General features: G+C 39.9%; 1 protein-coding gene across 1 annotated transcript; it reads left to right on the top strand.

Moving 5' to 3' along the window:
• The first annotated feature begins 38,688 nt into the window (after nucleotides 1-38,688).
• On the top strand, nucleotides 38,689-56,695 carry LOC103988841 (ADP-ribosylation factor-like protein 8c). The gene is made up of 6 exons (XM_009407498.3): nucleotides 38,689-38,917; nucleotides 49,378-49,459; nucleotides 49,600-49,632; nucleotides 49,716-49,837; nucleotides 56,161-56,322; nucleotides 56,415-56,695. Exons 1-6 carry the CDS (start codon nucleotides 38,880-38,882, stop codon nucleotides 56,530-56,532), a joined length of 555 nt encoding a protein of 184 aa, XP_009405773.1. The 5' UTR covers nucleotides 38,689-38,879; the 3' UTR covers nucleotides 56,533-56,695.
• Nucleotides 56,696-72,089: the final 15,394 nt, after the last annotated feature.

Raw genomic sequence — 72,089 nt, 5'->3', positions numbered from 1 at the left:
TGAGGGAATACTTATAAAAGAGGAGTGTAAAGGTTCTCTCCTAAACCTGTAAAAAGGAGAAAGAGTGTAAGTGTTAGAATCAAGTCGACACTAAGAGAGAGGGGTGAATTAGTGCAACGAATAAAAACGACGTTGGTTCAAAAAATCTTCTTTTTGATAAAAAATCATATCATAAATGTGCTTGACTTGAAAGCGTACGAAAGAGTGTAATCAGAAAGTAAAGCAAGTAAGATAGTTTGTAGTATAGGTAAATTGTATAAATAGAAATGTAAATCGAGTTTTATAGTGGTTCGGTTGTCGTGACCTACATCCACTCTCGATTCCTCTTCTGTCGGGGCCATCGATATCCACTAGCGGTCTTCTTTCAATAGATGAAGATTAACCACCATCTTATAACTCTATTCTCCTTTTGACAGGCTTAGGAGAGAACCTTTACACCCCTCTTTTAGACCTAGACCTCTCTTCTACCTTTAGAAGAACTTTCTAAATACTAAGAAGAAGGGACTTTTCTCTTCAAGAGATATTATAATTTTTACTCAAGGATTATTTTCCCCTTTTCAACTCACTTTTTTACTTTACCAAGTAGAAAAGAGTGGAGTATTTATAGGCTCCAAATGTATTCAAATTTGGAGCCCAATTCAAATCCCCGAGATTTCAGGGTACATCGCCTGCACTAGGCGATACCACCGCCTACAGCCTGACATTGGGCGGTATCATTACCCAGTTTGGTGGTACCATCGCCTGACGCACTATCATTGGGTGGTACCACCGCCTGACAGCCTCGGAGGCTGAGTTTTTTGAGTTTTTCAACTCACAAGCAGTTCCACCGTCTATTCTAGCATGCCACCACCTGACCTAACTTTTGGATCACTGAATGAGCCTCCAATGAGCCCAAATCAGTCCAAATTAAGGCCCAATTGGCCTCTAATTGAGTTAGCATGGTTACACCAAAAGTTGACTCAATTAGCCCCCTAAACTACTTCAATCTTAGACAAATGATTACAAAGCATAAATCCTTTGTCCGGCATGTCATTGGTTCATCGGCACTTCATCCAATCCTTCGGCGCATCGTCCTCTTTTGCGGCCTTTTGGCCAATCGACGTGTTGACCTCCGCAACTCTGATCTCCTTGGCACAATGTTCGCTCCTTCGGTTTGATACCTGAATTCATGGCACAAAGCCTTCTGCCGACACGTTGATCGATCCTCCAGCCCGACGTCCAATCTTCTGACATGTTCACTCCGGCCCAATGTCTAATTCCTCCTACTTTAATCAATTTTCCTCTCCTTGATCGAAGCTAGTCCTACATCACTCAAAACACAGATTAGATCACAAACTCATCAATTGATTTCATCATCAAAATATGAGATTCAACAATCTCCCCCTTTTTTATGATGATAACTAATTGATGTCGGAGTTTAAGCTAAACTTCCCCTATCAATATGTCATATTGATAGTACCTTGAATTCAAATTGAATTTAAGTCAAAGTAAATTTAATTATGAATATTTTTAACACATTATATGTATATCATTGCATTGCATACATCATTAACATAAGTTTTGCATGCATCATCATGTATAACTTCAAATCATCATGGTATCAAAATATCAAAGTATATTCCATCATACCATGTATGATTCTCATATCATCATATCTTCTCCCCCTTTGTCAACAAAAAAAAGGAGAAGTGCAAGCTAGCAATTTTTTCTTCCTTTGCAATGTTCAAGCTAGCAAATTTAACAAGTTTCTGAAAAAAAATGCAAGTTTTACATCATGCAAGCTAGCACATTTTATATTATTTTAGAACATACAAGCTAGCAAGTTTACTTTTCTTTATAATGTGCAAGCTAGAGTGATTTGCTTCTTCTTGAATTGTGCAAGCTAGCAAATTTTGGTTCGCTTTTGAAATGTGCACATTGGCAATTCTTTCTCCCCCTTTGTCATTGGCAAAAAGAAGGAAATAACACAAAGGTGCAATTCATTTCCCTTTACATCAATTCTTTATGTTGAATCTTGGATTTTGATGATGAAACCAATTGATAGTGTTTATTTCATCTGTATTTTAAGTGATACAGGAAGCTTCGATCAGGGAGAGACAATTAAGGCAGGAAGAATCATGTTGGGTCAGAATGGAACATGTCAGAAGATTGGACGTTGAGCCAGAGGATTGGTCAACGTATCGGCAGAAGGCTTTGGGCCATGGGTTCAAGCATCAGGCTAAGAAGAGCAAAAATTATGCTAAGGAAATTGGAGTTGCGGAGGTCAACTAGCCGATTGGGTAATAAGCCACAAGAGAGGATGGTGAGTCGAAGAATCGGACGAAGCATCGATGAACCAATGACATGTCGAACAATATTTGATTTAAGCCTTGTAATAATTGTCTAGATCGAAATAGGTTTTAATTGTGCAGGATTAACTATGATAACAAGACATAAAACAAAATGAAGTCCCAGAGTCAAGAACGAGATTTCGTTAGGAGTTCGAGAGTTCGTTGAAAGTCCAGACGTTTGTCGGAAGTTCTGTCGGAATTGACTGAGAAGTCCAGGAGCTTACTAAAGAAGCTCATCAAAACTTGCTAAGAAGATCGTTGTAAAGTTTAAGAGCTTGCCGGGAGTCCACTGGAATATTGTTGAGAGATCATCGAAATTAGTCGGAAGATCGTCGGAAGCTCGCCGGAAGAAACCTAGACTTACCAGACTTATTTAGCTTAGTATATGCCGTAAATCTCATAGTTAGCATATAATTGGGTTAGAATTGGGCCAACTCAATTAGGGGCCAATTGAGCCCAAGTTTGGGCTGTGTTGGGCTAAGTGAAAGGCCCAAACAGTAACCCAACAAGTGGAACCGTCATGACACAATCTCCGAGACTGTGTCAGGCGATGGTAATTCCCAAACATAGTCTCCGAAAGGCTGTCAAGCGATGGTACCACCTAGTTGTAGGGTGTCAGGTGGTGGTATTGCTAGATTGGGTAGTGGTACCACCTAGTGTCAGTGCTGCAAGCGGTGGTACCACATAACACAGGCGGTGGTACTGCTAGGACCCGGGAAACCCAAGATAAGACCTTTTTAGACTCCAAATTTAAATCAACTTGAGTCCTATAAATACCCCTCTCATCTCTGGTTAACATACACACAACTGAGAGCAGAAAGAAAAGAAAATGTTATTGTAATCTTGTGTGAAATCCTCATACTCTAAAGTGTTAGTATTGCTTAAGAAAGGAGTGAAGGGGGTTGTAAAGGTTTTCTCCTAAACCTGTCAAAAGGAGAATCGAGTTGTAAGGGTAGTTGATCTTCACCCATTGAAGAAAGATCATTTGTGAATGCCAGTAGCCTTGATGGAAGAGGAATCAGTGGAGTGGATGTAGGTCACAATGATCGAACCACTTTAAAAATCTGGTTTGTATTTCTTTTGAGCAATTTACCTTTACTACAAACCACTTTACTTTTACTATGCTTCCATATGATTTCAAGTTAAACTCATATTTTCGAAATCAGTTTTTATCATACAAAATTTTTCAAACCGATATGTTTTATCCGCTTCACTAATTCACCCCCCTTCTTAGTGTCGACTCATTCCGAACAGTTGGTATCAAAGCCACGTTATTTCTCATTTGGTTTAACACCTAAGAGAAATAGCTCTTTTCGACTTTTAAGAGGGCTTTTCTATCGTTTGTCCTCTCATGTTAAATGGGATAGACTACACTTATTGGAAAACTCGGATGAGAGTTTTTTTACTTTCATTGAATCTCGATTTATGAAATATAGTTAAATTTGGTTTTCAAAAATCTTCTCTTCCAATGAACGATTGGAATGAGTTGGAGAAGAAGACTCTCTTTAAATGCTAGAGCTATGAATGTTCTATTTTGCGCCTTAGACAAAAATAAATTCAATCGGGTTTCTACTTGCAAAATGACTTTTGACATTTGGCATAAACTTAAAATCACACACGAAGGCATTAGTAAAGTTAAAGATTCAAAAATCAACGTTTTGATGCATGATTTTGAATTATTTCAGATGGAATCAAGTGAGACTCTCTTTAAATGCTAGAGCTATGAATGAGTTGGAGAAGAAGACTCTCTTTAAATGCTAGAGCTATGAATGTTCTATTTTGCGCCTTAGACAAAAATAAATTCAATCGGGTTTCTACTTGCAAAACGACTTTTGACATTTTGTCACGGACAAACTTCTCAACAAGATGTTGGATGTAATGCTTATGTGTGTCCGTGTCTTTTGGCATGTTCATGCCCTGTACAGAATGTAAAGGGGCGGCCGAAGGCTTATAAGTCCCATTTTAGTTGGGTGGTGGCCTCTTTAGGCTTGTAAATAAAGGTTGTGTCATGTGGACACGTGCGAGAGCTTTTCGGTCTGTAATGGACCATTTTACCCTTTGTTGTGCCACTGTTCAGAGCTTGTAAAGTCTGTTTGTAATTTGTATTGTCTATGAAGTGTTTTTCGGACATGTCTGCTTGTGGATCCCGATTGAGGCGTTCTCTCTAACCCGTTCTCTCTTTTGGAGGTCCTAAGGGAATGGGAGGCTTCGGGGAGGCTGACCTTTGCGGACGGACACGCAAGGGTGCTGCACGACTTAGGCAAAACCAGCTAAGTCCGTGTCATATGGTATCAGAGCGGGACAAGCACTCATAGAAACACTTGACATGCAAACGTGGGGGACCTAGCGGGGCTGCGTTGAGGGCAGTCAGCACACGCGCGACCGTTTGAGGGAAAAACGGGCATGGAGATGTAGGGAAAAGAGTCGCTCAAAGGAGCGGGCATTTGAGATTGGCATTCAGAGGAATGGCCAACCCTTCGCGCAAGAGGCACCACGAGAACAGGAAAGCTTGGAAGAATTTGGAGCGCACAAAGGTTGGGATGGCTGAGTTTGAGCTACGGCTCAACGTTGACAACTATACTTGATGGTGCTCTAGGCAAGCGAGGCGCTTGGCAAGAATGAGACCATGCAAGGTGGAATGAGTTGCTCAACGACCAAAAGAGTTATGCAAAGCTCACAGAGGTGAGGGGAATTGCTAACTCGAAGAATTTGGTACTCATGCATGGGCTTGTATGCGGACGATGGAATGTTCGTGGCCATCCCAAGGCGACCGAGACTCGGCGCCATGGAGCATTGAAACTTTCTCTTCGGCATGTGAAGGATACGTCCGTAGGAGGCTGAAGTGTGCAATGAGTTCAGCATGTTGCTAGGCCTTGAGGGGTGCAGTGGGGGCTGTATTGACGAGGAGTCGCAATCTAGCAAGTGCGTTTGCAGGAGGCAGAACAATGCATAGTTTGTTCAGCAGATCGGAGTAGTCCAAGGGGATGGTGGTCTCCGAAACGAAGAGAGATGTTGCTCCAATGGGACAGTTATCCAGGAGGGATAAGTCTCGGCACTCCAGAGGGAGAATCATGTGAGACGGACTTCACATGTTGAGGAGGAGTACCTCACAAACAACAACTCCACGAAGCTCAATGGACCGAGCAAGCAGTGAGGAGTTGCCGCATGATCTCGCTTGAGAGAATGCATTGGTGGATGCATTGCGAGATCAAGCGGGGGAGCGACCTAAAGCAACTTAAATGAAGGCACACTTGGAGTCGATGTGGAGATCGGACTCAAGGGAGGGCTGACCCGTGGAATGGTGGGCACGAGGGCCACCATCGACTCATTGTAAAAAATGAGGAGCGGAGCAACTTGGGTGTAACTTGGCGAAGTACCCAAGCCGCATGAAGGGAGCCAACAGAGAAGTTGGAACATGGAGCAGAGGCACAGTGCTTTTCTTAGACAGAGGTCAAGGACATGAGCTCTTGCAGAGGCAAGAGTAGGATCATGTTGTTCCATGGGTCCTTCATTCTGACGGAGTGGACTCATCTTGCATGGTGCCAAAGACGAAGGGAGCTTCGGGGCACATGCACCTTATCTCGGAGAAGCATTTGATGGAGGAACCAAGGCGACTCAATTTGCGGAGGCGAAGTTGGGTTCAGAAGGCCTTAGCACGGGGCAAGAGGACGCAGAGGCGGGTACTCTTGAAGAATATGCCACAGTGTGGCCATTCGAGTTGCTATGAAGGAAGCGGTGTGCAGCGGAGATTGTGCTGGTAGGGGCAGAGGCCCAGGATCCAGACAATAGTGCACAAATTACAGTGAAGTCGGTGGACTTCGGGAGCTACTAGGCGACGGACTGTCCTAGAGCGGTGCTTCATCTAGGTGTGACCCAAGAGTGGGTGGATGAAGGTCGATTGCCAAAGGAGCGAACAAAATCGAAGGTGGAGGAGACCCTGCGATGTATTGGCAGAGGCCACACATGGAGGGTTCACAATTCGAGTTTATTCCACAAGGATCAGAATGCAATGGAGATGTCACCAGGAGGCGACATGGTGCAGCGGATCGTGGTGGAACAGTTCGTGGCAATGCGACACACACGACATTGTCCCGTGAGGGATGAGATCATATGGAGGTATGATCGGGAGCTACTGGGAGCTCCACTTCGGTGAACAACACGACGGCAAGAAGGGCTATGGATTCAAGGAGTGAAGGCCATGGTACTGCAGAGACGGGTCTTCCGGGCGTGCATCGAATTTTGCATCGGATGAAAACCTTGGTCATTAGCATATGGGGGCTGGGTTCCACCAAGGGAAGAGTTTGGATGCAAGTACCAGTGAGTCCCATGAGAGGGACTTGATCATGCAAAGGTATGATCGAAGCAGCTGGAGAGTTGGACTGCTCCAGAGCTCATATTCGCTTAAGGGAGCCCGACAAGTCGGAGGACAAGGTCGAGTAAGCGAACGTTGCTACCAAGGAAGCTAAGGAGAACAGAATTGGTGCAAACCCTACAACGCGATGGCAGAGGCCATGCATGGGAGTTGCAGTCTGTCTTTCCATCGACCAAACAGACTGCTTGGAGAACACAGAGGTGTTGAAGCAGGGGGTCGAAAGGGGCGAGGAAGCGACGACGAGTCCAGAGGGACTTAGCTACCCAAAGTCAAGCAATCAGTTAGAATGGAGGTGGACTCAGAGGAGTGCCACGGAGACATCTCTACTGATCGTGAAGAAAAGGGATTCAGAGGCGAGGCGACGGATAGTAGTGCCATGGGCATGGCAGCGCCATGGTACCGCAGAGGCGGGACTTCCGTGAAAGTCATTGATCCCTTGCTCTCACGGAGGGAGAGCGTTTGGTCGTGAAAGGGGCCGAGGAGGTGGAGCATGCAGAGGCAATCTCCAAGTACCGAGACAAGGCTGAAGGGCAGAGGCCAAGAAACTTCGTAAGACCGGTGTCTACAAGTTTCTCATCAAGATAGCCGTAAGTGAAGGACTTCGGGTCATGCAAGAGTGCACGACCAAGGAACGAAGCAGGCAGTACGCGGTGCTGTACCTTTGCTACTCGGTGGAGTAGGCGGCAGGGTTGATGGAGAAGACGGTACAATCCCAGAGGCGACCTCATCTATCAGAGAATTACTCCAAGTTGGGGTGAAAACTTCCTGCATTCCAGAAGTTCAATGGCATTGAGAAGGTGAATCACAGTAGCTAACTCAACGCAAGGAGTGCAAACACTTCCAAGTGCTTCAGAAGTGTGAGCAAAGAGCAGGCGAAGGCCAGTAACCAGCTCGATGCGTGAAGTACAACCTCGAGGAGGCGGGCGAAGTCAAGTAACCTTTGCCTTCTCAACTCTTAAGAGAATGGGCGAAACCGAGTACCCCAGTCCTCTTATCTATCCAGCAGAGGAGCTCTGCACAAGTTCAAAGACCCTTCGAAGATAATGGAAGACGATAGTTGTCAAATCCTCACCAACGGTGATCAGTGCTACTGAGAGTAGATTGTCCGCTTCATTTCCCAACGAAATGCCAATCGAAAGCGGAAGTGATGCGAACCTACTTGGATGTGACAACTAACTGAAAGAAGAGTCAATGAGCAGATTTTGTGGAGGAAGGACCCAAAACTTCAGAAGTTTGCGAGGCGATGCTCGTTAAAGCTCCAACAAGCATCCACCCAGTTCAAGCAGCATGTGGAAATTTTGAGAAACTGGCGCAGTAAGAATGGTCTTTTCCTTCATTTGGTGGATCCGCAGGAATCAATGAGGATCAACACAACTCAGCCAACCCCACACTAGAGTCAGAGTCATTGGCGAGTTGAAGCAGCATGGCGGATCAAAGGTTCGACTACTCGAAAACAGCAGCGGAGAGCAGTTGGGAGCCAGGAGGCGCATTGCAGCTGGAGCAGAAGATTGATGACTCAGCAAAGGCGAAGAGTTGCAGTGTTCACAAAGGCTTCGACGAGGACGTCGAAGGGATAAGTGGGGGAGAATGTCACGGACAAACTTCTCAACAAGATGTTGGATGTAATGCTTATGTGTGTCCGTGTCTTTTGGCATGTTCATGCCCTGTACAGAATGTAAAGGGGCGGCCGAAGGCTTATAAGTCCCATTTTAGTTGGGTGGTGGCCTCTTTAGGCTTGTAAATAAAGGTTGTGTCATGTGGATACGTGCGAGAGCTTTTCGGTCTGTAATGGACCATTTTACCCTTTGTTGTGCCACTGTTCAGAGCTTGTAAAGTCTGTTTGTAATTTGCATTGTCTATGAAGTGTTTTTCGGACATGTCTGCTTGTGGATCCCGATTGAGGCGTTCTCTCTAACCCGTTCTCTCTTTTGGAGGTCCTAAGGGAATGGGAGGCTTCGGGGAGGCTGACCTTTGCGGACGGACACGCAAGGGTGCTGCACGACTTAGGCAAAACCAGCTAAGTCCGTGTCAATTTGGCATAAACTTAAAATCACACACGAAGGCATTAGTAAAGTTAAAGATTCGAAAATCAACGTTTTGATGCATGATTTTGAATTATTTCAGATGGAATCAAGTGAGACTATTGGAGACATGTACACCTATTTTACGGATGTCATCGATAGTCTAAAAGCTTTTGATAAAAGTTTTTTAAATTTTGAACTTGTTAGTAAAGTTTTACGATCACTTTCCAAAAATTAAGATTCAAAAGTAATAGCAATACAAGAATAAAAGAATTTGAATACTTTTCCTCTCAAAAAACTTATCGGGTCTTTAATGACATATGAAATGAGTTGTATAGTACAAAATAAATATGAGAACAACCTTCCAAAAAATAGGAAAGATTTGACACTTAGAACAAATAAAGACCACTCGAGCGAAAGCTCAAGTGATGATGAACTTGAACTTCTTACTATAAAACTTAAATAGTTTATTAAACAAGAATTTAAGAATAAAAATAAATTTCAAAAGAAGTTGTCAAAGAAGAAGAGAGCACTCAATGTGACTTGGGATGAAACAAGTGCATCCGAAGATAAGGAGCAAACCAACGAGGACAAGGTGGCGAACTATACTTTGATGGCTTTTGTCAACAAGGTAAGCGACTCAATCGAATATCCTTTTCCTTACCATGAAATTACTTAGTGTTTTTCATGATTAGTTTTAAAATATATATATATATATATATATATATATATTTATTTATTTATTTATCATGATAATTATATGTTTTATGAAAATATAACAAAATAAATCTAATGATTAATCCTATATATGTTTTTAAGAAAAAATAATGTGTATCTAAATTGATGATTTTTGATTTTGATTGAAAATGCTTTATGAAATCATATTTAATGATATCATGCTTAATGAGTTTATAGTTTAAAATTGTGCATGCTATACCTTGAAAACTTGAAACTATGTTTTGATATTATGCCCAAAGTAGTGATGCATCATGATTATGCTTAATAAGTTTATATTTCAAAATTTTGCATAATGATTTTTGTGATTCATGGCTTATTGATCTTTGTCGCAATTAAAGTTGCTTTTCTATTTTAAACATGATGGATGGTTTTTATACGAAAAACTTAAGCATACTTATATGAAATCAATCATATAAAATGAAACACATAAAAAGAAAAATATATTATTATTAGAATTAAAATGATGAAACAAATCTCTTGTTTGAAGAAGCCTTATGTTTAATGTGTTATACTTTTTTGGTCTTGATATTTTTTATGATGAAATTTATTTTTCAAGCCTAAACTTTGATGCATATTTTTATTTAACATAAAAAGAGAAATACATGCTTGTATGAAACAAACAACCTAAAATGAAACATCTCTATCTTATTGATTTTTCGATAAAAGATTTATGACTCCATGTATATTATGCTTTTGTGAATCTCTTGGACTATAAAAATGATTTGAATTTGAATGAGTTTTATTGAAATCATAATTTATTGAGACTTATAACATAAAATATTTTATGAATCAAGATCTCTTATTTGATCTCTCATGTTTGTCTTTGCCATTTACTAAAGAGGAAAATAATCCAATCCATGATCTTGATTTCTTGATATTTGATACTTGAGATTTTTCTGTGAATGAAGATCTTGTATTTGATCTCCTATGCTTCTTCTTGTCATTCACTAAAGAAGAAAATTTTGTAGATGAATCATGAAATTTTCAGAATTATAACTAATCTGTTTTTTGAATTGAGACATTATGCATGAATCAAGTTCTCATGTGAATCTATCTACGTTGCCTTCGGAATTGCTGTCTGACAAAAAGACATCATCAACCATCTAGTATTCCATAAGCGAATCAATCAGTGAAATCATTCTCCAATGACACCTATATTGTATCCCTAGTGTCCCCGCATAAGCAGCTATGAGACCAGCTGCATCCATTATATGGATGGGTATATAACACACCAGTATGTCTGGTTATCTCGATATCAATCGATCTAATTATCGTGATCTCATCACGATCTAATTCCCATTGCACAAATCCATGGACATCACAATATATTCAAGGAACAAACAATTTAAAGTGATAAAATAATAAATAATAATAATAAACAAAAAGACTGCGTATCAAGTCACACGTGCCATCACTCACGTGGTTAGCTTGCCGGGCACCTATGACTAGTAATCTCTCACTTGACCTAAAGCCAATCACCTATGTGTTTGATCCCCATTAGACCCCTATAACGCTCAATGACAATCTGAGATAACCGTTTTGTTAGTGGATCTACAATATTATCTTCGGATAGAACTCTTTCCACTGCTACATATTCTCGGGTCACGATTTCTCTAATTAGTTGGAACATCCTCAGAACACTTCTGATAAGACTTGGGTTTGTTGGGCTGGCAGCCCACAAATTCAGCCCATAGTGGGCTTGGGCAGCCCACAGCTCACCCCCTCTTAACCTAACCCTAATTAACATTAGGGGGGTGTGGTGGCTACATTTTGGAGGCAGAAAAAGACATAAATAGGGCAGCAACATGGGAGAAGAAAACAACCATGGGATTCTAAAGAAAAGGAGGAAAACAAGGCAGAAAAGGAAGAGAAAGAAAGGGAAGAAGACAAGGACAACGCATAGAGGCTGTTCTCAATCATCTAGTAGTGTTCTTATCTCAGGTTAGATCAAATCTACAGTAGACTCTTACTGTGATTACTTGGGGAGGTTTTAGATATTGTAGGCAATGGCGTGATCCTTGTATCCCAGTTATTCTCTTGTGATTGTTGCTAGGGTTTAGGGCAAGAGATTGAGATTTGTATATTCATTATTCTTATAGTGGATTATCTCTAGTTTGCCCCGTGGATTTTACCCTTCACATTGGAGGGGTTTTCCACGTATATCTTGGTGTTCTATTTGATTGTGATTTCATTTAATTCCATTGCGTATTATGGTCTTCTAGTATTTGTTCATATACAAAGGTTATTCATGTTTATATCCCCATCAACTGGTATCAAAGTAAGGGGTTTTAGTGATTTAATTTTGTATTTGAACATGGAGGCCAGTAATGTTTCTCGCATGATTAGTTTAAATGAAAACAATTGGATGATATGAAAATCAAGAATAGAAGATCTCTTGTATTGCAAAGATTTGTATGGACCTTTGCAGGGGGATAGTACAAAACCCATAACTATGACAGATGATGAGTGGAAGAGGTTAGATCGAAAAACAATTGGATTTATTCGACAGTGGCTTGATGATAGTGTCTTTCACCATGTTTCTACTAAAATTTCTATATATTCTCTTTGGAAAACATTGGAAAGTCTCTATGAAAGAAAAACAATTGGCAACAAAGCTTTTTTGATCAGAAAACTTATGAACCTAAAATATAGAGAGGGTGCTTCTATTGCTGAACATTTGAATGAAATGTAAAGTATTACTAACCAGTTATCCTCTATGAAAATGTCTCTTGATGATGAGTTACAAGCATTGTTACTTCTCAGTTCATTACCAGAAAGTTGGGAGACATTGGTGGTTTCCCTCAGTAATTCTGCGCCAGATGGTGTTGTCACTATAAGTCAAGTAACAAGTAGTTTGTTGAATGAGGACTTGAGAAGAAAGAGTTCAGCAACATCTCAGAATGATTCACAAGCACTTATCTCAGAGAACAGAGGAAGGTCAAAGTCTAGAAGCAGTTCACTCATGGGTAGAAGCAAGTCAAGATCAAGAAAAGATATTGTTTACTATAATTGTGGTGAGAAAGGATATTACAAGAACTAATGTAAGCAACCTAAGAAGAGCAAGAAAAAGGGAAAAGAAATGGAGTCTATATAGTCTAAAGATAATATCACAACTACAATGTAGGGTGGTGATTATTTGATTTTGTCTCCTTCTGATGATATTTTTTCTTGTGTGTGTCAAGATCTTGAGTGGGTGATTGACACAGGTGCTTCTTATCATGCTACACCACGGAGGGAGTTTTTTGCTACATACAGGTCTGGAAATTTTGGTGTTGTCAAGATGGGCAACTATGGCACAGCAGACATCATAGGCATGGGTGATATCCATTTAAAGACCAACCTTGGCTGCAAGTTGGTGCTTAAGGATGTAAGACATGTGGTTGACTTGGGGCTGAATTTAATTTCAATTGGAAGGCTAGATGATGAAGACTATGATAGTAGATTTTACAAATGGCAATGGAAGCTCAGTAAGGGTTCTCTTGTTATAGCTAATGGAAAGAAATGTCATACTTTGTACAGGTTGCAGGCTAAAGCTTATGGTGAGTAGTTAAATGCTATAGAAAAAGATTTCAGCATGGAGTTGTGGCATAGGTGACTGGGACACATGAGCGAGAAGGGGCTACAAGCTCTTTCCAAGAGAGAGGTATTACTAGACCTCAGAGGTATACATCTGAACCCTTGTATTGATTGTTTGGCAGGTAAACAACATAGAGTTTCATTTGCTAATCCTGCTTTGTCTAGAAAAATGCATGCCTTAGACCGTGTTTATACAGATGTATATGGTCCTTTGAGGACAAAAACTCCTGGTGGATCTGTTGATATTCTTGGTATAAGTGGTGCACTTTATTTTGTCACTTTTATAGATGATCTTTCCCGGAAAGTTTGGGCCTATGCTTTGAAGACTAAAGATCAGGTGATTAATGTCTTCAAAGAGTTTCATGCTAGGGTTGAAAGGGAGACAGAAAGGAAATTGAAAAGCATAAGATCAGATAATGGTGGTGAGTATACAGGATTGTTTAATGACTATTGCAGGTCACATAGGATCCAACATGAGATGGCAGTTCCTGGTACACCTCAACATAATGCAATTGCAGAGAGGATGAACCGCACCATCATGGAAAAGATCAGATGTATGCTTTTACAGGCCAAGCTACCCAAAAGGTTTTGGGATGAAGCTTTGTGGGACTGCAGTTGATGTGATCAACTTATCACCATGTACAGCCCTAGATGGTGATGTTGCAGAGCATGTATGATTAGGGAAAGATGTTTCCTACAAGCATTTGAGAGTGTTTGGTTGTCGTGCATTTGCACATGTTCTAGATAATGAGAGGTCCAAGTTGGATGGTAAAACTAAAGAATGTATTTTTCTTGGTTACTCATATGATCATTTTGGTTACAGGCTTTGGGATCCAAAAAAGCAGAAGGTGTTTAGAAGCAGAGATGTAGTCTTCTTTGAAGATCAAACCTTTGAAGATTTGAAGAAGAAGATACCAGCCAAGACTTCTACAGAAAGATTAGCAGATTGTGACCTAGTTATTCCTCCAGTATATCAAGGTGATGAGAGAGATGTGCAGGAAGATGGTGTAGAGCCTGACGTTGATCTACCTGTAGGACATGTTGAGCAAGAAGAAGTAGGAGAGCAAGTTCCAACAGAACCTCAATTGAGAAGATCTTCAAGACAACATCAACCTTCCAGAAGATACTCTATAGATGAGTATGTGATGCTTATTGATGCAAGTGAACCAGAGACTTACCAGGAAGCAGTTGAAAGTGAGCAGAAAGAGAAGTGGTTAGTTGTTATGCAGGAAGAGATGGATGCTCTTCAGAAGAATCACACTTATGATTTGGTGCTACTACCAAATGGAATGAAGGCTTTGAAGAACAAGTGGGTTTTCAGGTTGAAGACTCAAGAATATTGTTCTCAACTAAAGTACAAAGCTAGATTGATTGTGAAAGGCTTTGGTAAAAAAAAAGGTATTGACTTTGAAGAGATTTTTTCTCTTGTTGTTAAAATGTCTTCTATTCGTGTTGCTCTTGGTATTGTTGCTAGCTAGGACTTGGAGGTTGAGCAGTTAGATGTGAAGACAGCTTTCCTTCATGGGGATTTAGAGGAGGAAATTTATATGGAGCAACCAGAAGGCTTCAAAGTTAAAGGTAAAGAGAACTTTGCCTGCAAATTGAAGAAGAGCTTGTATGGGCTAAAGCAAGCTCCAAGACAGTGGTACAGAAAGTTTGATCCATTTATGATAGAAAATGGATACAAAATAATGGCTTCAGATCATTGTGTGTACATCAAATGGTTTGGTGAGGATTTTATTATTCTCTTATTTTATGTTGATTACATGCTTATTCTTGGAAAAGATATGTCTAAAATTGACAGATTGAAGAAGGAACTGAGTGAGTCTTTTGCAATGAAGGACATGGGGCCAGCAAAGCAAATACTAGGTATGCAGATTTCCCGTGACAGGAAAAATAAGAAGATTTGTGTTGGGAAATAATGGGGGCGACATCACATGCGCAGCGGAAGAACAAGAAAATAAAATCCCCGATTCCCAAAGAGATGTTCGTCGTCGTGCGAAGATTGGTACGCAAAAATCCGCGAAACATGAAACTGCGTATAGAGTAGATTGTGTTACCTAGGGAGATCGTATATCCCTGTTTCCTTGCAGATCCTTAGGAGAGGGTAAAGGAGGTCAAGTCTCCTCCTCTCTAGCGGTGATCCACACAGCAGGGTTGCGATGACGCTCCTCAAAACTCCAGGCCTGATCTGAGGTGGAGAGGAAGAGGAGAATAGGAAAGGCAAGCAAAGGCTCTAGCCTATGAGGCTCTAAATCCCTCCTATTTATAGAGGTCCCCTGTCAAACCCTAATGGGTCCTCCCCTAGTGGGTATTAGATCTGTATCCAATAAGACAAGGGCTCCGTCGGATATCTCATATCCGAACCTCTACTCATCGCAATACCTACCATATGTGTTTGACCCTCTAGGCCCAATATCGAGCTGGCCGTGAGTCATACCCGTCAAAACTCCTTCTAACTCAGTGAATTATTATCTCTGTAATAATTCACTTGACTCATCGACTACGGACGTACTAGGCCACTATGCCATAGTCCCCAGACGATACAGGGGAATCCAATCCATTGGACCTGTCTGTCCTCAGTTACCGTGTACCTATAGTCCCTCATCCATCTAATATCCCAGAGACCGTATATCGAGCATGGTGTTGTCAGACCCATACGGTTTTTACTCGAGTCTCGCTCTAATCGGATTCTCCCGGAGAACTCTTTCTCTCTCAACCCGAATGACCCTGGCTAGGGATTTGTCTGAGCAAGAACACATGGGATATTCCTCTCATGATGCCGAGAGTGGATGATCCTCTATCGACACTCAATAGCTCTCGTAAGGTCGACTACCACTCCCAATGACCAACTGTACTAGATCTGGGACAGCCAAACCTATAAGTCTGGTATCAAAGAGTGGAGCACTCATACAGGACATCCTTGGTATCTCAAGTCTAAGGACCAGATACACCACTAGGATTACGGAATCGCTGTCTGACAATAAGGCATCATCAACCATCTAGCATTCCGTAAGCGGATCAATCAGTGAACTCATTCTCCAATGAGCACCTGTACTGTATCCCTAGTGTCCCTACACGAGCAGCTATGAGACCAGCTGCATCCATCATATAGACGGGTATACAGCACACCAGTCTGTCCGGTTATCCCGATGTCCCTCTCGAGTAACTTATGACCGGGATTATTTAGGACATGTGTTTAAAGGTGAATCGATCTCATTATCGTGATCTCATCACGATCCGATTCTCATTGCACAAATCCAAGGACATCACAATATATGTATGCATTTATGCAATAGTTATAAAGTGATATACGCCAAAAGATAATAAGCAAAAAGATTCTGTATCAAGTCACACGTGCCATCACTCACGTGATTGGCTTGCTGGGCACCTATGACTAGCAATTTGGTTGTCACAGGAGAAATACATCGAGAAGGTATTGGAAAGATTCAGTATGAACAATGCAAAGCCAGTTGGTTCTCCTCTTGTAGGTCACTTCAAGTTGTGCTCAGAACAGAGTCCGTCAAGTGATGAGGAGAAGGAGAAAATGCAAAAGGTTCCTTATGCTTCAGCAGTTGGAAGTTTAATGTATGCAATGGTATGTACGAGGCTAGACATCGCATATGCAGTTGGTGTTACTAGCAGATTTCTTGTAAATCCAGGCAAAGAGCACTGGGCAGTAGTGAAGTGGATTTTTAGATATCTCAGAGGGAGCTATAAGGTTTGTTTAAGCTTTGAAGGTGGACCATATGTGTTGACAGGTTATACATATGCAGATATGGCAAAGATATAGATATGAGAAAGTCTACTTCAGGTTATATACTTACTTTTGTAGGGGGAGCTGTGTCATGGCAATCCAGGTTGCAAAGGTGTATTGCTCTCTCTACCACAGAAGCAGAATATATTGCTGCTACAGAGGTATGCAAAGAAATGTTATGGATGAAAGAATTCTTACAAGAATTGGGGCTGAAACAGGAAAATTATGTGATGCATTGTGACAGTCAAAGTGCCATCCATTTGTGTAAGAACCCAATGTTTCATTCCAAGTCAAAGCATATAGATGTCAGATACCACTGGATTCGAAATGTATTTGAAGAGAAGCAGTTGCAACTTCAGAAAATTCACACAGATGACAACAGAGCAGACATGTTGACAAAAACTTTACCAAAAGAAAGACAGGAGATATGCCGATAGCTGGTCGGCATGGCTTCACATTGATGAGTCATGGGATGCCTCCCTTATGGGCTGAAGGGGGAGGTTGTTGGGCTGACAGCCCACAAATTCAGCCCATAGTGGGCTTGGGCAGCCCACAACTCACCCCCTCTTAACCTAACCCTAATTAACATTAGGGAGGGTGTGGTGGCTGCGTTTTGGAGGCAGAAAAAGGCATAAAGAGGGCAGCAACGTGGGAGAAGAAAACAACCATGGGATTCCAAAGAAAAGGAGGAAAACAAGACAGAAAAGGAAGAGAAAGAAGGGGAAGAAGACAAGGACAACGCATAGAGGCTGTTCTCAATCATCTAGTAGTGTTCTTATCTCAGGTTAGATCAAATCTATAGTAGATTCTTGCTGTGATTACTTGGGGAGGTTTTAGATATTGTAGGCAGTGACGTGATCCTTGTATCCCAGTTATTCTCTTGTGATTGTTGCTAGGGTTCAGGGCAAGAGATTGAGATTTGTATATTCATTATTCTCATAGTGGATTATCTCTAGTTTGCCCCGTGGTTTTTACCCTTCATATTGGAGGGGTTTTCCACGTATATCTTGGTGTTCTATTTGATTATGATTTCATTTAATTCTGCTGCATATTATGGTCTTCTAGTATTTGTTCATATACAAAGGTTATTCCTATTTATATCCCCATCAGGGTTTCCTCATTTGAGCAATCGCCATGTTATTGTCGTAATATAAGGGAATCAGCTTCTCACTACTTGGCAGATTTCTATTGAATATTGAGAAGTTTTAATCATACATGGGATTCTTAACTTTTGAGTGCTACAAGCACTAATAATATTATCTCATACAAGTAGTGATGATAGGCTATGACGAATATTTTATAAATGCATTCAGTATTTATACATATCTTGATGTTTAATTCATAGAAGTCATTGATAAATGCATCTCTCACGGATTTCACTCTTATGAATTTTTAATGAGAAATGGATTTGATGCAATGCTCTTCTCACTATGAAGTTTTATTCGTGAATTTTTCCTTCATGTGATACTCCTCTCCCATGAATAATTGAAGAAATTCCAATGGATATCTTAATCCTTGAAAGATGAATTCTCGTGTGTGATAATGAAAGCATATGTATGATAATTCTCGTGGGGATTTGATTTCATATAGATATCTCGATCCTTTTCATGAATCCATTCTCTTTGTCAAAATAAAAGCATGTTTTAATGAAAACTTATTTCTTATTTTTCGACTTAATTCAAATCATTTCACAAATTTAGTTCTTAATGGATTCTCTCCTTACCTTCTTTCCTCCTCTTTATGCAAAATGTGATGATAAAGGGGGAGAAGTTGTTGGAATCTATCGTTTTAATGTTGATAACATTTAATGATGAGAACTTTTGAGTATGTAACTTGCTTGATTTTTATTACCACATTTGCATTGTTGAATTATTCTCCTGACAAAGGGGGAGAAATAATACCAAAATATGATAAATTAATGACAAATGTATGTAATGTATGTAATGTATTTCATCATATATACTTGAAATGTATGTAATGCCAAAGAAGCTCATCAGAACTCACCAAAAAGATTATCGTAAAGTCTAGGAGCTTGCCGGGAGTCTGCTGGAACATTGCTAAGAGTTCATCGGATGTTCGCCGGAAGTACGCCGGAAGCTCGCCGAAAGAGCAATTGACACACCGGAATAAGAATCACTATAAATTATATCTTAATTATCGTAGTTAGAGTGTAAATTAAGTTAGGATTGGAAGGTAATCCCACTAACTTAATTAGAGGCCAATTGGGCCCTTAATAGGGCTGAATTAGGCCGAAGTGAGCTGCCAATTTAGCCCCTGAAAACATAACCGGCGGTGGCACCACCGGGACGGTAGTGCCCCTGGATTTTTGGGTGGTGGTACCACCGACAGTAGTGCTGCCAGTGGTGGGACCACCCTTGTTCGGCGGTGGTACCGCCCAGTGTCAGATCAGCGGTGATAGTACCATCCAGTGTCAGATCAACGGTAGTAGTACTGCCTAATAACGGCGATGGTACCACCATCAATACCTCGGATTCTAGGGATGACATTTTGGCTCCAATTTTGAAGCCATTGGGGCCTATAAAAATCTCACCCTTTTTTGTATGAAAGGGCATGAAAGCATTGGCTTAATATTGAATTCTTGAGTCATAAAAGTGTTGTAAAAGTTAAGAGTTCTCCTCTTTCATCTCTTAACCTTGTAACCATCCAAGAAAGATGAGTGAGGCTTGTCAGGGTTGTCTCCTAAACCCGGGAAAAGGATAAAGTACTATAAAGAGGTGTTCGGTCTTCAATTATTGAAGAAAGGCCTTTAGTGGACACCTGTGACCTCGTCGGAGGAGGAATCCGAAAGTGGATGTAGGTCACTTTGATCGAACCACTCTAAATTCTGGTTTGCTTTTCATCTGTGCAATTTACTTTACTACAAATCACCTTAATCTTCTCTTGCACTTTTACGAAAGCTTTCAAGTTCAACTTCTCTCCGAAACAGATTGAATCGAAACCATTTTCGTTAGAATCGATTTTAAATAGAACGAATAATTTTCTAAAATCGTGAAAGTTTTTTGTTGCACTAATTCACCCCCCCTCTTATTGTGGCTCTTGATTCTAACACCCTACACCATGTCGCCTTCTAGTGACATATCCATTATATTCTGATCATTATGGGTTTAACTTGACTGTGATCTCTCTATGTGTGGCCTCTACCAATACATCATAAGGCCTCTGTCACCTCTGATCGTGTTCTTCCCTTTGGAAATCGACCTTCATCCACCCACTCTCGGGTCACACCCTGATGAAGCACAACTCTAGGACAGTTCATCATCTAGCAACTCTCGAAGTCCACCGACTTTATTGACATCTGTATACTATTGTCTAGATCCTAGGCCTTTGCCCCCACCAGTATAATCTCTACGGTGCACCGCTTCCTTCATGGCAACTCAAGTGGTAGCAATATGAAATATTCTTCAAGAGTACCCACCTTCATGTTCTCTTGCCTTATGTTAAGGCCTTTTGACCCCAACTTCGTATTTGTAAGTTGAGTCACCTTAATTCCTTCATCCAATGCTTCACCAAGGTAAAATGCATATGCCTCAGAGCTCCCTTCATCTTTGGCACTATATAGGATAAGTCTGCTCCATTGGAATGAGGGACCCAAAGAACAACATGGTCTCGCTCTTTCCTCTACAAGAGTTTATGTCCTTCACCTATGTCCAAGGAAAGTTGTATGCTTCTACTCCATATTCTATCTTCTATATCGACTCTCTTCATATAGCTTGGGTACTTCACCAAGCGACACCTAAGTTGCTCCGCTCCTCAGTTTGCATTGAGTTAATGGTGGCTCTCGCGCTAACCATTCCATGGGTTAACCCTCCATTGAATTCGATCTCTATATCAGCTCCAAGTGTGCCTCTATTTGGTATTGCCCTGGGTCGCTCCCTCACTTGATCTCATAATGCGTCCACTAATGCGTTACCTCATGTGAGATCATGTGATGACTCCTTGTCACTCACTTATTACATTGAGCTTGATGGAGTTATTGTCTTGAGGTACCTCCTCCTTAATATATATGATATATTGTACGTGGTTCTCCCTCTGGAGAATCGAGACTTATCCCTCTCGGATATCTATCCCATTAGAGCAACATCTCTCTTTGTATCCTTCCCTCTGAAAGTTTTAGAGACTACCATTACCTTGGACTACTCTTACCTTATTGAATAAATTATGCATTATTCTACCCCCATAAACGTACTTACTATATTATGACTTTTCGTCAATATAGCCCCTACTACACCCCTCAAGGCCTAGCAATATATTAAACTTGCTGCATACTTCAGCCTCCTATGGATGTATCCTTCCCATGCCAAAGAGAAAGTTCCAATACTCCATAGCATTGAGTTTCGGTTGCCTTAGGATGGTTACGAATATTCCATCATGTATATACAAGCTCTTACATAAGTACTGAATTATTTAATATAGCAATTCCCCCCACCTATATGAGCTTTACATAATTCTTTTAGTCGTTGAGCATCCCATCCCACTTTGCACGATCATACCCTTTACTAAACACCCCACTTGTCTTGAGCACCATCAGGTTGCCAACGTCGAGCCATAGCACGAACTTAGTCATTCCAACCTTTGTATGCTATGTATTTTTCCCAACTTACTTGTCCTCGTGATGCCTCTCACATAAAGGATTGGTCATTCCTCTGAATATCAATCTGCTTGCTCCTTTAGGTTACTCCTTTCCCTACATCTCTATACTCGTTTCCCCCAAATGGTTGTGCTTGATGGTTGCCCTCAACACAGCCCCGCTAGATCCCCCACGTTTATATGTCAAGTATTTCTATGTGTGTTTGTCCCGCTCTGACACCAAATCTCATAAACTTGCTAGGTTTGCCTAAGTCATGTGGTACCATTGTGTGTCTGTTCATAAAGGTCAGCCTCCCTGAAATCTCCTTTGGTCCCTTAAGACCTACAAAAGAGAAAACGGGTTAGAGAAAGCATTTCACTCGGGATCCATAAGTACATATTTCATCAAACACTTTATAGATAATATAAATTACAATTATAGACTTTGCAAACTCTAAACGATCGCACAAAAAAATGTCTAAGATGGTTCACTATAGACCAAAATCTCTAAAAATTTTCATATGATAATATTCATTTACAAGCCTAAAATGGCTACCAAAGCTAATCAAAATAAGGCTGTTAAGCCTACGACCAACCCGTTACATGCTGTGCAAAGGATGAACAAGATCAAAAGATATAAATACATATAAGCATTAAATCAAATACTTCATTTATAATTTTATCTGTGACAGGATGGAACCACCAGCAACAGCAACAAGGAAATGACTATGAGCACTTGCACTTTAGGATCAAAAGTTGGCGACCCTTCACCAACCTAAGTACTAAGGAAGCAATTTGCGAAGTCTGCCATTCTATGCCAACAACAAGATTTGCTGGTAGAGGACCCTCGATGGCCAAAGACATTATGGGATCAAGAGCGACTATGGGTGATAGAGAAGAATCAAAAGTCGATGTCCCTTCACCTACCCTAATCGCCAAAGAATCATCTTGCAAGTTGGGCAGATATAGCAAGGGATAAGAAATGAGGTCAACGATTCCATGGCAATAGTAAGAATTATTGACAACGAACCACTAATAGCCAAAATCGTTGATAGATCAAGATGGATTTCGAGTGATAGAGAAAAAGGATCGACCATTTATAAAGAAATGCTAAGTAGGGCACTCGCAAGGGATAATTGGATGGGATTGATTATGTTGAATCTCATATTTTGATGATGAAATCAATTGATGTGTTTGTGATCTGATCTACATTTTAAGTGATGTAGGAAGCTTTGATCAAGGAGAGACAATTAAAGTAGGAAGAATCATGTTGGACCATAGTGGAACATATTAGAAGATTGGATGTCAAGCCGAAGGATCGGTCGACGTATCGGCAAAAGGCTTTGGGCCATGGGGTTGGGCATCAAACCAAGAAGAGTGAAAATTATGCCAAGGAAATTGGAGTTGCGAAGGTCAATTGGCCAATTGGGCAATAGGCCATAAGAGATGACGATGTGCCAAAGAATCGGATGAAGCGTCGATGAACCAATGGCATTCCGGACAACATTTGATTCAAGCTTTGTAATAATTGTCTAGATCGAAGTAGGTTTTAGGCGTAATTGGGTTGCAATTGGGCCAACTCAATTAGGGGCCAGTTGTCCCAAGTTTGGATTATGTTGGGTCAAGTGAAAAGCCCAAATAGTGACCCAACAGGTGGAACCGTCGGTGGCATAGTCTTTGAGACTGTGTCAGGCGGTGATACCACTAGTCTGGGAGGTGATACCACCTAGACACAATAAAAAGAGACAGTTAGGCGGTGGTACCGCCAGATTGGGTGGTGGTACCGCCTAGTGGTAGGGTGTCAGGTGATGGTACTACTAGACTAGGCGATGGTACTATCGAATGTTAGTGTTGCAAGCAGTGGTACCACCCAGCACAGGTGGTGGTACTACTAGTATCCCAAAAATGGGGGATGAGACACTTTTAGGCTCTAAGTTTGAATCCATATGAGGCCTATAAATACCCCTCTCATCCCTAGTTAACCTATATAAGAAAGTTGAGCAAAACTCTGTGATTCTAAAATTGTAAACCCTATTCAAAAGTTCAGTTCTCTCCTCCTAAAACTTAAAGAGAGTTCTAAGGGAGGTGTGTGAGGGATACCTTATAAAAGAGGGTTGTAAAAGGTTATCTCCTAAACCTGTGAAAAGGAAAAGAGGGGAGTAAAAGGGTAGTTGATCTTTGCCCATTAAAGGAATATCGGTAGTGAAAACCGGTGGCCTCGAGTGAAGAGGAATCGGGAGTGAATGTAGGTCATTATGACCAAACCACTATAAAAATTCGGTTTGTATTTCTAGTTTACTCTTTACTTTAATTGCAAACTGAATTATTACTTTACCTTATAAATATGCTTTCAAGTTAACATCTTTCGGAAACGAGTTTCATCATATAAAATTTTTTTACTTGACGTGATTTTTATCCGCTACACTAATTCAAACCCCCCCCCCCCCCGTTAGTACTGACTTGATTCTAACAATTGGTGCTAAGAGGGGGGGGTTTGAATTAGTACAGCGGAAAACTTTCGTCGGTTCAAAAAGACTTCGTACGAAAATTGTTTCGGTAAGATCTTTAACTTCAGAGCAAATGGAAGTATAGTTGATGTAAAGCAATGGATGCAGTTTGCAGTTAAGATAAAGAGCAAAATGTAAATGTAAACTAAGATTTAGAGTGGTTCGGTCAATCTTGACCTACATCCACTTTTGGCTTCCTCCTCCGACGAGGTCATCAGCATCCACTAGAGGCTTTCCTTCAATAGGCGAAGGCCAACCACCCTTTTACAACTTTTCTCCTTTTGACGGACTTAGGAGACAACCCTTGCAAGTTTTCACTCCTCTCTTGAATGATTAAAACTTAGAAAGAAAAGAGGGAGAGGAACTCTAGCCTTTTACAACACTTTTAAGCTCTCAAATACTCAGAATAAAAACAAGCTTTCGGTGCCCTTTCATGCAGGAAAGGGTGGGGTTTATATAAGCCCCAATTAGTTTGAATTTGGAGCTCAAAAGTGTCCATTCTCGGATTTCCGGGGTCCTAACGGTACCACCACTATAACTGGGCGGTACTACCACCTGTCATCTATCACTAAGCAGTACTACCGCCTGACATCGCTCGAAGACCGAGCTCAGGCGGTACCATCACTTGACAGGGGCGGTACCACCGCTGGTAGTAATAACTACCGGCGGTACCACCGCCTAACAAGGGTGGTACTACCACCCAGAACTCCTGGGAGACCGAGTCTCCTGGGCGGTGCCACCGTCGGCCAGGAATTCTGGGTCTAAATGGGCTGATCCATTCGGCCCAATTTGGGTCTACCAAGGGCCAATTGGCCCCAAATTAAGTTAATGGGATCACCTCCCAATCCTAACTTAATCTACATGCTAACTATAACAATTAAGACATCAATACTATAGATCGTGTTCCGGTGCGTCAATCGCTTCTTCCGGTGAACTTCCGGCGAACATCTGACGAACCCTCGGCGATGCTCCGGCGGACTCCCAGCAAACTCCTGGACTTGCGGCGATTCTCTTAGCGAGTTCCGACGAGCTTCTTTAGCAAGATCCTGAACTTCTCGGATTATTCCCGTAGTACCTTCGACGACCGTCCGGACTTCTGACAAACTCTCAAACCCCTAACGTGATCTTGGTCTTGACTTTGGCTCAACACCTGTTGCATGTCTTATTGCCATCGTAGTTAATCCTGCACACTTAAAACACACTTTGATCTAGACAATTAATACTAAGCATTAATCAAGTTGTCCGGCATATCATTAGTCCCTCGACACTTCATCTGATTCTTTGATATATCATTCTCTCCTGCGGTCTATTGCCCAATCAGCCAGTTGACTCCGCAACTCTGATATCCTTGGTGCAATATCCGCTCTTCTTGGCCCGATGCCCGAATCCACGGCCCGAAGCCTTCTATCGATACGTCGACCATTCCTCCGACCCGACGTCCAATCTTCTGGCATATTTTCCTCCGGCACAATGTGATTTTTCCTGCTTTAATTGTCTTATTCTGATCAAAGCATCCTGCGTTACTAAAAATGCAGATTAAAACATAAACACATATCGATTGGTTTCCTCATCAAAATACGAGATTTAACAATCTCCCCCTTTTTGATGATGATAACCAATCGATGACGGAGTTAACGTTAACTCCCGAAGTTTAAACAAACTCCCCTTATTAATATGTCGTATTGATAGAAACTCTTCGATTCAAAAATCCAAGCAACATGTCATGATCAAATCATGCATGACATCAACATACTTCTCCCCCTTTGTCATAAACAAAAAGGAGAAGTTCAACTATTCATGTGTTTGGAATATCTAAGTTCAATACATTGTATGAAAAACATAATATCCATTTTTATCATCATGCAAGCTAGCAAAAATTTAGAGTTTTGCAAGTTTGTAAATTTTGCTAGATGTGTAAGTTTAGCATTTTTACTTCTTGAGATGGGCAAGATGACACTTCTTTGTAGTGTTCAAAATAGCAAGTTCTACATCATACAAGTTAGCAAATTAGAGATGTTCGAGAAAGCAACTCTTGCTTATTGAAATATGCAAGTTGCAAGCTAGCAAATTTTTGCTTCCTTTGCAATGTTTGAGCTAGCAATTTTGCTTCCGTTGCAAAGTGCAAATTAGCATGTTTTGCATCTTGAGATAGGCAAGATAACACTTTTGGTATGCAAATTTATAGTATGCAAACTATCAAATTTTACACATAAAAAATTTAGCAAAATTTTACATCTTTTGAAATATGCAAGATGGATTATTTTGCCTCTTTTTAAAATATGTAACTCGGTAAACATTGCTTCTCTTAAGATTTACAAGATAGCACTTCTTGGTGATGTTCAAGATAGCAATTTCTTCTCTTTTGAGAAGTACAATTTTTGTTTTTTTCTTGAATTGTGCGAGCTAGCAAATTTACTTTATAGTACGTTTTGCTCCCCCTTTATCATTGTCAAAAAGAAAGGAAGACCCTTTACATCAATTTTCAAATTATGACAAAGGTAAATAGTATAGATGAAAATTCAAGTCATGAATTTCAAAATAATTATTTTATCATGAATATTTCATCGCATGCATTATTATCATAAGTTAAAGTATTACATGCATAACACCAAATCATCATGTATATAAAATATAAAATCATCATTACATGCATGATTCTAAATCATCATTCTAGAGTATTATTTCAGAAAATGATAATGATTGATTTTCACATTTTTCAAAAATCATAGTGTTGTATGCATTTTTACCGAAGAGAAAAATCATAGTGTTGCATGCATCATTCCAAAACATTTCAAGCCATACAAGTCATAAATACAAAGAGATCATGTCATAAAGGATAAGACCAATTAAATACCAAAAAGACATGATTCATATAGTAAATCTCTTTTTTAAATAAAATACCAAGAAAAAATCATAGGAGTTCAAAGAAGAGATCTTGAAAAAGAAAAACAAATCTCAAGTAATTCCAAGAAATCAAGATATGATTTTGATAAAACTCATTCAAATTTAAATCATCAAAACAAAATCGTTTTCAAGAGATTCATAAAAAGGACATAAATAGATTCATTAATTTTTCCTTTTTAGAAAACTGGTAAGAAGAAACATAGGAGTTCAAAAATAAGATCTTGATTCATAGAGAAATCTCATATATCAAATATCGAGAAATCAAGATGGTGATTCATATAAAAAAAATGTCACAAGTTATGATCAAGAAAAAAATCAACATTTATCTTCAAATCATTCAACTTGTCAAATCACCATAGTCACTTTTAAGAGATTCATAAAAATGATACAAATAGATTCATTAATTTTCTTTTTTAAAAAATTGATAAAGTAGGAAAAAATAAATTCTTCAAGGAGAAATCTTTCCTCTTTTTAGTTGTTTCAATTTATTTGATTCAATTCATAGAAGTATGCCTTTTTCATTGATTCCAAATGAAAACAAGCATCATTGTTTAAAAATGAAACTTTCAATACACTATAAATCATCAAGCATAATTTTGAAATGTTAACCTTCAAATCATTACTTCAAATCCTCATGCATAATATAAAATCATCAAGCAAGATACAAAGTCGTTTAACATTTTCATTATGTCTTATATCATTATGTCTTTAAAACATCAAGCATTATTGCATTAAACATAGAGCATTTTTATTTAAAATAAAAAGCAATATGGAAATCATCAAGATGCACATTATTACTTCATTACATCATTAAAGCCTCAAGCATGATTTCATAAGGCTTAAATCATTTTTCAATCAAAATTGAAAATCATCAAGAAGATATTTTTCAAAAACATACATAGGATTATCATTACTTTTAAATCTAACATTTTGTTGTATTTTCATAAAACATATAATTTTCATGATTATTTTTTAAAATCACTAGAAAGGTAAGCATGATATAATTTTATTTTTGCATTTTCATTACATCATAAAACATGCAATTAAAAAAAATTATATAATTTTCTTAAATTAAATTAAAAACAATTCATAAAAAGCATCATGTAATTTCAAAGTAAATTAGGGGCATTTTGATTACCTCATCATCGAAAGTCATTAAGGCATAGTTTGCCACCTCACCTTTGTTGATTTTCTCCTCGTCTTCGGAGATTCATCCCAATTTGTGTTCTTCTTCTTGCGTTCAAAGTAAGTAGTTGCATTCTTTTTGTTCTTTAATTTTTGTTTCATTAAATTTTTAAATTTCTTAGTGAGTTCAAGTTCACCATCACTTGAGCTTATGCTCGAGTGGTCTTCAAATGTTCTAAGTTCGAAATCCTTCCTATTCTTTAGAAGGTGGTTTTAGAGTTCTTCATGTGCATTGCACGTCATTTCATAGGTCATCAAAAACCATATTAGTTCTTTAATTAAAAAAATATTTAAATTTTTTGATTCTTGAATAGCGATTACTTTTGAATCCTAAGTTTTAGAAAGTGAGCACAAAATCTTATTAATGAGTTCAAAATTCGAAAAGCTTTTACTAAGTGCTTTTAGACTATTGACAACATCCGTAAAACGGGTGTACATATCTCCAATAGTCTCTCTTGGTTCCATACAAAACATCTCAAAATCGTGCATCAATAAATTTATTTTAGAATCTTTTACACTACTTGTGCCTTCTTGTGTGATTTCGAGAACATGCCAAATATCGAAGGTCATTTCGCACAAAGAAACCTGATTAAACTCCATTTTATCTAAGGCGTAAAATAAGACATTCATAGCCTTTGCATTTAGAGAAAACGTCTTCTTCTCCAAATCATTCCAATGGTTCATTGGAAGAGAAGACATTTGAAAACCGGATTCGACTATATGCCATAAATCAAGATTCAATGAAAGCAAAAAACCTCTCATTCGAGTTTTCCAATAAGTGTAGTCCATCCCATTGAAGAAGGGAAGACGAATGAGAGAGTGACCCTCTTGAAAGCCGAAATGAGCCATTTCTCTTGGGTGTTAAACCAACTAAGAAATAACGAGACTTTAATACCAATTGTTAGGATCAATAGCACTAGGGGGGGGGGGGGAGGGATTAGTGCATCGGAAAACTTTCGTCGGTTCAAAAAGACTTCATACAAAAACTATTTCGGGAAGATCTTTAACTTGAGAGTAAACGGAAGTATAGTTGATGTAAAGCAACGGAGGCAGTTTGTAGTTAAGATAAAGAGCAGAATATAAATGCAAACCGAGATTTAGAGTTGTTCGGTCAATCTTGACCTACATCCACTTTTGGCTTTCTTCTCCAACGAGGTCACCGACATCCACTAGAGGCCTTCCTTTAATAGGCGAAGGCCAACCACCCTTTTACAACTTTTCTACTTTTGATGGGCTTAGGAGACAACCCTTACAAGTTTTCACTCCTCTCTTGAATGATCAAGACTTAGAAAAGAGGGAGAGGAACTCTAGCCTTTTACAGCACATTTAAGCTCTCAAATACTCAGAATAAAAGCAAGCTTTCGATGCCCTTTCATGTAGGAAAGGGTGGGGTTTATATAGGCCCCAATCTGTTTGAATTCGGAGCTCAAAAGTGTCCATTCTCAAATTTTCGGGGTCCTGACAGTACCACGGCTATAACTGGGTGGCACTATCACTTGTCATCTATCACTAAGCAGTACTACCGCTTAGTCTGGGCGGTACTACTGCCTAACATCGCTCGGAGACCGAGCTTAGGCGGTACCACTGCTTAACAGGGGCGATACCACCACTGGCAGTAATAACTAAGAGGCGATACTATCGCCCAGAACTCATGGGAGACCGAGTCTCCTAGGCAATGCCACCGCCACCTAGGAATTCTGGGTCCGAATGGGCTGATCCATTCGGCCCAATTTGGGTCTGCCAAGGGCCCAATTGGCCCCAGATTAAGTTAATGGGATCACCTCCCAATCCTAACTTAATCTACATGCTAACTATGATAATTAAGACATCAATACTACAGATCGTGTTTTGGTGTGTCAATCGCTTCTTCCGGTGAGCTTCCGGTGAACTTCCGGCGAACATCCGACAAACCCTCGACGATGCTCTGGCGGACTCCCGGCAAACTCCTGGACTTGCGGCAATCCTCTTGGCTAGTTCTGACAAGCTTCTTTGGCAAGCTCCTAGACTTCTCGGATTATTCCCGCAGAACCTCTAACGACCGTCCGAACTTCCGACGAACTCTCGAACCCCCAACGTGATCTTGGTCTTGACTCTGGCTCAACACATGCTGCATGTCTTACTGCCATCGTAGTTAATCCTGCACACTTAAAACACACTTTGATCTGGACAATTAATACTAAGCATTAATCAAGTTGTCCGGTATATCATTGGTCCCTCGATGCTTCATCCGATTCTTCGGTGCATCGTCCTCTCTTGTGGCCTATTGCCCAATTGGCCAGTTGACTCTGCAACTCTGATATCCTTGGCATAATATCCACTTTTCTTGGCCCGATGCCCGAATCCATGCCCCAAAGCCTTCTATCGATACGTCGACCGTTCCTCCGGCCCGACGTCCAATCTTCAAACATGTTTTCCTCTGGCACAACATGATTTTTCCTACTTTAATTATCTCATCCTAATCAAAGAATCCTGCATCACTCAAAATATAGATTAAAATATAAATATATATCGATTGGTTTCATTATCAAAATACGAGATTCAACAAAAGCTACGTTCTTTCTCATTTAGATTAACAACAAAGAGAAATGGCTCTTTTTAGCTTTCAAGATGGTCACTCTATTATTCGTCCTCCCATGTTCAATGGGACATACTACACATATTGGAAAACTCAGATGACAGTTTTCTTGATTTCTTTAGATTTCAATATATGGAATATCATTGAAAATGACTTTCAAAAGTCTTCTAATTCAATGAATGAATGGAATGATTTAGAGAAGAAAACTTTTTTTTTTGAATGCTAGAGCTATGAATGCTCTATTTTATGCTTTGAGCAAAAATGAGTTTAATCGTATTTCTTTATGCGAAACTACACATGACATTTGGCATACACTCGAAATCACATACGAAGGCACAAGTAGGGTAAAAAATTCTAAAGTTAATCTTTTGATGCATGATTTTGAGTTGTTTCGTATGAAGCCAAGCGAAACTATTGTTGACATGTACACCCGTTTCACGGATGTCGTCAATAGTTTAAAAGCTTTGGACAAATGTTTTTCGAATTTTGAACTTGTTAATAAGGTATTAAGATCTCTTCCAAAAAGTTAGGATCCTAAAATCATGGCAATACAAGAATCAAATGACTAGAATCATTTTCCCATTGAAGAACTGATTGGGTCATTGATGACTTACGAAATGAGTTGTATGGCTCATGAAGAACATGAGAACAACCTTCTAAAGAACAGGAATGACTTGGCATTTCGAACAATAGAAGACCACTAGGGCAAAAGCTCAAGTGATGATGACTTTGAACTCCTCATAATAAAGCTTAAAAAATTCTTAAAACAAGAATCAAAGAACAAAAATGAACCTAAAAAGAAGAAGCTACAAAAGAAGAATAAAATACTCAAGGTGGCTTGGGACGAATCGAGCTCATCCGATGACGAGAAGTAAACAAACAAAGACAATATGGCAAACTACGCCTTAATGATTTTCGACGATGAGGTAACCAAAATCCCTTTGCTTGATTTTAAAATAACTTGACGCTTTTCATGAGTTATTTTTAAATTAGTTTAGAAAAATTATAAAAAAAATTTGAGACCATGTTTATCTTTCTAGTGATTTTGAAAATGATCATGAAAATTATATGTTTTATTATAAAGGAACAAAATGTTAGATCTAATGCTTATACATCTAATAAGATTAATCTTATGTATGTTTTTAAGAAGCAATAATGTGTATCTTAATGATTTTCGTATAAAAATATTTTATGTTTAATAAAATCATACTTGATGATTTAATGATGCATAATGATTTGAAATCTTATGTTTTGGAATTACGTGTTACACTTTTGATCTTATATCTTTCATAACATGATTCCTTTGTATTTATGATTTGTATATCTTATGATATGATTGAATCATTGATGCAAAGAAGAAAATTGAATTACTACAACAAACAAAATGATTTTGATTAAAGCGCTTTATGAAATCATGCTTGATGAAATAATGTAATGATGATTTGAAATCGTGCTTAGTGAGTTTACATTTCGAAATTATGCATGATGATCTTTATGATGATGAACTTTGCTTTTAAACGATGATACATATTTTTGTTTGGCATAAAAAACAAAAGCATACTTATATGAAATCAAATCACTTAAATTGAAACATAAAGGGGAGAATGCATGTTTCTTGAAAATATCTCTATCTTATCGAGTTTTCATCTTAAAGATCCTTAGTAATGAATCTATTTATATTTTGAATCTCTTGAACTATTAAAGTGATTTTGATGATTTTGAGTTGAATGAGTTTTATCCAAATTATGATTTTGATGATTGAAGATTTTATATGCATGAATTGAGATCTTGATCTTCTATGATTCTTTTTTATATTCACTAAAATGGAAACTTATTCTAGTAAACCATGATACTCTACTTAACATCTTGATAATTTATGACTTGAGTTTTGTTATGTATTATTCCCCTCTTCTTCTTTCTTATTTACAATAACAAAGGAGAGAAAGGAAATAACTAGCATTTTAAGAGATCGATAAATCTCTTTATTTCATTTTGAATCTCTTGAAAGGGACTTTGTTGATTTGACAAATTGAATGAGTTAAAAATAATGATGAATGTTTTGAAAATAAATGTTTGTATCATGTTTCATGATTTTACATTTTGAAATTATGTATGATGAGTTGAAGTGATGTTGGTTTAAAAATATTTATTCAAATTCATGAATCGATAATTTTTTTGTCAAATGAATCATGATTTTTCTTGTGAATTCTTGGAATTATAACTTGAGTCATCTTTTTAAATCAAGATTGTTTCCTTTCATGCTTTCTATTTACAAAAGAAGAAACTTGTCAAAAATGATATATGGTCTTTTGATATTCATGACTTGATTTTTCATCTTTGTTGTTTACCTTTGTCATGATTTGAAAATTGATGTAAAGGGAAAAGAATTATAATGTTGTATTCTTCCATTCTTTTTTACAATAACAAAGGGAGAGAAAAACTTGCTATGAAGCAAAAGTGCTATCTTGCACATCTCAATCTCAAGATAGGCAATACTCATGATGCATGAACATCTCAAAAATTTGCTAGCTTATATATTGAAAAATGATATAAAACTTGCTAAATTTGCTAGCTTGCATATTGGAAAATGATGTAAAACTTACCAAATTTGCTAGCTTGCATATTGGAAAATGATGTAAAACTTGCTAAAGTTGCTAGCTTGCGCTTTGCAAAGGAAGCAAAAAATTGCACTTCTCAAAAGAGAAGAAAGAAAATTATTAGCTTGCATGATGATAAAACTTTAGATTATGTTGCAATGATTTAAAATTATATCTCAAAAAAATTGGCTAGATGTACTTCTCCTTTTTATTAATGACAAAGGCGAGAAGATATGATGATGTGAGAATGATGATATAGGATGTAATATACTTTGATATTTTGATACCATGATGATTTGAATAATGCATGCAATGCAATGATATGCATATAATGTGTTGCAAATATTCATGATTAAATATGCATATAATGTGTTACAATGATATGCATATAATGTGTTGAATTCAATTTAAATTCAAAGTTCTATCAATATGGCATATTGATAGGGGGAGTTTAGTTTAAACTCCGTCATCAATTGGTTGTCATCATAAAAAAGAGGGAGATTGTTGAATCTCATTCTTGACTCCGAGACTTCATTTTTCTTTATGCCTTGATCGTCATCATAGTTAACCTTACACACTTAAAACCTACTTCGATTAAGACAATTATTACAAAGCTTGAATCAAATGTTGTCTAGTATATTATTGTTTCATCAACGCTTCATCTGATTCTTCGACACATCGTCATCTCTTGCAGCCTATTACCCAATCGGCCAATTGACCTTCGCAACTCTAATTTCCTTAGTATAATTTTTGCTCTTCATAGCCCGATGCACGATCCCATGGCCTGAGGCCTTCTGTCGATACGTCGATCGCTCCTCCAGCTCGATGTCCAATCTTCTGACATGTTCCACTCCGGCCTAACATAATTTTTTCTGCTTTAATTATCTTTCCCTAATCGAAGCTTCCTGTTTTACTCAAAACGTAGATCAAATCATAAACACTATCAATTGATTTAATCATCAAAATCCAAGATTCAACAATCTCTCCCTTTTTATGATGACAACCAATTGATAACAGAGTTAACCTTAACTCCCCATATCAATATGGTATATGTGAGATGAACCTTGAATTGAAAATGAATTCAAGTCAAGGTAATTTTAATCATTAATCCAAGCAACACATCATCATATAATCATACATAATCAAAATTTCAATACATCATTCCATGCATGATCATTATCATAACTTCTCCCCTTTTGTCATCAACAAAAAGAAGAAGTGCATCTAGTAATTTTTTTATATATAATTTTAAATCATTGCATTATAAACATAATCATCATGCAAGCTAATAATTTTCTTTCTTCTCTTTTGAGAAGTATAATTTTTTTCTTCCTTGGCAAAGCGCAAGCTAGCAAAATTTTACATCATTTTACAACATGCAAGCTAGCAACGATTTTGAGTTTTGCAAGTTTATAAATTTTGCTAGATGTGCAAGTTAGCATGTTTGCTTTTCTTTATGATATTCAAACTAACAAGTTTTTTAAAAAAATGCAAGTTAGTAAATAGCAAGTTTAGAACATACAAGCTAGCAAGTTTTTCATATATGAAGATTGGCAAAATTTTGCATCTTTTGAGATGAGTAAACTAATAAGTTTTGCCTCTCTTTGTGATATGTATATTTATAATTTTTGCTTCTCTTTAGATATGCAAGCAAGCAAACAAGTTTTTCTATCTTTGAAATGTGTAAGCCAGAAAATTTATCTCCCCCTTTGTCATTATCAAAAAGAAGGAAAAAAATATAATTTTATAATTATTTTTCCTTTACATCAATTTTTAAATCATGACAAAGGTAAAGTATTAATCTTATTTCAGTATGTTTATGTATCATTATAGTTTCAAATTAAAACATGCATAATTTCAAATCCTTACATTTCATTCTTACTTCATGCATGATAAAAATAAATCAATCATCACTATGGGTATATCATATATGATATTCAAGCATTCATGATACATCATTTCAGTAACAAATCATAGTATTGCATGCATAATTCCAAATCACAACTATTTCAAATCATGATGATATCGAAATGTCAAATTACAATACATCCTATCATGCATGGTCATAACTTCTCATGAGTATTTCATGCATAATTTCATTTCATCACATTCATTTCATCACATGAAAATTATCAAAAAAAATTAATTGGGTGATGAGATACACACTAAATGAATATAAAAGAGTATCATAAATAAATCATGGCATGAAAGATATGATCATGTGAATACCAAAAGACATGATTCATATAGTAAATCTCCTCTTCTCTCGGTCAACGGAATTTAAAAAAAAGAATAGCCTATTCCTCTGTATCTCACATGGGTTTCACAATTATAGGAATTGGTTCTATAACCGGAATGGGACTCAACGGTGCCATTTTACAAATACTCTCTCATGGATTTATTGGTGCTGTGCTTTTTTTCTTGGCAGGAACGAGTTGTGATAGAATATGTCTTGTTTATCTCGACGAAATGGGGGGGGTATCGATCCCAATGCCATACCAAGAAAAAATCGTAGAAGTACAAAGAAGAGATCTTGATTAAGAAAAAAAATCTCAAGTAATTCCAAGAAATCAAGATCATGATTTAAATAAAACTCATTCAAATTCAAATCATCAAATCATTAAAATCATTTTCATGAGATTCAAAATGACATAAGTTGATTTATCAATCTCTTGAGATGCTAGGGATTTTCTTTCTTCCCTTTTTTATTATAAACAAGAAAGAAGATTTTTTAATGGTGCAATTTATTTCTTTCTTCCATCAATGATCTAAGCATCACATAAATACAAAGGTAATCATATGAAAATCATGACATGAAAGATAAAAGATCAATTCATAAATGATTCATCTCGACAAATCTCATTTTTAGTAAATAACAAAAAAAAATCTTAGGATATTAAATAGTCAATAATCTTCAAAGGTAATCTTATGTTATAAATTCTGAGAAATCAAAAGAGAAACTACGATCGGATAAATCTCAATAAGAAGATACAAGAACACATAATAAGAGATTTTGATTCATAAACGATTTCAAGTTATAAATCTTAAGGAATCAAGATCATGATTTCAATAAAACCCATTAAATTCAAATCATTTTCATAATCTAAGAGATTCACAAAAGTATAATATACATGATTCATAAATCTTTTATCGAAAAATCAATAAGATAGAGATGTTTCATTTTAAGTTGTTGGTTTCATACAAGCATGCCTTTGTCTTTTTATGCCAAATAAAAACATGCATCAACGTTTAGGATCGAAAAATAAATTTCATCATAAAAACCATCAAGACCAAAAAAAAAAAGTATAACACATTAAACATAAGGCTTCTTCAAACAAGAGATTTGATTCATCATTTTAATTTCAATGATAATATATTTTTCTTTTTATGTGTTTCATTTTATGTGATTGATTTCATATAAATATGCTCAAGTTTTTCATATGAAAACTATCCATCTTGTTTAAAACCGAAAAAACAACTTTCATTGCGACAAAGATCAATAAGCCATGAATCACAAAAATCATCATGCATAATTTCAAAATATAAACTTATTAAGCATTATCATTATGCATCACTACTTTGGGCATAACATCAAAACATGGTTTCAAGTTTTCAAGGTATAACACACACAATTTCAAACTATAAACTCATTAAGCATGATATCATCAAACATGATTTCATAAAGTATTTTCAATCAAATTCGGAAATCATCAATTTAGATACACATTATTTTTGTCTTAAAAACATACATACGATTAATCATTAGATTTAAATCTAACATTTTGTTGTATTTTCATAAAACATGTAATTGTCATTATCATTTTCAAAATTAGCTAGAAAAAGAAAAGCATGATCCCCTTTTATTTATTATATATATATATATATATATATATATATATATATATATATTACTAACTAATTTTAAAATAACATATGAAATACATCAAGTAATTTTAAAATAAACTAAGGGGGTTTCGTTTGAGTTTTTACCTCATAGTCGAGAGTCACCAAAGCAAAGTTTGTCGTTTCGTCTTCATCGATTTGCTCCTCTTCTTCGGATGCACTTGTTTCGTCCCACGTCACTTTGAGTGCTCTTTTCGTCCCACCATCCAGACCGACGGTACCATCGCTTGACACCCTACCACTGGGCGGTACCACCGTCTAACAGTCTCTCGGATACTGTGTCTAGGCGGTACCACCACCTGACACAGTCTCGGAGACTATGCCACGATGGTTCCACCTGTTGGGTCACTATTTGGGCCTTCCACTTGGCCCAACACAACCCAAACATAGGCCCAATTGGCCCTTAATTGAGTTTGTCTAATTACATTATAATTATATGCTAACTACGAATTTTAAGACATATACAAAGCAAATAAATCTGATTAGTCTAGGTTTCTTCCAGTGAGCTTCCGAAGATCTTCCGACGAACTTCTGACGATCTCTCGGCAATGTTCCAACGGACTTTCGGCAAGCTCTTGGACTTCACGATGATCTTCGTGGTGAGTTCCGACGAGCTTCTTTAGCAAGCTCCTGGACTTCTCGATCAATTCTGGCAGAATTTTTGATGAATGTCCGGACTTCTGATGAACTCTCGAACTCCCAACGAAATCTCATTCTTGACTTTAGGAATTCATTTTGCTTTATACCTTGATCGCTATCGTAGTTAATCATGCACGCTTAAAGCCTACTTCGATTTAGACAATTATTACTAAGCTAATCAAATATTGTCCAATATGTCATTGGTTCATTGACGCCTCGTCCAATTCTTCGACGCATCGTCCTCTCTTACGGCCTATTGCCCAATCGGCCAATTGACCTCCGCAACTCTAATTTCCTTGGCCTAATTTTCACTCTTCATGGATCGATGCCCGATCCCATGGCCTAAGGCCTTCTGTCGATACGTCGATCGCTCCTCCAGCTTGACGTCCAATCTTCTGACATATTTTCACTCCGGCCCAACATGATTCTTCTTACTTTAATTGTCTCTCCATGATCGAAGCTTCCTAAGTTACTCAAAACGCGGATCAAATCATAAACACTATCAATTGGTTTCATCATCAAAATCCGAGATTCAACATAATTCATCCTCTCTCTTAGTATCGACTCGATCCTAATAAATTGTCCATTGGTCCTATATGCCTTGATAGCAATGGGGACACACATAGTAATGAGGCGATTATGATGCACTCCAACTCCAGCGATAGGCCCAATGGCTTGGAAGACCATCAATTACGTCATGGAGAGGGTTATTGTCGTTGACGAGGGATGACGAATGATAATGAGAAAGAATATAAGCCTTTTAGACATTAGTGGAGTCTTTCATATTTTATGATTTTATTAAAAATATTTTAACCTAAACCTAAGAAAAATTTCTTGATAAAAACTAAATAAGGGGAGTAAAAGCTTATTACTATTTTTTTAGAATTATCTTATTTTAATAAATCATTTACTTTCGAGACCACAAAAGCAAAACATAACATTAAAAAAACCCGTGAAACACAAACGACAACAGCAGAGCTATAATTCTAATCCATCGTTTGCTTTTGTGGAACCACAATTAGGAGCTATGGATGAAATCGATCTCTGTACGTGGCCAAGAAATCCCTGTTACGGCTCCGTCATCTTCCCCAGTAACTCTTACGGGCCTTCGGTTCGCTATTCTTTTTTATTCGGGGAGACAATATCTCTAGGGTTTTCCGTGAGGACGGCTTCTCCAATTCCTTCGAGATGGGCCTTTGGGATTCCTTCCTCAATTGGCTTCGCAGGTACTCTTCCCCCTCTCCCTTCCTCCCGCACCCTCCACCAAGCGAAACAAAGTTGGGATCTTTTTTTTCTCCTTGTTTGTGTGGGTTTTATGTTGGATATCGGAATTCTGGCATGCTTGCTTGTATATGTCGGTTCGAGTTCATCTACTTTTGGTTTTATAATATTTTGAATGGATCCTAGGGATTTGCAACAGAACTTGATGCCCTTGGTAAACGAGTGAATTAAAGTTATTCCTTCCCGCTTGTAGTAATTACTATTGTTAAATTTGTTCGTTGTTAGATTACTTCCTTTTTCAGATGGGACATACGGATTTACTTTGTTGGTTTTGAAAGCAGATATATGACATAATATTTATTTATTTTTCTTTTTCTTTTGTGTGCTAGTGTGGAAGTACTTGATTTGCAATGTATATATATATATATATATATATATATATATATATATATATATATATATATATATATATATATATATATATATATATATATATATATGGATACCTTGACGTGAAGAACTCATGTAAAATTTTAAGTTCCTAAATTTGGTACTTAAACCATGTGCTTCTTTATCTTTTCGTAACTATCGTTTTACCAATTGAGTTAATAAGAATAAAGAGTTGAGATCTGATGGATGGGATAGTTTTAGCTGATCAACTTGTCATTTTAGTCTATAATTACATTGTAGATTATGGCTATAATGTTTCTGTCAACACTGGCATCGAAATGATAGAAATGATAATTACATTGTAGATTATGGCTATAATGTTTCACTCGGACAAATTACTATATATACTATGCTTTTCACATCCATCCTTTTCAAAGCATGACTTCTCTTCTTTGGTCTTGTGAAGTATGTTGTGCCATTTAAGTTTTCTGTTGAGCATTTTTAATTGTTCAGTTTATCATTCTACAAATTCTTTTGTATAAATCAGATAGACTTTAAATCATTTAATAATTTAACTACGTAATTAATTTTCTGAATTCTGATCAAGCTGGATTTTCTGGCATAATAATATATAAATGTGTTATATGAAAGTTTCAAATGACAAAGGTCTCTTATATCTCAATCTTTTATTATATCCCATCTCCTATTGTTTTTTAGAACATCATGGGGCTTCTCACATGGTTTAGGTGTTATGATGGTCTATGAGAGACAACATCATCAATGCCACTTTATTTATCACAAGTTTTTGTTATCTTCTTTTGATTCTTGACATATTATGTTTTTAGAGTAATTATTTTAACATGGAATGAAATTTCAATCTGTTATTGATGATTGGATCAGTATGTTACTAGTCACATTATTCCAAGTATTAGTATATGCTAATACTGGTTAGTATTGACCAAACCACTAGAGAGAGTAAGAGAGAGAGGATTACTGATAGTGGATGGGAGGAAGTGGTAACATGATAGGGAGGAGAAGCAGAGCAATGGAAGATGAAGAAGAAGAAAAGATAACTAGAGAGAAGAAGAGAAGAATAAAGTAGGTAGGATAGCTCCATGTACCAAAGAGGTACACTTACCCTCCCATAGCATTTATGCTAATTTCCTATGGTCTACTTAGGTCCCCATTATGCAAACTTCTATATATTATTCTTGATGTGTTTTTAAACTAAGTTTTTTTTAATTACCTTCATAGTTGCTTCCTTTTAGAAACCAGTCAATGGGACCTTGTTGTTTCTATGCTTGTCATTATTTTGAAACATATTGTAGATTCACAAGGTTCATTAGTTAGTTAACTGCAGGATTAAGTTCTTTCGTTAATGTGAAGTATCACAATGCATTGCGAATAGGATTGATAATATTGTTTAATTTCACTACAATGACTATCTTTTATCTTCAGAGTCCTATTTCGTCCTTCTCATGTCATATCATAAAAGAATATCTCCTTGTTTGAGGTGTTAATTTGGTGAACAATTTAGGCTACCTTTTGATTATTATGTTAGTATAATTTCACTTTTGTTGTACTTGGTTTTGCTCTTTGAATTTTGGTAACATATGCACACCATTGTTTACAATTCTGGAAAGAATACAATGGGTATCTTAAGAGTTTTGTAGGCTTGTTTCATTAAGTAATCCAAGAACATGGACTGAGCAGACTTGTAGGTATCTGATATGTTTAAGTTGTCAATTGAGTCCTTTTCTATTGTATAACCTTCAGCCATAGGTTTAATTAAACTAAAGTTAATTGGGTATATTTGTCTTTTTTATTTTTCTGATATTTTCAAATGAATATTTAGTAATATATTGGGAAGAGTTTTCTTGTTAAATTATTCTTTACCTTATTTGATTGTGGATTGTGAGATTACTTAATGAGTCTAGTTGGTTTCTTTAGAGTTTTGAGCCTGTTTGTATTGTATTCTGATTAGAACATGTTAGGAATATAATTATAAAATTACGTTTGGTGTGTACCCAACCTCAAATAGTTGGGACTTTACATTGTTGTTGTAATTAGGTTTGGCATGAGGCTTTTTCAGTTTGACACTTGTTGTCCTATGTCTTTTAATAAAAACAAGACAAGTTATCTCCCAAAGTTTTGGTTGACTTCTATCTTGTTTCTGTATATTGCATCAAGTAGTCTTATGAGGATTCACATTTAATACTTAATATAGTTATGCAACAACTAAATGGAAGATTGATCAACCAAGATTTTGGAGAAAAATATAATAGCTTCGGTGATCCTCATAATAACTAAATATTACTGAAAAAATCCAGATCTAATAAGAACTCTGATCTGATTTGCATGCTGATTATAATGATGATGAGACCATGATTACCACCACAATATTACATTAGTGGTAAATTGTTTATTGGTATCAGATGTTGTGAGAGCAATTTCATGGATGACACCATCAATAGCACAATCTTCATCTACATTTGAGTCACATCAATGATCTTGAACCACCTTTCGTGGATTTAAAGTGATCATTTTGGTGACAATAGGCATAATTTAAGGAGTGAAATTAAATTTTAGATTTAATATATCCATGGATGTGGCCACTCAGCTCCTTGCTTAAGCACTTGGGTGAGGCAAGGTGAGGCCCTAGTGCATCCCTCTTGCATTCCTATAGTATAACTTCACTCTTTCGGATTGCCACTATAGTTTTAGGATCTTCAACCATGGCAGCCATACTTAGTACCATCGATTTAGTAGTTAAACTTATGCAATTTGATGTTTCAGTGGTGATATGTTGAACATGAAATAATATAAAACTCATATAATAAACATCATTGATTATATTTATAATAATTATTTTACATTGGTGAAAACCTTGCTTCGCTTGGGTGGCATTTAGGCGAGTGTCTAGCCGTCTCAGACATTTTGGAATCTTAATACTTTTTAGGTCTAGCGCCTTTGACAATACTGAATATATCATGTTTATGACTCTTCTATGCAGTTTTTAAATATGGTTTGTAATCTGTATCTGAAACATGATTTGGTTCATTATTTATTATTGTCTAGTCAAAAGGTTCCTATATTTATTGAACATTTGCTCTATTAGGTAGAATTTATTTGAAGAACCTTAAATCAAGACATTTTTAGTCTGAACAATCCGGATCGACTGAACACATGGCAATCAATATGCCAACCTATCATATATGAATATGTTTAGTATGTATTAAAACCGTACCAATCCAGTGTGCGACTGTTATGATTCTGATATTGAAATAGTAAACCATGATTGTTATAACGAACACATAATGGAATTTTGAGTCCTTTCATGCTTTTCGACCTACCTATCATGCAACATGCACGTATGGTTAACTCCTATTATAAATAATCAAGAAACCCTATTGTTTTCTTTAATGAAACAACATAAATGGTATATCTTGTCTCAAAACATTGCACGTCCTACATGAGTAAGATTGGACCTAGCATATGGTTGTTTAAAAAGGCTTCTTCTTCTCCTTTGCCAGCTAGCATTGTGTTAGAACCCTTGCAGATTCTAAACTTGGGGTTGATCTCTTTAGGGGATCGGCCTCCTTGGAACTCTATAGGGGTTCCTCCCTCCAAGTTGCTGCTCAAAGGCTGCAGAAAAGATTCATCTATTGCTTATGAAAAGAGAAGGAATACATGACTATTTATAGGGCTTCTAAACCCTAACTCCTAATAGGACTCTTACTTAAGACTCTTACTTCTAACCAACTCCTAATAGGACTCCTACTCAAGACTCCTATTCCCTTACAACTCCTAATTCTTCTCTAAGAAAAAACCTCCTACATGAATGCCCTCTCAATTAGGACTCTCCTAGCTAGGGTCCTAATAGAATGTCCCTCTCAATTAGGACTCTCTTAGCTAGAGTCCTAACAGTTTTACATGAATATCCCTCTCAATTAGGACTCTCCAAGCTAGAGTCCTAACAGACCCGCCCTCTTCAAATCAGCCTTGTCCTCGAGGCTGATGATTCATGAATTCTGGAAATTTGATCTTCATGTCATCATAGTTCTCCCAAGTGGCATCTTCTATTGGTAGGTTCGCCCACTGTAGTAGCACTTCATTAGTGGGTCGTCGTCGTCGAGTCACGATCCGTCGATCAATAATGGCACTTGGCTGGGTCTGGAGTTCTCTTTGGGTAGTCATATTTGGTGGATGGCTTTGGGCTGTCTCCAAGCACCTATTTAAAACTTATGTCTGGCTGTTGGTTTGTGGGTGATATGTCGTACTCCTTTTCAATTTAGTACCCTGCATATGGAATAACTTTGTCCAAAATATGCTCTTGAAGATGCAAGTAGAATTTGTCACAAGCATAATGCGTCCCTTATAGCATAATTCTTTTGAGTCCCGATTGTAATGAGCCACGGAGCTTGGTGCTTCCTCCAAATTTTTTTTTTTTTTTTTACTAGTCTCCGAATCTTCCTGCCATTCCATCTTAATATCCTCAAGGAAGTCACTGGTTGGAAGTAAACCGACCAAAAATTCAGCTTGCTCAGGTAGCTGCGAAAGCGCATCTGCAACAACATTCTCTTTCCACATTTTGTAAGTTATTTCATAATCAAATCCAAGAAGTTTTGTTACCCATTTTTGCTGCTTGGGGGAAGATATCTTCTGCTCCAAGAGATATTTTAGGCTTTTATGGTCGGTCTTGATTTGAAAGTATCGCCTGATCAAGTACAATCTCCACCTCGTTGCTGCGCGCATAATGGCGAGCATCTCCTTATCATATGTTGACTTATTTTGATAGGAGGGAGATAATGCCTTGCTAGTGTATGCGAGTGGTCGACCATCTTGCATGAGAATGACTCCAATTCTGACTCCAGATGTGTCGGCCTCAATAATGAAGGGTCGGTTGAAATCTGGTAGTGTTAACACCGGCGTCGTCGTCATGGCTGCCTTAAGTTTGTCGAAGGCAGTGGAGGCTCTGTCCAACCATTGGAAGACATCTTTTTCTAGTAAGGAAGTAAGTGGTGCACTGATCTTTCCATAGTTTTTCACGAACTTGCGGTAGTAGCCTGTTAAACCCAGAAAGCCATGTAGCAATTTTATGTTTCTCGAGGTCGGCCAGTTTTGCATTGCTCCAATTTTGAAGGGGTCTACTGCCACACCTTCCTCTGATATGATATGCCCAAGATATTCCACCTTTTGTTGCAGAAAGCAAAAATTCATGGTTGTTGTGTGTTCAAAAGGTGGTTTTCCGTATGTCTTCTTCGCATGCTCGTATTTGATGATACCCGGATCAAAGGTCCAGCTTTGTAAAGATTTGTGCTCCCTTTCATCTAGCAATTCATCTACTATTATGCCATTGAGAGCTCGGTAATCAACACATATTCGCCTTGTTCCGTCCTTCTTGCGTACAAGTAGCACCGGCGAAGAGTAGAGGTTGCAACGTGGCCGAATAACTCCTGTTTCGAGCATCTCTTTTATAATCCTTTCTATTTCATCCTTCTGGAGATGTGGATACTGATATGGCTGAGCATTTGCTGAAGATTTGCCTGGAAGAATCATTATACAATGATCATGCCGACAGGTAAGAGGTAGGTTGCGCGGTTCGTCAAATATATTTGAAAATTCAGCAAGCAAAGGAAGTAGATTTGGATCTTCAAATTCTATTGGCTCTCCCTTAGTTTGCTGCTCAAGTTGTACCAAAAAGCCGCTGCATGCTTTATGCAAAACATTCTCCATTTGTTGTGTGCAAATCGTTGTTATGTCGCCCCCACGTTTCCCGTGCAATGTCACCTGTTTCTCCTTACTGTAAAATTTCATAATTAGTTTCATAAAATTCCAGGAAATATCACCTAATGTCGTCAACCATTTAATTATGAGCATGGCCTCATGATTGTTAAGAGGGAGAAGGAAGAAATCTGCAATTATCTCTTGGTCCTGTAGCAATAGTTTCTCCTGCAAGCGCCTATGATCACAATTCAAAATCCGTCTGTCGGTGACCTTAACATCAAACCTGCAGCGATTCTCGATAGGTAATGATATCCGAACAGTAAGCTTACTATTTAGGAAGTTAGTAGTACTGCCCGTGTCGATGAGAACAGTGATTGGTTGTTGTTTGAGAAGGCCTCCAATTTTCATCGTTTGCTGGTTTGAGTAGCTAGCTAGTGTATGTACCGTAACTTCGGTCGGTTGTGGCTCTTCTTCTACATCTTCTTCTTCATGTTCAAAGCTCTCTTTTGGATGTTCAATGACCTCTTCTTCTATCGGTTCAATCATAAGAAGTCCTCCTTTACTACAGCGATGCTCACGGCTCCACGGCTCGTCACAATGCCAACATAACCCCTTCGCATATCGCTCCCGAAGCTCTTCTCCTGTTAACCTCTTTGGTGCAGGGACTTGGTCGACAATAGGGGGGGCTGAGGGCTTCAATATTACTGGTTGAGGAGTGACCCTAGTCCTCCGAGCTTCATGGTTCAATTGCTCCTCTTGATGTCGTGCGAAAGAGATGGCTGCCATAAGCGTGTACGGTTGTCGCGCTTTAACTTCTCCTCGGATCTCCGGCTTCAAGCCCTCAATGAAGGTCCTCAATAGCTGTTTTTGAGACCAATCATGATTTTGATTAGATAACCTTTCAAACCTGGTTTGGTACTCCTGAATGGTGGAGGTTTGTCGGATCTTTGCTAGTTGTTCGTCAATATTCTCGTAATCGGTTGGTCTGAAGCGAATCAGCAGTTCTTCTTTGAATTGTCGCCATGAAAGGACTTCATAAGTATGTTCAAACCAGTCAAACCACTGAATAGCATCCCCTTCAAGATGTATAGCTGCAATTTTCACCATAGATACATCCGCGATTTTGTGGTACCGAAAATATCGCTCCGCGTGCGAAATCCAACCAATCGGGTCTCCTTCTTCCCATCTAGGGAAGTCCACTCTCATGCATGGATAGTTGAGGTTGGTCATAGAGCTTCCCCTCTCTTGGAAGTCATCTCTTCGGGCTTGGTGTGATTGGGCAAAGCTCTCTCCTTGATATGATTTCTTTGGGCTTAGTGGTCGGCCCAATCTGAGTTCGGTAAAGAGCGTCCGAATCTTATCCTCCATTCGCGCCTCCAAGGCTTCGAATTTAGCATTGATTGCCTCCTTAGATGCCATAGTATATGGCCCCAAATCAATGATGTTAAGATCTCTCTTTTACTGTTGGGTTAAAGGCATGTATAGGTTGAGAGAAGTGATGGTCGAAAGTGTTGGTGGATTGGTGGATGTAGGCTACGGTTTAGGCTTATTTTGTGGCTGTTTTGGGTGCAGTTTGAGAGTGTGGTTTGGTAGAGTTTTAGGGCTGTGGATGAAAGTTTTGGATCTGTGGTAGATGGTAGCAAAGGTTTGGAAGTTGCAGCAAGTATGTGCTGTCTTGTAAGAGTAGAATTATCGTCGAAGAAACAATGGTTTCTCGACTTAATTTCCACCAAAAACTTAAGAGAATTGAGGAGGGAATTGATAGCAAAATCACAGTTTATATGACAGCAAGGATATCTAATTTAATCAAGAAAATTTCGGCAGTATAACAGCAAAGAAATTGGTGCAAGTTGCAATTGAAGAATTATCGTCGAAAAATTTCAGCAGGTTACGATGAAAATTTGCAGCAACATAAAATCGTTTTTAGAGATGAATTTCTTAATAGATCAATCTTAGATGGAAGCCAAGATGATATATGAAGTCTATAAGAAATTTTATTCAAAAAAGATTGCAAATAGATGGGTTAAGGCAACGATATGCAGCTGAAATTTTCTGCAGCATAGATTTTCAAGTGCAGCAGATTGGACATAAAAGATCAGTAGTTTATATTGAGAATTTTTCGATGAAACCAAAGGGAAATCTACTGTTAGGAAGTGTCAAAGATGTCATAAAAATTTCGTAGAAATTTGGATAGAAAAAGCACAGTAGCAAGATCAAACAGATGGTGCTATGCGGCTTGAATTCTGCAATTCAAGTGCAGCAGATTGGACATAAAAGATCAGTAGTTTATATTGAGAATTTTTTGATGAATCCAAAGGGAAATCCACTGTTAAGAAGTGTCAAAGATGTCATAAAAATTTTGTAGAAATTTGGATAGAAAAAGCACAGTAGCAAGATCAAACAGATGGTGCTATGCGGCTGGAATTTTGCAATGTATCTTTCGTCGTAGAGATGAAAACTTTGTGATGAAAAGTTTATGCAGCAATATAGGAACGATTTTTTTTTTTTGGATTTTCGAATAAGGATAACTAAATTGCAGTAGCAGTAAGGTAGGAAACCAGAACCTGTTGCAATTCACGGGGAGATCAAAGGATGATCCTTGGTGGTGGAGATGGCGGAATTCGGTGACGATCTTTTAAGCAATTGTGGGAATTGCTTTGGATGGTTGTGGAGGGTTGATGGATGGCTGTGAAAGGGCAGCGAGATGCCAAGAACGCTGCTCTGATACCAGGTGTTAGAACCCTTGCAGATTCTAAACTTGGGGTTGATCTCTTTAGGGGATCGGCCTCCTTGGAACTCTATAGGGGTTCCTCCCTCCAAGTTGCTGCTCAAAGGCTGCAGAAAAGATTCATCTATTGCTTATGAAAAGAGAAGGAATACATGACTATTTATAGGGCTTCTAAACCCTAACTCCTAATAGGACTCTTACTTAAGACTCTTACTTCTAACCAACTCCTAATAGGACTCCTACTCAAGACTCCTATTCCCTTACAACTCCTAATTCTTCTCTAAGAAAAAACCTCCTACATGAATGCCCTCTCAATTAGGACTCTCCTAGCTAGGGTCCTAATAGAATGTCCCTCTCAATTAGGACTCTCTTAGCTAGAGTCCTAACAGTTTTACATGAATATCCCTCTCAATTAGGACTCTCCAAGCTAGAGTCCTAACACATTGGAAGAGGGCATGCCAATGGGCCATGATGTTCTGAACATGGGAACAGGTGTTTATGATCAAAATGAAAAACTAAAAAGAAAAATTCAACTGATTTTGAGAATTATATATATATATATATATATATATATATATATATATATATATATATATATATATATATATATATATATATATATATATATATAAAGTAAAAAAATTCAGCAACGTTGCCTCTCTTCTCCCCACATGAGGCGATGTTGCTGAAGCGACGTCGCCGAATTTTATATATATATATATATATATATATATATATATAATTTGGCGATGTCGCCTCTCTCTTCTCCCCAAGCGGGGCGACGTCGTAGAAAAACGATGCGACATCGCCTCAGCAACGTCGCCTCTATATATATATATATATATATATATATATATTCCGCTCGGTAATGGGCGGTCCGTGTACCGGTCTACTGATGGACCGGTACGTACCACCTGGTACGGGCGATATTATTCGAAATTGATGACCTTATTTTCAACGATACCTTTTTTTGTCTTCTCCTCTTTGGTGAGATTCTATTGTTATGCCGCACTCTCTCATGTAATTGTGAGCAAACATGTGAAAAATCCTGTACATCGGGGAAAGATAAGGAAGATAAATCAGGAAAAATTATAGACAAGTAAAACAAAATGAACAGATCCAGTTGTTGGACTGGTGTTGCCCAACTTCTTTAGATTGTCTAACATATCTGTACAGTTACTAGCTGAATCAATTATCGGTAAGCACTCAGCCCAAACATGCTGATGCTTAAAGCTATGTTACTCTTAAAAGTTGGCTGAAGTGTGAGAGCCTATTAGGATGGCCAGTGTATTACAATTAATTCTTTAGTGGACATCAGACAACATATGACCAGAGTTTGTGACTATGAATTATCATGTACATATCAATCTATATATCTAACATCAGCTGACTCATAATTTTGTGCATACTTGAGCCAAGTTTTTCCCTTTTTTTGCTGGTTATGGATATGGCATGAAGAATATTGGTACAAATTTTCTTTTTTCATCCTAAAACTAATTCCCTATTAATGTTTCAACTTTGAAATTGCTATATTGATTTTATTTATATGTTGTTGGAAGTAACTATATTAGAAGCCTCATGATCAAGATCTGGTTCTAATTTTAACAGTTTCCACTTCAGTTTGTTTTTCAAGCAGGAAATGGAACTTTCGTTAATTGGCCTTCAAAATGCAGGAAAGACATCGCTTGTTAATGCTATTGCTGTGAGTTGTGTAAATCTTTTTTCCTTACAATAATTTTGTTATTAAATATTTTTCTTCTCTTTTTCAAATAAACCTTTTCTCTTTTCTTAAGTTGAATAGTTACCTTCCTTTTTTAACCATAAGCATTCTGAATTCATTAGACTGGTGGCTACAGCGAGGACATGATTCCTACTGTATGTACTTTACCTCAAAATATGCTTTTAACATGTGATTTGATAAACTGTAAGTCTGCCCTTATTCTGCTTCTGAAAACCAGGTGGGTTTCAACATGCGGAAAGTTACAAAGGGAAATGTTACCATAAAACTCTGGGATCTAGGAGGGCAACGGAGATTTCGCACAATGTGGGAGCGATACTGTCGTGGAGTCTCTGCAATTCTGTAACTTCCCTGCATCAACTACCTATTTCGCAATACCAAATTGATTCTTAGTGCAAAGAATTCAAATGTCATGATCGTAAGATAACTGTAGATTGTCTCATGTGATAAGTCAGAACATAGAATAATTTTAAGATCCATTTGGGGAAGGACTTGTGATAAAATCCTTAGAGTAGATTGCGGATTTATGATTTGTGGGAGGATTGATAGTGAAGTTGAAAGAAGATAACTCTGAAAGAGAAAAATGTAGATTGCTTATTGAAAAAGGAATGCCTAATCATGCAATTGCAAAAAACTTCTTGAGCAACAACCTTGGACTTAGCAATAGCATGGACTTCTTGAACAAGCTCAGCTTTTGAGGCTTCTCTCTTGCTATCAATTCTCTCTTTTGTCCTCCATCCTAGGGCTACTGACCCTTCTTTACTTTTGTCGAGGGGAAGACTTCTAATTAGAGAAAGATTCTCAAACAGAGTCCAACTCTTAGTCTCACAGAAGGGACTTCTGATTTGAGTCTAACTTGAATTAATCTTGGGCTTGAGTTTTTGAGTTTTTGGGCCGACTAAACTTGGACTTGAGGGTTGATTGTCCTTGGTCTCCCCCAATTTGGTGATTCAACTCTTGTTTAAAGATGGTAAACCCTACTTCGCTAGTTTCTTTCGTGAACCACCTTGCTAAACTCAAATTTTGCCCTTTGCATTCTATGCTGTTTTGTTGCCTCGTCTTGTAGTAGTTACCTTCTTTTCAATGATGGAGTTTTCGTCCAAAGTCTTCTCTTGGTCGGCCATCAAATTACATATCAAAGGCAGCGCCTTGCTTGGCTCGTCATTTAACATCGATGACATGAATGCCTTCAAGTTCTCCACATTCGTAATTGAGTACATCTCCATGTATGGAGGTACCTTGAGTTGACAAGTGTTGTTTCTAATCTACTTCAATACTTTGAATGGTCCATATCGGATGAGATTGAGTTTCTTTCCTTCTCTTTTTAACCATTTCTTCCTTCGAGGTCACCTTCTTAGAATTGACCCTCAACACAGTGTCGGTCATATCGCACCTTGTATTTTTACTGAGCCCATTGAAGTTGTTCAACATCCTTGTGCACTTGTCGGATGTGCTCAAGAAATTTCTTGGCTTGTAGTGCTACATTGCCTTCTTTGGAGGTTTGTGATGTTGAATCGATCATAAACTACCTTGAATGATGTTGCTTTGAGGTAAGTAGCCTAATAATACCTTGAATGATGATTTGGTCATGGACTTGTGTATTGCTCGATTGAATGAGACTTACAAATATCGTAGGCTTCTGTCTAATGTCTTCAGATGATGTGATTTGTGTCCTCGTACCATCATGTGATTCACTACTTTCGTTTGTCCATCCGTCTTGTCACGAACGGTCGTCGCGCACCCGCAACAACTCCGTTCAACGAACCAGTTCGCGTCGTTTGGCCGCAAGGGTGCCGCACGCCTTAGGCAATTCCAGCTAAGGTCGTGACAGTCTGTTGATGAAACACAATGCTTTTCTTCGCGGGTGTCTGTTATGGCCAAGGTAGACAAGGGTTTGTTTCCCTAACTCACACTACTTTGGGTTGAGCTACACTTGGTGTTTCTCCAAATGGTTAAACACCTTATATGTGTGCTTAATATGTTTTGTCTTGATTGGTGTGCTCAATATGTTCATCCTTTGATCATCGATTGATGAGAATGTCATCGAGGTAGATGATGACGAAGTCACCAATGTGTGGACATAGCACATGGTCCGTCAATCGCATAAATGTGGCTGGGGCATTGCAAAGTTTGAATGGCATGACTAGCCACTCGAACAACCCTTGACACATATTGAAGCTGTCTTCCGTGTATCTTCTCGAACTCAGACTTGATGATAGCCTGACTTAAGGTCCGATTTGGTTAAGATGGTGGTGTGTTGGAGGTGGTCTAGTAGATCATCAATCCATGGTAGGGGATACCAATTTCCCATTGGGATCTCATTCTAGCCACGGTTGTCAATGCACGTGCACCATCCTCTGTCCTTATTCGACACCATCACCATCAGTGATCGAAAGGGGGAACAACTTGGTTGGATGCTGCTGCTCTTGGTTACCTTAACCACTTGTTGTCAATTTTTTCTTTTTTAAAACTAAGCTATGATACATGTTGAGTTCGGTAATGGTGTGTCCCAGATGAGCTATATTTCGTGCTTTGTCACTTGCCACTGAGGTAGTCTATTGTTATTGGTGAAAAGATCTGGATACCTGCTGGTGAGTTCTTGTAACTTACTATTGTCCCCTTTCTTGTATGCTGATTATAAGGATAAGGTGTGCGTTCTCGCTTCGACTAGCTGGATGAGTATTAGCACAAATCTTTATCATACTTTCATCATCCTTTTTATTTGGCTGATTGTCATAAGATCGACTGCATGTTCGCTCTTTTCTCGCTTGATGATGAACCTTTTGCTATGACTAACATTACAATTACGCGTTTATATTGTTGGGGCCATTGGTAAAACGTAACATCTCGGTCCCAAGGGTACGGACTTTCAAAGATTACCTGACATATGTCAAGGGGCACCACTTTGCATAATACCTCATCGATGTATTTGCTGGTAGTGACGAAGCGAAATTTGCACTACTAATTTATCCTCATCCCCACATCTTTTTGGATGAGGTGTGGTTTGTAGGCCACTAATCTACTCTTGTTGTGAATTTAAAGTGCCTTAAACAGAGAACTAAAGCAAAGAGTTCTTGAGCGATGATTGGTCAAAAGTTCTCACGTGACAAGCGTAGACAGATCACTGCAGAATGCTTGCTATCGGTTCCCCCTTTCTTTCCTCATCTCACCAAACTGACAACACCTCTGATAGGGTTGTGGAAGGGTTGTTGTGTCTTTGAATGTCGAGGACAAAGATGAAGCCGTTCGTTGATGTTGGTTCTTTGCTATAGATTTTTACCGCAGGCTAAAAGAAGATGGCTCCTTGATTGCTGATCTTGGGTATTGCTGGAGAAGGGTTGCCGAGGTATTCTTCCTCTTCTCTCCTTCTTCTGCCTCTACTCTTGGCTAGTAAGCTATCCTAGGCCGACTAGAAGGATAGATAGAAGGAAGAAGGGCACTACTGTCCTCTTCTCTTTCTCTTCTTTTCTCCTCTCTTCTCAGCTTGGGGCCGACTGGCTTCTTGAGAGGGGGCACGACTTGGATTGATTTCAAAGGGGCTGCAACCCCTTAGATATATAGGATTAAGGGCATCCAAAGTTTTAATGGAAGCTGCCCGACTAAGATTGGGATTGATCTGACTTGGGGATGCTTTTGATGGGTCTCTCCTCCCTCTTTTATAGTATAGATAGGGCAGGATTCCTAAGGGTTTTAGGACTTTCCTTGTAGCGCTATGCACCTTCTCCTTCAAGTAGGAGTACGCCTCCCTTGGTGGCTGCCTATATTTGGATGAGGGTTGCCTTAATCCTAGTCCTACTAGAACTAGGATTAAGGTGAGTGGGCTGTTGTGATATGCGCTTTGCTTGGCCGATAGGGCTTTGAGGCTTCAAGAGGCCCTTGGAAAGGGATTGGCCCTTGATTTTAGATCGTCCTTGATCAAGGGCAGCCGTCACCCAAATAGGAGCAGCCACCATGCAAGGGAGGCACACTCCTCGGAGTAGAAGACTGTGCACTTGCCCTATAAGGAATGTCCTAAACTGCTTGGACTTTTGCCCCACCTTAGCAATAAAAGAGGGAGGAGAGCCCCTCTACAGCATCCCAAGAAGCAACAGTAAGGAGCCCCAGTTGACTAAGAGCAAGAAAAGAAAGGAGAAATTATGCAAGGTGCTGCAAATCTCTAACTGCAGCACCTTCTTCCTTGAGTTCCAACAGTTGAAGTCCATCTAAACTTCATCTAGTTGTGGGAAGTCCCAAAACCCGACTACCTCATGTCCAAACCTCATGTTGCAGCAAGAGAGGAGACTAAAATCGATAGTGATCCGTAATCTGTCGAGAGCACCAATCTAAAGACAACTTTCATTCTTACGCACTTATTAATCTCTTTTGTGCTTTTATTTTGTTGCTTAGCCCTTGTAGTGTCACTTTAATCCTACGAGCAATAGTGGGTAATTTTCCTTTTAGTTTTTATGCTTGATTTTTAGTGAAGATATCTATCTCCTCCACCAAAACTTCCATCCCCGAGGTGGGATGTCGGATCGTCGGATTGTTGAACCTGAATCCAATACGAACAACATACCAATCTATATTGATGTATCATATGTCGATATGTTAGTATGTACCAAGGTTTGACATACCGGAGCGTACCGCTCGGTACGGGCGGTATGTACCAGTTCGACAGAGGATCGGTACGGGTTGTACATTGGTAGACCCTAGTGTACCGTGTGTCGGTACGTTCGGTACAGCTCAGTACGTACTGTACCAACAATTGATCAATACACCAGTACGAAAACCATGGTATGTACCAACAAATCCAAAAAACCACCAAAAATGCCTAAAAATATTTTTAAAATAGAAAAGACTCATTTTAAGCCTTTTAAATAAACTTGAATGCAATTTTAATTATATTTCAATAAGAATAGAGTCAAAATAAGGTTTAGTTAGTGAATTTAACTTTTTTTGATATTGAGTAGCAATTTTGAAGCATGTTTGTTTCTTTAATGTTGAATCATCCATAAAAATACGAGTAACGTTAGACTCCATTTCAAAACTTGTAGATTTAAGAAAATTAAGTAATAAACTAAAGCAACTTGTATACACCTCAAATTGAATGATAGGTATCCATATCTGGTTGATCGAGTTCCTCGATCCTTTGAATTTGTATATCAATATGGTATGCCCTCCGGAGTTAATCTTAAACTAGTCATATGGCTTATTGTACTAGTAGACTATATGCCATTGGTGCATCAGTGTGGTAATAGTTGTTGCTTAAGCATCATGAACAACACGCCTGAAGAGTCTCCTAAGGGGCATATAACTGTGGTCTGGGGAGGTTGGAGTATACCAGAACTAGTGTTGCCACTAACCTACTGTCCTGTATCATAAGAATGATCGACCTCGGGAAATTACCCTGTTCGAAGAAAAAAGGATGCTTGTCAATGTGAAGGGGATACCTAGTAAGAAAACTATACAAAAAACACAATCATGATTCCAGTGTTCAAATGGTAAGCCAACAAACTGAACCCAAACTAGGGTCGGTAGAGTCCTTTAGGTGAGCGATTGAAAGTTGGCACTCTAGGGCATAAGATGAAGCACCTCACCTCACCTTCCAAGGGAAGCAAAAAAAGGAAAAAACCCCTAGCCATGTCAATGAGGGGAGAAGTATTTCCACAAATGAGAAAGCTGATCTAAGAAAATCTAAGGGAGGAGGATGCTGGAGGAAACGACGCACCAAGCTAAAAACCCAAGCATTTCGACATTCCTCAAGGCATGCTTCATCAAACTCAACAAAATTTGTGGAAGACACAAATCCAGTTGTAAACACAGGAAGACAAGAAAGGAGCCTGATGCTGGACAAGTAGAGGAACCTACAAGCATTTGAGCCCAGATCATCTCACAGGCAACAACACCAGCAATAGATCGACCATGAGATGCAGGAACGTAGTCACAAGAAGCATTCTGCTGGGAAGGATGAAGCGGCCCTAGGATCAGGATGGCACACTGGCCTCTTCAGCCTGGGATCGGATACCAAAGAGGAGGCTACTACCATCTCCTTGCCCTTATTGCCGGAGCCAGCAGGGGGAGCCTTCTGACATCTATCTTCAGAAGATACTTACTTTTACTTGGTTTATGGGGTATTAGCAACTGCTTGAAGGTTAAGTACTTGGGCGTTGCTAACCTGTCCACCACTGGAAACCCACTTACTGTCAGATTCATATTAAGAGTATTGGCATGACATACTTGAAGTGACTTGATTAGTAGTAAAGTTAAATGTGTTATTTGTCATCTTCAGATTAACATGTCAATAATATCAGTCTTATAAATAGCAGATTTTGTCATTGCTGGCCTGACTAGCTTGTGTGAGGAGTTCAGGTAGTGTAAATAGGTCAAATCTATTATGCAGGTTAGGTGAAATAGCATGTGTAATTGTTGGGCTGGGTTTGGATTTAAACTTTTGACATAATTATTAAATGGTATGGGTATGGGTTGAAAATTCTGTTCTAGTATATGCATCTCAACTCAACATGACTTTGACACCCCTAGATGGCGGAGCCAAATGCCCCATATACAAAGCTGGCAAATGTTGAAATGCTTTTTGTCTTCTAAGATGAGTGACGGGCATTTAGACTCTTCGGGAGTAATGTTTCAGCTTTCTTATTGCTACATTTGTGCTTCCAAAATTCTGACAGATATGTGGTAGACGCAGCAGACAGAGACAGTGTGCCCATATCCAAAAGTGAATTGCATGAGCTGCTGATGAAGCCATCCCTCAGTGGAATCCCCTTGCTTGTTCTTGGCAATAAAATCGACAAATCAGAAGCTCTTTCCCAACAGGCGTTAGTGGACCTCTTGTTAGTATTCTTACGTACTACACATTGTTTATTCAACAATATTTCTTATTTCTTTGATGTGTCATTCTTCTTGGTGTTGATTTGTTATCTAGGGGGCTGGAACACATCAAGGATAGGGAAGTCTGCTGCCACATGATCTCATGCAAGGAATCAGTTAACATAGACATGGTTATTGATTGGCTCATCAAGCATGCAAGGAAAGCAAAGTAATGGATTACCACCTGTGGTGTGTTTGGGTTGCTTGTAGGAATCTGTTCTGAAGTAAATAATGCTTATTTCAAATTTGTGATTCATGATTTTAAGAGCAACACAAGAATTCTGGATATCTGCTTGTATTTTGATGGTTCATAATTAGTAAAAGGGTACTTGTCTACACAGTTTGTATAGTTGATAGTATATCAGATTTGAAATTTTACAATTAGAATGTTGTGCTTTTGTTATATGAGTAATTAAAGCCTCTGTCAAATAAGCAAAGGCTTCGTATTGAATCCTTTTCAGGCTTTAATTTTTCTTTTCAGGCTTTTATGGATCAACTTTAGGATGTTTTGAATATTTTTTTATTCATATTAAATTATTTATAAAGATAATTATTAGATTAAGAGTCAAAATTTTAATATTCAAATGAATTAAGTAATAATTGGATCAATCGATGGATATATATGTTAAAACTTTTGCGGATTCTAAGTTTGGGGTTGATCTCTTTAGAGGATTGGTCTCCTTGGAATTCTATAGAGGTTTCTTCCTCCAGGTTGTTACTCAAAGGCTATTAAAAAGATTCATCTATTTTTTGAGAAAAAATGATGCATACATGATTATTTATAGGGCTTTTAAACCCTAACTCTAATAGGACTCTTACTTAAGACTCATATTTCTAACCTGTTAGGATCAAGAGTGGCACAAGAGGGGGGGGTGAATTAGTATAGCGAAAAATTTTCACGATTTTAGAAAATTGTTCGTTTCGTTTAAAACCGATTCCGACGAAAATAGTTTCAATTCAATCTGTTTCGGAGAGAAGTTGAACTTGAAAGCTTTCGTAAAAGTACAAGAGAAGATTAAGGAGGTTTGTAGTAGAGTAAATTGCACAAATGAAAAGCAAACCGGAATTTAGAGTGGTTCGGTCAAGGTGACCTACATTCACTTTTGGATTCCTCCTTCGATGAGGTCGAGGTCACCGACGTCCACTATAGGCCTTCCTTCAATAGGTGAAGACCGAACACTTCTTTACAGCACTTTCTCCTTTTCCCGGGTTTAGGAGACAACCCTTACAAGTCTCACTCCTCTTTCTTGGATGGTTACAAGGCTAAGAGATGAAGGACGAGAACTCTAACTTTTATAACACTTTTATGACTCAAGAATTCAAGATTAAGCCAATACTTTCGTGCCCTTTCATGCAGAAAAGGGTGGGGTTTTTATAGGCCCCAATGACTTCAAAATTGGAGCAAAAAAATGTCACATCCTTGGAATCTAGGGTACTAGCGGTACCACCACTGTTACTAGGTAGTACTGCTGTCACTAATCTGACACTAGGTGGTACCATCGTCGAACAGGGGCGGTACCACCGCTGGTAGCATTGTTGACGATGGTACCATCGCCCAAAAATCCAGGGGCACTGCCTTCCAAGCAGTGCCACCGTCGGCCATGTTTTCAGGGACTAAATTTGGTGCTCAATTCGGTCCAATTCAGCCCTATTAAGGGCCCAGTTGGCCCCAAATTAAGTTAGTGGGATTACCTCCCAATCCTAACTTAACCTACGCTCTAACTACAATAACTAAGACATGATTATAGTGCTGCTTGTTCCGGTGCGTCAATTGCTCTTCCGGCGAGCTTCCAGCATACTTCCGGCGAACATCCGATGAACTCTCGACAATGTTCCGGTGGACTCCCAGCAAGCTCCTGGACTTTACGATGATCTTCTTGGCGAGTTCCGACGAGCTTCTTTGGTAAGCTCCTGGACTTCTCGGTTGGTTATGGTAGAACTTCTGACGAACGTTCAGACTTCCGTTGAACTCTCGAATTCCCAATGAGATCTTGATCTTGACTCTGGCATAAACCTTGCTTTATGTCTTACTGCTATCGTAGTTAATCCTACACACTTTTCTCAGCATATAGATTAGGTCAAACAATTTACAATTGACTTCATCATTAAAATCCGAGATTCAACAATCTCTCCCTTTTTTTATGATGACAATCAATTGGTGACGGAGTTAACCTTAACCCCCTCTATCTATATGCCATACTTAAGAAAAGACATTCTTGAATTCAAGGCCTTTGAATTCAAGAAATAAACCGATAAGATAAGTTAATTAAACTTATCAACATGCACATCATGATTCTTATCTATTGAATCTCGTATTTTGATGATGAAACCACTTAATATGTGTTTATGATTTAATCTGTGTTTTGAGTGACGTAGGATGCTTCGATTAGGATGAGACAATTAAAGCAGGAAAATCATGTTGTGCCGGAGGAACATGTCAGAAGATTGGACGTCGGGCCGATGGATCGGTCGACGTATCGACAGAAGGCTTTGGGCCATGGATTCGGGCATCGGGCCAAGAAGAGCAAGTATTGCGCCAAGGATATCGGAGTTGTGGAGTCAACTGGCCAATTTGTCACGAACGGTCATCGCACACCCGCAACAACTCCGTTCAACGAACCGTTCGTCGCTCTCATCTACATGTACAGCTACTTGGCAGCCTGTTTTGCCTTGGTTTTGAGTCATTTTGCTTGTAAAAATGTAAGTTCGAACAAGTTGCAGCGTTACAAAGCGACCGCTCACCGAACCGAGCAAAACAGCCCCAAAGCAGCCCAAAACAGCTCCGTTTTCGTATGCTGCGGGTTGTTTTCTGCAGCCCGCCTCCGCTCACCAAAACATCAGCCATCTCAACCCCTTTGAACCCCCCGGGTGGCACAGGGCTGGATGGGGCTTCGGTATAATATCGGGCATTGAACAACCTTTCGCAAGTTTGCACGTTACCTTGACGGGAACTTGTTGTCACGCTTGGCACCCGGTGAGTAGCTGTTTGTAGACTTGCAGTTGTTCGTTCAACCCTCTAAAGTCCTTGTCCTCTCCCTCTTTTCTCTTGTGCACGCAAGGTGCTCGCTGAATTGCTTGTAAAGCTTCCCCTCTTTTCACGAGACGTTGGGACTTGTTTGTCGCTCGTTTTTTCGAACTAATCAACTTTCTCTATTACAGGTCCTTCGAGACCTGCGAGAGGTTGCAACTTGGCTGATCTTTGCGGAGCAATATCGCAAGGGCGAAGCACGACTTAGGCAATGCAAGCTAAGTTCGCGTCTTTGCCACAAGAGTGCCTCGCGACTTAGGCAACGCAAGCTAAGTTCGCGTCTTGGCCACAAGGGTGCCTCACGCCTTAGGCAATCCCAGCTAAGGCCGTGACATTGTGGTATCAGAGTAGACAAGAACTTCGAGCGAGCAGCGAAGGAACTTCGCAACTTCACCATGGCAAAGCATCGTGGCGAATCAAGCAAGACGGGGCAAGCCGGACCCTTGCCCCAAGCAGCCGTAGGTGGGCTGCATGTGCACACTCGCTCTCAGGCTGTTGGAGCCACTCAAGAGGAGCATTGGCTACTCTTCGTGAGTGGAGGAGGCACAATCTGGAGCGCCAACTGGGAAAAAGAGTCACAAGGAGAGACTCACAATGGAGGAAACCCGCTTGGATGTTCTTGAAGCGAGCATGGAGGAACTCTACCATGGCCAACAAAGGCTTGTTGGGGTAGAGAGCTCGCAAGAGGAAGCAGAGTCCAGGATCGACAAGGTCGAGGTCCTAGTCAACCGACTATCTGATGACACCAAAGACTCCGTGCAACACTTACAAGATGTTGTGGCGGAACTCACTTCAAAGGTGGCCATGCTCATAAGAGCACTAAATGCGGGAAGAAGCAACACCCGCATTGCACCACCACAAAACTTGAGGGCACCCGAGCCTTATGGTTATGGAGGGGCCAGAGATGCCAAAGAGCTCGAGAATTTTCTGTTCGATATGGAACAATACTTTCGAGCTACGAGGCCCGATTCTGAAGATACCAAAGTTTCTATAGCAATGATGTATCTGAACGGAGATGCGAAACTTTGGTGGCGAACCCGTTGGGAGGAGATCCAACAAGGTCGGTGTCAGGTTGACACTTGGGAGGACATGAAGCGGGAGTCGAGAACTCAGTTCCTACCGGAGAACACAGAGTTCGTCACAAGAAGGAAGTTGAGACAACTCCGCTAGAGTACTTCTATCCGAGACTACGTGAAACAATTTTCTGCGCTAATGCTGGACATACATGACATATCCGAGAAGGACAAGCTGTTCAGCTTCCTCGATGGTTTGAAGCCATGGGCTCAATAAGAACTAAATCAAAGGAATGTCACTAATGTGGTCGGGGCAATTGCTGCTGTAGAAAGGCTCACCGACTTTGTTTCCTCTGAAGACCCGGGAAGAAGGAAACAATCTTCAAGCAATCGCCCTCTAAAATATTCTCGAGGGAAGGAGCTCGGGGGCGAACAAAAGAAGAAGAGTTCCCACAAAGGGCCAAGCCCGAAAGGCATGGCCTCGAAACCTGGTGGATGCTTCTTGTGCGGAGGGCCACACATGGTGAGGGAGTGCCCACAAAAATAGGCACTCAATGCTTTAATAGCTTCCATCCACCCTCTCAAATCGGACAAGGGCAAGGTTGTCGCTCTTAGTTTGAGTAGTTCTGAAGCCAACAACGATGATGAGGAGTCGCAAGGACCCCGGATGGGAGCCATGTGTTTGTTGAATGCCATGCGGGGTCAAGTGGGGGAGAACCCAAAGACAAGGCAACAAAAAGCAGGAAGTGGTGAGTTGATGTATGTAGACATTAAGCTCAATGGCCAAACAACTCGTGCAATGGTGGACACGGGTGCTACCCATAACTTCATAGTCGATCGAGAAGCAAAGCGACTTGGGTTGATCTTAGAGAAGAGCCCAAGTCGAATGAAGGCGGTGAACTCGGAGGCCAAGCAAATCTCCAAGTTGGCAAAGGGAGTTCCCATCAAGATCGGAACATGGAGCGGGAACCAACATGATGGCAGTGCCATTGGACGACTTCCAAGTGATTCTTGGAATGGAGTTCATGCACGCGGTTAAGTTGGTGCCTATGTCATTCCTAAACTCCTTATGTATGATGGGAGGTGACGACCCCTGCGTGGTTCCTATCTCTCGGAGAGGAACCAAGGAGCCCCAACACATATTAGCAATACAACTGAAGAAAGGGGTGCAAAAAGGTGAATTAACATTCGTGGCTACTATGAAGCTAGAGCCACTTGATGAGAAAGCCATTCAAGAACTTGCTGTGGTGACGAACGTCCTGAAAGAGTTCAATGACGTTATGCCACCCGAGTTGCCGAAGACTCTTCCACCACGCAGAGGCGTGGATCACAGCATCGAGCTGGAGCTAGGAGTGAAGCCTCCAGCGAGACCACCCTACCGCATGTCCCCACTAGAGTTGGCAGAACTCAGAAAGTAGTTAGGTGAACTACGAAGCGGTGGTCTCATCCTCAGCTCTAAAGCACCTTTCGGAGCTCCAGTTCTCTTCCAGAAGAAACAAGATGGGAGTCTCCGACTATGCGTCGATTACCGAGCCCTTAACAAAGTGACAATGAAGAATAAGTATCCCATCCCGCTCATCGTGGACTTGTTCGACCAGTTGGGCAAAGCTAAGTATTTCTCGAAACTCGACCTTCGGTCGGGGTATTGATAGGTGCGCATTGCTGAAGGCGATGAAGCGAAGACTACCTGTGTGACCAGGTATGGAGCGTTTGAGTTCTTGGTGATGCCTTTCGGCTTAACCAACGCTTCGGCCACGTTCTGCACTCTCATGAACTAACTATTCAAGGAGTATTTAGACAAGTTCGTGGTCGTCTACTTAGACGATATCGTCGTATACAGCCAAATGCTCGAGGAGTATGTTCAGCACCTTCGGACAATTTTCAAGGTTCTCAGGGAGAACACTTTGTTCGTAAAAAGGGAGAAATGCTACTTCACCCAAATGGAGATCTTATTCTTGGGGCATCGAATTGGTGATGGTTCTATTCAAATGGACAAATCAAAAGTGCAAGCGGTTGTGGAATGGCGAACTCCAAAGAAGGTGCCAGAGTTGATATCCTTCCTTGGTTTCGTCAACTACTATCGACGCTTCATAGTGGGGTACTCGAAGCATGCAACTCCACTGACAGAGTTACTGAAGAAGGAGCAGCCTTGGAAGTGGTCGGACAAATGTGAAATAGCATTCCAAGATCTGAAGGCTGTTGTTATGGAAGAACTAGTACTCAAATTGTCAGACCATGGGAAGCCTTTTGAAGTCCATACAGATGCTTCGGATTTCACTATTGGGGGAGTACTCATGCAGGAAGGTCATCCGGTGGCCTACGAGAGCCGCAAGCTCAACGAGACCGAGCAGCGGTATCCAGTGCACGAGAAGGAGATGACAACGGTGATCCACTGTCTACGAGTTTGGCGACACTACCTTCTCGGATCACGATTTGTGCTAAGGACAGACAACATCACTCTGAGCTATTTCCAAACACAGAAGAAACTTTCCCCAAAACAAGCACGATGGCAGGACTTCTTGGTTGAATTTGATATGGCAATTGAGTATAAGCCTGGGAAGGTAAACATCGTGGCCGATGCATTGAGTCGGAAAGTGGAGCGCATGAATGCCATACAATTAGAGGGCAGAGGCCAAGCAAGTCAATTGCACTCTAACTTCCTTTCCAGGATCAGGGATGGACTGTATAGTGATCCCCAGGCAGTTCTGCTGATACAACTCATCAAAGAAGGCAAGGCACGACGATTTTGGGTCCAGGAGGGACTCATGTACACAAAAGGGAATCGTATTTATGTTCCTCGAGTGGACAATTTGAGGCGTGAACTCTTAAGAGAGTGTCACGATTCCCTTTGGGCTGGACACCCAGGTATTCATCGAACGTTGGCTCTCGTGGATGTTGGGAAATCTTGGGGTGACATCACATGCGCAGCGGAAGAACAAGAAAACAAAATCCCCGATTCCCAAAGAGATGTTCGTCGTCGTGCAAAGATTGGTGCGCAAAATCCGCGAAACTTAAAACTACGTATAGAGTAGATTGTGTTACCAAGGGAGATCGTATATCCCTGTTTCCTTGTAGATCCTTAGGAGAGGGTGAAGGAGGTCAAGTGTCCTCCTCTTTAGCGGTGATCCACACAGCAGGGCTGCGACGACGCTCCTCAAAACTCCAGACCTGCTCTGAGGTGGAGAGGGGGAGGATAATAGGAAAGGCAAGCAAAGGCTCTAGCCTATGAGGCTCTGAATCCCTCATATTTATAGAGGTCCCCTGTCAAATCCTAATGGGTCCTCCCCTAGTGGGTATTGGATCTGCATCCAATAAGACAAGGGCTCCGTCGGATATCTTATATCAGAACCTCTACTCATCGTAATACCTACCATATGTGTGTGACCCTCTAGGCCTAATATCGATCTGGCCGTGAGTCATACCTATCAGAACTCCTTCTAACTCAGTGAATTATTATCTCTGTAATAATTCACTTGACTCATCGACTATAGACGTACTAGGCCACTACGCCGTAGTCCCTAGACGATACAGGGGAATCCAATCCATTGGACCTGTTTGTCCTCAATTACCGTGTACCTATAGTCCCTCATCCCTCTAATATCCCAGAGACCGTATATCGAGTATGGTGCTGTCAGACCCATACGGTTTCTACTCGAGTCTCGCTCTAGTTGGATTCTCCCGGAGAAACCTTTCTCTCTCAACCCGAATGACCCTGGCCAGGGATTTTTCTGAGCAAGAACACATGGGATATTCCTCTCATGACGCCGAGAGTGGATGATACTCTATCGACACTCAATAGCCCTCGTAAGGTCGACTATGACTCCCAATGACCAGCTGTACTAGATCTGGGATAGCCAAAACTATAAGTCTGGTATCAAAAAGTGGAGCACTCATATAGGACATCCTTGGTGTCTCAAGTCTGAGGACCAGATACACCACTAGGACTACAGAATCACTATCTAACAATAAGGCATCATCAACCATTCAGCATTCCGTAAGCGGATAAATCAGTGAACTCATTCTCCAATGAGCACCTGTACTGTATCCCTAGTGTCCCTACACGAGCAGCTATGAGACCAGTTCATCCATCATATTGACGGGTATACAGCACACCAGTCTGTCCGGTAATCACAATGTCTCTCTCGAGTAACCTATGACCGGGATTATTTAGGATATGTATTTCAAGGTAAATCGATCTCATTATCGTGATCTCATTACGATCCGATTCCCATTGCATAAATCCAAGGACATCACAATATATATATGTGCATATATGCAATAGTTATAAAGTGATATATGCCAAAATATAATAAGCAAAAAGATTTTATATCAAGTCACACGTGTCATCACTCACGTGATTGGCTTGTTGGGCACCTATTACTAGAAATCTCCCACTTGACCTAAAGCCAATCACCTATGTGTCTGATCCCCATCAGACCCTTGTGACGCTCAAAGACAATATGAGACAATGGCTTTGTTAGTGGATCTGCAATGTTATCTTCGGATGGAACTCTTTCCACTGCTGCTTGTCCTCGGGTTACGATCTCTCTGATAAGTTGGAACCTCCTCAGAACACTTCTGATGAGACCCGGGTTCCCTTATTTGAGTAATCGCCCCGTTGTTGTCGCAATATAAGGAGATCGGCTCCTCGCTACCCGGCACGACTCCCAAATCTATGATGAACTTCTTCACCCAGACTCCCTCCTTTGCTGCATCTGATGCAGCAATGTACTCCGCCTCTGTGGTCGAGTCAGCAGTAGTATCTTACTTGATACTCTTCCAGTACACTGCTCCTCCATTCAAGGTGTACATATACCCTGAATTTGACTTGATATTATCGACATCAGACTGAAAACTTGAGTTCGTGTAGCCTTTAATCTTAAGCCTATTACCTCCATATACTAGTAAAAGATCCTTAGTCCTTCTCAAGTACTTAAGGATACACTTTACTGCTATCTAGTGCTCCAAGCCTGGATCCGCCTGATACCTGCTCGTGACACTCAGAGCATGTACTATATCAGGCCTAGTACATAGCATGGCATACATGATAGACCCTATTGCTGAGGCATAAGGTATCATATCCATGTTCGCCCTTTCTTTTGAAGTCTTTGAGGACATACTCGTAGAAAGCGATATCCCATGTCTCTTTAGTATGAGACCTCTCTTGGAATTTCCTTGTCAAACCTTTTGATAATGGTTTCTATGTACCTGGACTGGGACAGGCCAAGCATCCTTTTAGATCTATCTTTATAGATTCGAATCCCCAAGATATAGGATGCTTCCCCTAAGTCCTTCATGGAGAAGTGTCTAGATAACCAAGCTTTTACTGTGGATAGCATTCCGTCATTCCCAATGATCAGGATGTCATCCACATATAACACCAAAAAGATGATAGCACTCCCACTTACCTTCCTGTACACACAAGGCTCATCTTCGTTCTTAACGAAGTCATAAGATCTGATTGCCTCATCAAATCTTATGTTCCAACTTCGGGAAGCTTGCTTTAGTCCATAATGGATCTAAGCAACCTACACACCTTATCTGGGCAGTTCTTGGACACGAATCCCTCAAGTTGCATCATATACACCTCCTCCTCGAGGTTCCCATTGAGGAATACGGTTTTCACATCCATCTGCTAGATCTCAAAGTGTGCTGCAATAGCCAATAGAATTCTGATGGATTTTAGCATTGCTACGGGTGAGAAGGTTTCGTCGTAGTCAACACCTTGCCTATGACGATACCCCTTAGCCACTAGCCTTGCTTTATAGGTCTCTACCTTTCCATCTACTCCGATCTTTTTCTTAAAGATCCACTTGCAACCGATGGGTACAATACCTTCGGGCGCATCAACTAGGTTCCAAACCTTGTTGGAGTAGATAGAATCCATCTCAGAATTCATGGCTTCTTGCCACTTCCCGGAGTCTATACTCATAATAGCCTCCTCGTACATTTGAGGATCAATATCCTCAACATCCTCTCCTCTAATATGTCCCACATATCTCTTAGGAGGATGAGATACTCCATCAGCCCTATATAAAGTTGAAACTTGTGTATTAGATACCTGAACAGACTCAGGCTATAGAGTGGTGCTTGAGCTTAGTTCTCCAACCTCGCTCAACTCTATCATTCTCCCACTGTCTCCGCCAAGAATGTGTTCCTTCTCAAGGAACACTTCTCTCTTAGCTACAAAGACCTTTTGGTCCTCGAGATGATAGAAATAATACCCGCAAGTTTCCTTGGGGTATCCCATAAATTTGCATCGCTCTATCCTTGATTCTAACTTATTGGGGTTATGTCTTTTAACGTGGGTAGGGCGGCCCCAAATCTTAACAACCTTAAGATCAGGCATCTTCCCTTTCCATATCTCATATGGTATAGACACTACCGACTTAGTTGGAACTCTGTTCAGAATGTAAGCTACGGTCTCTAGGTCATATCCCTAGAATAAGATGGGTAGACCAGCGAAACTCATCATTGACCGTACCATATCTAATAGCGTACGATTCCTCCTTCCAGAGACACCATTGAGTTGAGGTGTATAAGGAGGTGTCTATTGGGATAATATCCCATGGTCCTTGAGGAACTGAGTAAACTATGTACTTAAGTACTCACCTCCTCGATCTGATCGAAGAGTTTTGATACTCTTTCCATTCAGGTTCTCCACCTCATTCTTATACTCTCTGAATTTTTCAAAGGCCTCAGACTTGTACTTATTAAGTATACATATCCATACCTTGAAAATCATCAGTAAAGGTAATGAAGTAGGAGTAACCACCAATGACATGAGTTAACATGGGTCCACATACATCACTTTGTATGAGTTTCAACAGCTTAGTGGCTCTCTCTCCAGTTCAACTAAATGGAGAGTTGGTCAGTTTTTCATGAAGGCAAGGCTCGTAAGTTGCATATGACATATAGTCGAATGGATCTAGATATCCATCATTTAGTAACTTTTGAATCCTTCTTTCATGGATGTGACCTAGCCTACAATACCACAGGTATGTACTATTCATCTCATCTCGTTTCCTCTTAGACATATTTACATTCATGATATGTGGAGTAGTGTCTAGCATAAATAAACCTTTATGCAATATTCCTCTCGCCAATCTCCCCTTGGCTTTGCTAGAATTTACAATAAATTGTAGATGTGATAAGCAATACTGGTATCCAATACCAATGGACTATCACAAAAATCTGACAATTGGATATTGATCATGAATGTATCTAAAACTTCACCAAGCTTCTATTTCGCCCTCTCTACAAGGTACTCTTTGCAGTTCCTCTTCCAATGTCCATCTTTACTATAGTGGAAGCACTGACCTTTGTCCTTTGCTAGATCTTTCTTAGCAACCTTTGCTTTACTTGGTCTGCCCTTGCCCTTTCCCTTCTTAAGGGACCTTTCTGCTTTCCTTTTCTTTCTGGTCTCACCAGTGTAGAGAACTGGCTTCTCTTTCTTAATAGTACTCTCTGCCTCCCTCAACATATTGAGGAGCTCTGGGAGAGTCACCTCAAGCTTGTCATACTAAAATTCATTATGAACTGTGAAAAGGAATCTGGTAGGGATTGAAGCACAATGTCCACACACAAGTTATCCTCTAGGACCATTCCTAGACCTGTGAGTTTTTCTATCCACTCAATCATCTTTAGGACATAGTTCTGAACGGGTGTCCCCTCAGTCATCCTAGCGCGGAAGAGGCTCTTGGATATCTCATATCACTGAGTCCTTCGCTGTTCCTCAAACAATTTACGGACATGTAGGAGAATGGATCTGGCATCCATCTTTACATATTGTCTCTGTAACTCAAGAGTCATAGAGCCCAACATATAGCACTGAACAAGAGTGGAGTCATCAATGTACTTCACGTAGCGAGCGATCTCATCCTCGCTTGCCCTTTCTTCGGGCGCAAGCATCACTGTATCAAGGACATACATAATTTTCTACGTTGTGAGAACAATTCTCAAGTTACGGAGCCAATCCGTATAATTTGGACCAGTGAGGCGGTTGACATCAAGTATGCCACGTAAGGGATTTGAAAGCGACATTTTCTAAAACTAAAGATGTAGTAGAAATGAATAACATGCAGATTTTGCAAGAAATAAACTATCAAGATATGGACTTCTATCTTAATATGCTCCCACAATTTACTAATGAGTCACGCGACACCCTTAGCACATGAAACGGAAGTCTCCGACAGACTTCTAGTGGGGATCAGGATCCAATCAGCGTCTTAGTGTAACCTCAAGGGACTCGACCAATCACACTAAGCCTAAAAGGTAGGAAACACTTGCCGATCACAACTCCTTGTGATTCTAGTCCTGTTCGGCCTCTGAATCACCATGGCCTCGAGGGACTCGACCAACTATGATGCTCGGTTAAGTCAACACCTTCGTTACAAGATGAGTCTGATTTGATGATATACCCTCGAGGGACTCGACCAAGCATACCATGCCCTCAGGTCACCGGTGACATCTCTATGTCGTAAGCAAGATAGCGAATCACAATATAGGTGAGTCTCGAGGGACTCGACCAACTCAACCTACACCGGGAATCGGTTCCTACTTATAATGATGGAAGGCCACGTGGGTCAATCTAATTGCCTCATGTTTACCGACTTAATATTATCGAGAGGGATGTTTCTATGATTTGGTCTCCTAATATGACATGTCACACATATACATATTTAATATATATTTACATCGCATGCAAATATATATACATATCTAGTATGTGTATAAGCAATTACACCATATGATCATGGACCACAACCTAATGTGATTAGGCCTGAGCCAGTAGGTCTAATCACTCACATCAAGATCTATGCGTGCAACGGTGCATCTCCATGCCCTGTGATCGTCCATCTCGTCCTCGTCGGTTCCGTCGACATCTTGATGCATCTTCATGCATTGCGATCGTCCGTCTCGTAGGTCCCGCTATCGCATCCACGCTCCCGCTACGCCTTCTCATGTGATTACAACTTAATCATAGGCACGCATGCCCGACAATAAACGAGAAATATAATGGAGGCTCGCAGACCTCAATAATAATAATCACAAGTACACACATCACACGGTCCATGATCATCCGTCCACACATCATATATCACATGTATAAATAATCATCATCATGTAGGACTACTAGATAATGATAAAAAATAATACAACTAAATATTTTAATTAATTAGTATTTTATGAAATTAGGGACATATAGGGAATTTCTGAATTCATAGGGGTATTTTCATAAATTGGACAAAAGACAGAAATTGGAATTTCTCAAATTCCGAGGGGCAAAACTATCTTTTGCTCAGAAAATCCTAATGCCCTACACCCCTTTGCTGTTTCCACCGCCGCCAACCTGCTGGCGGTGGCCTGTGCGGCGGGGCGAGGGCGCTGCCCTCGCTTGCAGGCGGCACGCCCGCTGGCGACGCTGCCGCTGCAGGTGGGCGCTCCCACGAGCGTCGCCGCCTCCGCGGGCGATTCTGCCACTACAGGTTGGCGCCCCTACGGACGTCTCCGCCTTCGCGGGCGGTTTTGCTCGTGGGGCAACCCCCGCAGGCGGTGTTGTCCCGCTGGGCGGCTGCCCCTATGGGGGGTTTTCGCCCGCGGGAGCAACGACGGTAGGCGCTGCTGCCCTGCGGGGCCTCACCCGGCGGGAGAAGCGGCTGCAGGTGCCTCTGCCTACGGGCTGCTGGCCCCGCCGGTCGTAAGCTTGCTACAAGCATGCCGCCGGCCGGTTGCTGCAGACGCAGCCCCTATGCTGCCTGCCTGCGGCTGCGTTGCACGCACGTAGATCGAGGGCAACAACTATTGCTGTCCTTTATCGCTTTTGTGTCAACGATTTTGACGTCAAAATTCTTTCTAAACACAACACACGCAGTTCAAAACCAATCATTCACACGAACAACCTGGTTCTGACACCACTGTTGGGAAATCTTGGGGCGACATCACATGCGCAGCGGAAGAACAAGAAAACAAAATCCCCGATTCCCAAAGAGATGTTCATCGTCGTGCGAAGATTGGTGCGCAAAATCCGCGAAACTTAAAACTGCGTATAGAGTAGATTGTGTTACCTAGGGAGATCATATATCCCTATTTCCTTGCAGATCCTTAGGAGAGGGTGAAGGAGGTTAAGCGTCCTCCTCTCTAGCGGTAATCCACACAGCAGGGACGACGCTCCTCAAAACTCCAGGCCTGCTCTGAGGTGGAGAGGGGGAGGAGAATAGGAAAGGCAAGCAAAGGCTCTAGCCTATGAGGCTCTGAATCCCTCCTATTTATAGAGGTCCCCTGTCAAACCCTAATGGGTCCTCCCCTAGTGGGTATTGGATCTGCATCCAATAAGACAAGGGCTCCGTCGGATATCTCATATCCAAACCTTTACTCATCGCAATGCCTACCATATGTGTGTGACCCTCTAGGCCCAATATCGAGTTGGCCGTGAGTCATACCTGTCAGAACTCCTTCTAACTAAGTGAATTATTATCTTTGTAATAATTCACTTGACTCATCGACTACGGACGTACTAGGCCACTACGCCGTAGTCCCCAGACGATATAGGGGAATCCAATCCATTGGACCTGTCTATCCTCAGTTACCGTGTACTTATAGTCCCTTATCCATCTAATATCCCAGAGACCGTATATCGAGCATGGTGCTGTCAGACCCATATGGTTTCTACTCGAGTCTCGCTCTAATCGGATTCTCCTAGAGAACTCTTTCTCTCTCAACCCGAATGGCCCTGGCTAGGGATTTGTCTGAGCAAGAACACATGGGATATTCCTCTCATGACGCCGAGAGTGGATGATCCTCTATCGACACTCAATAGCCCTCATAAGGTCTACTACCACTCCCAATGACCAGCTGTACTAGATCTGGGACAACCAAACCTATAAGTCTAGTATCAAAGAGTGGAGCACTCATACAGGACATCATTGGTGACTCAAGTCTAAGGACCAAATACACCACTAGGACTATGGAATCGTTGTCTAACACTAAGGCATCATCAACCATCCAGCATTCCGTAAGCGGATCGATCAGTGAACTCATTCTCCAATGAGCACCTGTACTGTATCCCTAGTGTCCCTACACGAGCAGCTATGAGACCAGCTGCATCCATCATATTGATGGGTATACAGCACACTAGTCTGTCTGGTTATCACGATGTCCCTCTCCAGTAACCTATGACCGGAATTATTTAGGATATATGTTTAAAGGTGAATCGATCTCATTATCGTGATCTCATCATGATCCGATTCCCATTGCATAAATCCAAGGGCATCACAATATATATATATATATATATGCATATATGCAATAGTTATAAAGTGATATATGCCAAAATATAATAAGCAAAAAAGATTCTGTATCAAGTCACACGTGCCAGCACTCATGTGATTAGCTTGTTGGGCACTTATGACTAGCAGTGGACAGGGCCTTTTACTTACTGATGTAGAGGAATATGTTAAAACATGCCTCACTTGCCAACAAGACAAGGCAGAGCAATGGAAGTCGGTGGGACTTTTGGAGCCGTTGCTCGTACCAGAAAGGTCGTGGGAGAGCATTTCCTTAGACTTCATATTGAGCTTGCCACTAGAAGGGAGACTCGGATCGATACTCGTGGTAGTCAATCGATTTTTAAAGTATGCAACTTTCATTGCTGCTCCCCTACACTATTCAGCAGAGGAGGCGGCCAAGC

Source organism: Musa acuminata, chromosome BXJ3-6, assembly GCF_036884655.1.
Source record: "Musa acuminata AAA Group cultivar baxijiao chromosome BXJ3-6, Cavendish_Baxijiao_AAA, whole genome shotgun sequence".
In the NCBI taxonomy this organism is placed as follows: Eukaryota; Viridiplantae; Streptophyta; class Magnoliopsida; order Zingiberales; family Musaceae; genus Musa; species Musa acuminata.
Note: the sequence above shows the minus strand (reverse complement) of the source record. Positions and strands in the feature narration are given on the sequence as shown.

Coding starts and splice junctions, on each gene's coding strand:
- LOC103988841 (XM_009407498.3), top strand. CDS start 38,880: ATGGGCCTTTGGGATTCCTTCCTCAATTGGCTTCGCAG. Junction 38,918..49,377: donor TTCCTCAATTGGCTTCGCAG/GTACTCTTCCCC, acceptor TTTCCACTTCAG/TTTGTTTTTCAAGCAGGAAA. Junction 56,323..56,414: donor CAGGCGTTAGTGGACCTCTT/GTTAGTATTCTT, acceptor TTTGTTATCTAG/GGGGCTGGAACACATCAAGG.